At 32.8% G+C, this 72,089-nt stretch overlaps 3 protein-coding genes across 3 annotated transcripts; all 3 read left to right on the top strand.

Moving 5' to 3' along the window:
- The first annotated feature begins 21,644 nt into the window (after positions 1 to 21,644).
- On the top strand, positions 21,645 to 24,773 carry LOC107959767 (serine carboxypeptidase-like 25). The gene is made up of 8 exons (XM_016895903.2): positions 21,645 to 22,233; positions 22,886 to 23,089; positions 23,204 to 23,379; positions 23,480 to 23,761; positions 23,856 to 23,986; positions 24,069 to 24,164; positions 24,242 to 24,347; positions 24,498 to 24,773. The coding sequence occupies exons 1-8, from the start codon at positions 21,930 to 21,932 to the stop codon at positions 24,639 to 24,641; spliced, it is 1,443 nt and encodes a 480-aa protein (XP_016751392.1). The 5' UTR covers positions 21,645 to 21,929; the 3' UTR covers positions 24,642 to 24,773.
- Positions 24,774 to 40,759: 15,986 nt separating this feature from the next.
- On the top strand, positions 40,760 to 43,579 carry LOC107959764 (exocyst complex component EXO70E2). The gene is made up of 2 exons (XM_016895901.2): positions 40,760 to 41,003; positions 41,349 to 43,579. Exon 2 carries the CDS (start codon positions 41,436 to 41,438, stop codon positions 43,395 to 43,397), a length of 1,962 nt encoding a protein of 653 aa, XP_016751390.1. The 5' UTR covers positions 40,760 to 41,003; positions 41,349 to 41,435; the 3' UTR covers positions 43,398 to 43,579.
- Positions 43,580 to 48,915: 5,336 nt separating this feature from the next.
- Positions 48,916 to 50,615, top strand: LOC121229622 (UDP-glycosyltransferase 83A1). The gene is made up of 2 exons (XM_041114331.1): positions 48,916 to 49,508; positions 49,601 to 50,615. The coding sequence occupies exons 1-2, from the start codon at positions 49,028 to 49,030 to the stop codon at positions 50,491 to 50,493; spliced, it is 1,374 nt and encodes a 457-aa protein (XP_040970265.1). The 5' UTR covers positions 48,916 to 49,027; the 3' UTR covers positions 50,494 to 50,615.
- Positions 50,616 to 72,089: the final 21,474 nt, after the last annotated feature.

Genomic DNA, 72,089 nt, shown 5'->3' with positions numbered 1-72,089 from the left:
CAATAAATATGATTTTGATTGGTTTTATTATGAATATTGATATGTAATGAAATGTTATAAAGTTATGTCTGATTGATCCGTAAACCCCGAGAATACTCTGTAACCTAGTTTCGGCGACGGATAAGGGTTAGAGGTGTTACATACTTCCATAGAAGAAAATTCTTTTCTGTTAATTTCACTATCTCATGTCTAGGGAATTGATGAATTTTTGAAACAAAGTGAAGCAAATCATTAGTTGCAAAGGAATGCTTATCAAACCGAGAATCATGACTACTTCTCTTTGTATCGAACTAGGAGCCATCTCAGCAATTCTTCAGTGCACCAATTGAATCAACTGAAAATGCAAAAGATTGAAGTTGATGTCGTTAAGCGCAAAGCTCTAATACCATAGCATGATCTACAAAAAAGCTAGAAGGATTGACAGAGAAAACTAGTAAAATGAACAAAGAATAACAATATCTTTGATAAATTGAATTCCTTAATCTTGAAGTTGTTCAACACTCTAATATTTATACAGAGAGAATGATGCTCAATTATTTGTAACTAAAAACTAATAAACTAATTACTCTTTAACTCATTAGCTAACTATATCTGCTGAGGCACTAACACTCATAACCTCACAACAGAGTGCAGCCTAAGGTGTGTCCCTTCAAGCCTAAAGCGCAAGCCTTCCACTCCAACCCTAGTCCTCACCTCATCATGAATGCACGAAGGAATAAGGACTAAAGCCCAACCTTTTATGCCTAGAATTCAAACCCTCAAGTTTATCTTTTGTCCTACACGAGTGCACAAGGGAACTGAGTTGAAGTGAAACTAATCATTTCCTAGAATAAATATAAGAACTTAGGACAGGCCCCAAGCATTCTTGTTTATGGGGGAAAGTGGGAGGGTTCGAGTAAAAATGTAAGCCCAAAACATGGGCTTGGACAAAAAAAGGCCCGTTTAAAAAATGGGTCAGGCTTCGTGTAAGGTTTTTTCGGTCCAGACCCGGCCTAGCCCAGCCTGAATATGCAAAAAAAAAAGTTTTGTTTCTTCTTGTAATTTTTTGCTATTTTTTTTTAACTATTTTGCTACCATTTCACTATTATGTTGCTACTATTTTTTTGTTATTGTTTTGATATAGTATAACTCTTGTTTTATTGTTAATTTTGTTACAATTTTAGAGACATTTGCTTGTTAAGTTGCACCTATCTTAGTGTTATTTAAGTATATGTATTTTTTTAAAATTTATTTTCAATTTGTTGGGAAACATTTATTTTAATGTTTTTAGTATTTTTTATGTATTATTTTTTTAAAAATATTATATAATAAATAATCTAAAAAAATTAATACGGACGAGCCGAGCAGAGTCCAAATTTTAACATTTTTATCCGGATTAGATTTGCGCAAAATATTAAACCCATTTTTCATGCCAAACCTGAACCTAACAATTGTCCTAAAATTTTAATTAAATCTGAACCAATCTAACTTAATCTATAAACACTTCTAACGTCAAGGTACCACCAATTCACGATTGCACGACAAAGTAGAGGTCGCACCAAGTTGCTAGTCGACTAATCTCCCATACAAGTCTACTAGTGGGAGCCGCTAAGCAATGGCTCTACTCATCGACAGTCGTTACTTGTCACTCTCATCATTGCAGGCCTAATTCTCATCAGTAGCAAACAACATTAACAAAACAGAAAAAATTAATTTAGATAAAATCTTATTTTATTTTAATATATATTAATCTTATTTAAATCGATTAAGTCATATGTATTTTGCTTTTTATTTATAAGAAAGTCACTGTCGTTTCCTTTTCTTTCCCACTTATAGAGAGACTTGATAGTGGCATTTGCTATTTACTTTCTGACCAATTTGACATTGAACACCAACAGCTATTTTTCTTTTTGTTTCCACTAATTAAAGAAAAAAGCTCTTCAGCTTTGTAATGATCATTTTTCAATGGTGTTATGACAATTCATTTTCTTTTTTATGCTTTTATCATGTGCTCAACTTTGAAAGCCAACGAAATTGGATCAAACAGAAAAATCAAACATCAAATCAATTATGGATAAATTTCTTTAAAACAATAAAATTCACAATTGACTAACTCTTTTGTCGCCCAATTTTGCAACAAATTGAGCTAAAAAAAGTAAGGGATCGAGTGCTTCAGTCTCTATTTCAACTCTTGCCATTATCCCAACCAAAAAATTGCTGCCCCTCTTGTGTTATGCTCCATCGTAAAATGAAACTTTTTTATTCAATTTTATTTCTTAGGTTATTAAATACGCTCATCAATTAGGGTTATGTTTTTTGAAAATTTATGAACCAATTTATTTTTTTTAGAATATCTAATATATTTTTTAAAATTATAAAAATATTATTTCGATCTTTTAAAATTTATAATTTTGTCGAGGGTAAAATGTGGGTGGAGATGCAGATAATAGTTCACTCTTAGGGTGGAGAGCTATGAAGGGAGGAGAAGATGGTGGAAGTACTGTAATGAGTTGAAATGGAGGAGAGAAAGAAGAAGAAGATCTTTTGCTTGTGCGGATAGAAGAGGTATATAAGGTTGACTTCTTTGTGTCATGTGTCCTCTAGTAAACGAGACTGTCATTTAATGGTTCCCCAGTTAGTCAATAATATGATCTAATATGACTAGATTGCAAGGTATGTGGATGACAATAGATAGTAATCTTATTAGAGTGGTTGAGTGATGCATCATTGGTCTCAAGCACACTCGTTTTCCCAGGCAAAGGGACCCTTGGCAAGGTATGGTGGCGAGGTACCTTTGGCAAAGTATATGTAGCCATTTCCCCTAAACCCCATACCTTGACCCATGTAGAAGGTGTACATGCATCAAGTAGAGAAAATTGAAAACAAATACTAAACGTGCGGTGTTCTGCAAGTGTAACAGGTCGAGTTGTAATATTTTTAAAGTGTACAATGGAACACTTGTGGCGTATTCCAAGGATCAAAGAAACAGTAAAGAAGTTGATAAGATTGAATTAAAAGCAACAATCACACAAACCAAATAAGTCTAAATAGCTCAAATCTAACAAGCTATAGTACAACAATTTATGAACTGAAAGCTTTAGGCTATATGTCACACCCCAAAAGTTGGGTTAGCAGAAATCAGGTTTGTGAAAATTGAAAGTGGTCATTCACCGATTTATAAGGTTACCTTTGAGCATTTATAAATCAAGGGTTTGAAATGGATACTGAAATTAGGGTCACAAATAGTTAATTAAAGTATTAAAATAATATAATCAGGTATTATTATATTAATTAATCTAAAAAAAACTTGATTACGAGGTTTAATTTGAAAATAGTGTGTTTTAATCGAGCTAGGACCTAATTAGAAAAGGGGTTAAATGAATTAAAATATTAATAATGAGACTTGACTATAAGTATTAATTATTGTATATAAATTAAATTAGGAATGCGTTAAAAACTATGAAGTTAAACAAGTTAATAAAAAATTAAATAAATGTGTAAGCTAAAAAAGAATATATAAGTTGAGCTTGAAATAAATATATACAATTAAGTGACTAAAATAAACAAGAAATAGGCCTAAGACAAAATGGTTAAGTGTTAGATTTCATCTCTAAAGAGTTTAGGTTTAAACATCACTTTGCCTATTTTTTTCCTTTTAATTTTTAGCAACCTCAGATAAAAACTACACCAAAATAAATAATTATTTGGAATAGAAATTAAATAAGAATGGGTAGCAGCCCAATGGTTAACATGTCATTCTGCCCCTTACTTACCAAAGTTCAAGTCCCTTATTCTTTTTTAATTTTGAGATTTTAGCATAACACAACATACAAACAATTGGGGATAAAATTTACCAAGAAATTGGCAAGATCCCAATGGTTAAGGCATTAATACTTTTTTAGACTCGAGTTTGAGCCATTCATCTCTCTTCCATTTCCTTTTAAATTCGGCCAAAAATAGGGGAATTTGCAAATTGCTGCGTAAATATGCTTCTTTGACCACCGACGTTATCAGCAAATGACGCGTCCCCTTCAATACAAAATTTATGTATTCCACTAGCTTCGTTGTCATGTGTCCGTATTGTAGACCTCCATCATATGATTGAGTCCATTATCCCTTGGGTATCCCATTAAGGTATTTAGCACCGTATTTATTTATAGCTCACAAATTCTCCAACATTTCACGGAATCGATGTTGGACAAGCACATACCCTATTGAAGAAAATAAATAGTATATCCATGAATGCAAATAATGTATATGTTAAAGAATGAAATAGAAAATAATAATTACTGCGTACCCATGTTAATAACATATTGTCGTTCATCATCCTTGTGAAATTGGCCCATGTAATTTGACCTGATATGACGTATAACTTACCTATGGTGCATACGATGCCATAGGCTTCTACGTCGACCAACTGCAGCCTGTATTCTGGGTGCCTTATCAAAAATTATGTATATATCGGGTTGTGGCATGACATGTCTTCTCAAGCTAGTCAATAAGAAGTCTCAAGCATCAATGATTTATTATTCAACAATTGTAAGCTATCGACAGGATTTTTCGATTACCATCCTGTGCAACAACAAACAATAAGTGATGCTCATATCTCCCATACATAAATATACCGTCAATTTGGATTAATGGTTTACAATATCAGAATACTTCAATGCGTGGCTTGAATGTCCAAAAAAGACGATGGAAAATTCTTTTCCCTTGGACCATTCGATTTCCATAATACACAAGTTTCATTTGCATATCGATGACAATACCTAGATTGGATTAGAAAATAATGCAATTTCCAAATCATCTGGCCCAGACTCTTGAATTTGACCATCATCAGTTTCAGGTTCCTCTTCATTTTCAGCTCCCTCTTCATTCCCAGTTTCCTTTTCGTTATCAACCCCAATTGCATGCCTCTTCACTGATACAGGTTGTAAGGAATACATCACTCGTTCTCATCAACCCTATGTTAAAACCAATATTACTTGCAGATTGCCCACCCGAGTAACTTGATGGCATACCCGCATAAGTGATTTCAATATAGAACATTGGTGTTCCGAAGTTGAAATCAAAAGAAGTCACAGAATGTCATGTTGAGGTTTCTAAGTTCAGGTTACCACCTAACCCCTACTATCGCTAAAGTTGAAATCAAGGGTTGAAACCAAGGAATGCCTTCCCATTGATTATTCTGGCATTTTTTTATAAGAGCTTTGTAATAACGCCGTGAAACCACCGCACAACCTTGTGGTTGTACTTTTTTGTTCCTGTTCCCAAAACAAATTTACTATAATTGTTGTCGAACTTGGAACACCTTCCTCAACAACGACAAACTGAGCATATAACTCTATATAGCATTTCCACTAGTGCAATGCGTATTGAGCATTGCCTCCACATCCATATCACCTTTGAGCTCAAATATATCATATCTAACAAGGTTCAGTGACGATAGATATCTATATTTCAAGCTCAAAATTCTCCTCCGGCTTGAAGTCAACATTTTCCTTCTAATTCTTGACCGAAGCTCGTTCAATTTTATGTTCCTGTTGAAAGTCAATTCTGTAAATTGGGGTGACACAAAAATGACCCCAATTTCAGCGTCACAAAATTGACTGTCGTAATAAATAACAACTCTAATTCGTCTACTCATCTTTGCCCAAAAAACTTATTTCACATGTTTTAAATGAAAACATTATATGAAACTAGTGGCGGAGCTAGAAATTTTTTTAGGGGGGGAAATTAAGTTGTATATTTTTACAATAACAAAAATGCAGTTTCACCATTTTAATAGTCTATATCTTTATAATTTTTAAAAGGTTAAATCAAATTTTTATTTTGGGGGGCAAGGTGTAATTTTATCATTACTAATTTAAAATTTTATAAATTAAATTATAAAGAGTTTAAATGAAAAATTTTCCATTTTAAGGCATTAGCTCTGCCACTGTATGAAACATAATTTCAAAATGTTGGATTGAACATGACAAGTAAAAAAAACGCTCCTAACAAAAAGAATTTTTCTGAAAAGTTTTTAAAGATTTTGATTCTACCATGAAAAAGATGGGATGAGATGTAAATTTTATCTTGGATTCCTGAGTTTAGGGTTAGGGCCATGGGTTTTAATAAATGCATCATTAAGGATGTGTTTTAGTTGGGGCAAAAATACGCCCTACAAGGGACATTCTTACTATTTTTTTAAAAAACAACCTATTTTCTTAATTTCCAAAAAACTTATCTAAATCCCTAAATTTTCTTTTAAATCGATACATTCACCAAAATTTTCCATGAAATGTAGATAGCATAAATCTACTTACACTACAAATTTCCAAGGTATAATTAAGTATGTTGTATCTTGCCTGTGGCTAAATTGTGGTACTAGGCTAATGTAGGTTGTCTGACCTTGTATCCGTCCTAAATTTGTTTGGCAAGCAATTGAGAATTTATGAATTAAGCTTGGAATGGGATTGTAGTTAAGGAAAATGACCCAATCATGATTTCTAATAAACAAAAAATGCATATACAAATTTTATTATAAAATATAAGTAAATATTAATATAAAGTATTTTTATTTTTAATATAATATAAAATAAACTTTTTAACTTCAGTTTTTTAAAAAAAAATTCTGAGTTTAAAAGGGGAAAAAATCCTTCAAGAATGAAAAAGCATTTCAAAGTTTGTGCAGAGAGCATTGAGTATCTGAAAGTGATCACTCAGTCACTCACCTCTATGCCTCACCTTATCTCTCTCAATTTTTATTTTTATTTTGAAATGATCTCTGAAATTTCAATATTCTAAATCCAAAATAGTCATTTATTGTGTAGAAGAAAGCTGCTGAATGCTGACCATGGCTGAATTAATGTACCCTAAGTTTGCTCTTCTTCGTAATGATTGTAAGATCTATCTTTCTGTAAACTGAAAATTAACATAAAATAAATTCTTTACAAAAGGAGGTTTAATATGAGGTAATTTGTTTTTTCTACTCGTGATTGTGTATAATTTTTAAAATCTAATATATTTATAATATTTATAATATTATAAATATTATAAATATATTTTATGCTTTTATTATGAGAAAAAAAATTTGAAAGATGAAATTGTTATAATATGTAGATATATAATTAATTATTCAAAATCTTAATATATATATGTATATGATATATATTATATAATTTTATGAATGATATAAAAAATAATTTAAAGTATAGTATTCTGTAAAAATATTAAAATTAATAAGCATATTATTAGAAAAAAAATATAAAATAGATTTTTTTTGTAATAATCTTATCATAAGTTCTGATCATATCTGTTTTTTTATACAATACAATGTCTAGAACTATCCATCACCCCTTCCCAACCTATAAATAGGAGGATAATGCGCTTTAATACACTCAAACTCATGTCCTCCTGCATTGGTAACAATACTCATACAAATCGAGTTAAGACTCAATCGGCAAATATAAAATAAATACTTGAATATAATATAGGACACGAAATAAATACTTAAATAAGTGATATAATACCATTCAATAATTCTATACTGCTCTAACTATAGTTCTTTTACTAAAAAAAACTAACTACTCAATAAATATTCAATTCTTTAATGTAAGAAGTTTCAAATAATGATATGTTAGGAAAAATATACAAAAAGGTATCTCGTTCATAAATATTTTTTTTTGAAGTTTGCAATATTAATATAATTTTTAAAATATATTATTTTTAAAAACATTTAAAATTTCATATAAATTTTCTGTTAGAGTATTAAATAAAGTTAGTTATGGTTTGTTATGAGGTGGTTAAGGTGATCAGCAGAGTTGTTAGTCAAAGACTGTTAGTCATTCTCTTTAAATATCAAGTCATTGTACACAGATGAGATAAGGTTGAAATACAAAATTGAATATTTCTCTTGTACACAGATGAGATAAGGTTGAAATACAAATTGAATATTTCTCTTCAAAGTTTTGATTTCTTTAGAGTTTTACCTAGGATTTTAAGATGGTATCAGTCGCCTAGTTCCTGGTGGTTGCTTCCGCTCCGATCTCATGGATCCGTCGATCGACTCCCCCTCTGGTAACTCTGCTAATGCGACTTTCTCTCATTCGAGGTTAGTTCATAGCTTTCCCCGTCATGAAACAGTGAAATTGAACGAGACGAACTTCGTTCAGTGGCAACTTCAAGTGTGTCTTATTGTTGAAGGCTATGACCTTCAAGGTTTTTTGGATGGTACTATTGCTGCACCGCCGCGGTTGGTGGCGTTGTCTGATGGCAGTCTTGTTCCGAATCCAGACGCAATCTTGTTCACACAGCAGGATAAGCTGCTCGCCTCCTGGCTACTATCTATGGTTAATGCTTCTTTGCTTTCCTATTTTATTTTATCTAAGTCTGCGTTTGATATATGGAATACAGCCAGTCATCTCTTTGCAGCGTCTTCCACTGAAAAGGTGTCTTAGATTCGGCGTGATCTTCATGCGCTCAAAAAGGGTGGATCTACTATTAAGGAGTATGTGTCTAAGATTCAAACTCTTTGCGCACTCCTTGAGTCGTCGGGATCTAGTGTTTCAGAGGCTGAGAAAGTGGAGGTTCTTCTTGCTGGTCTTCCTCCTGAGTTTGATTCGATTTTCATGCTAATTTCTGTTTCATCGGAGTCCTTGCAGTTAAAGGAACTTGTTGATATCCTGATGGGCTTCGAAACTAGATTATTATGGGCAGTTCGTAAGATCCCGATCGTTTTGAATGTGGTGGAAGCGTCTGATTCACGTGGTACTGTTACTCTAATTCGCGTGGTGTGCACGGTGGATGATTCTCGTCAAGGTTACACGGCGATCGAGGTTTTTGTCCTCGAGAGCAGTGCCAAATTTGCAGTCGTTTTGGCCATGTTGCACAACAGTGTTACTACTATTTCGACAGAGACTATGGTTCTTCCGTTGGTAGTGCTCTAGTCGCTGGTGGAGATGGCTATGGTCGGCCTCGTGGTTTTGCTCCTGAGCAACATGTTGAGGGTAGATCCTGGAGGCCACCTCGCCGAATGGACCAATGTGATTATTTTGGGTATTCTCAACCTAATTGGGTTGGTAATTTTGGTGGCCCAGTTTCTAGTACTTTAGCGCTACATGTTGCACCGCATGGTACTCGCCCATATTTTGGGCCATATGGTCGACCCTTTCAGCCTAATGTTGGTCACAGGCCTTCACATGTTTTGAACTATCCTCAAGGGGACTTCTATGAGGGTGTTGGTCAGCCGAATGTAGCAGGTCGTTTTTCTAGGCCCTCTGGCTCATCTGCTCCACCACATGGGCCTGTTCGTGGTGCTCCATATGTGTCTCAATAATCCTCGGGTTCACTCGTTGCTAATTGTGTTGATGTTGAAGGCACTCTGCCAACTGCTCCGCCTGAGGTTCCATGGCGAACTAAGCCTCGTTCTCGGTTGTTTGATGTTAACAATTCGCAGTGTATTGGCTTGCCCAGGATTCCTAATTTTCGTGCTTCGAATTTTTCAGATGCGTCAGGGTGTGACTCCAGTTGCGGTAATGGTGATCCGTATGTTCCTACATCGGTTGGGACTGCGTCCTGGTACCCGGATTCTGGTGCTTCACATCTAAGATTACATATGTTGGGGACACGGTTATTTCCACTCGGTCTAAGCTGTTACGTCTGACAAATGTTTTGTGTGTTCCAAGCATTCGTAAGAATTTCATGTCTGTGTCATAGTTTGCTAAAGATAACAAAGTGTTTTTTGAATTTCACCCATTCTATTGTGTTATTAAGGATGTCTAGACACAGGAAAAATTACTGTGGGGCCAAGTTCGTGATGGGCTCTATCATTTTTCCATTGACGACTCTGCTCCGTCTACTACAACGTCTCATGTTAATAATGTTGCTCCTCAAGCAAGTTCTGTTGTTTCTTCTGATGCCTTTACTTTGTGGCATAATAGACTCGGCCATCCGTCATCTAAAGTTGTTAATGCTGTTTAAATAAATGTGGCATTGTTGCTGATAAGAAATCTTTGCCTAATGTTTGTATTATCTGTCAAAAAGGAAAATATCATAAATTTCCCTTTACTTATTCTAATATTGAATATGTGGACTTGTTTGAATTGGTGGTTTCTGACTTGTGGGGACCTGCGTCTGTTGCGTGTGAAGGAAATTAGTATTACGTATAGTTTGTGGATATGTGTAGTCATTTTACATGGGTTTATTTGGTTAAAAGCAAGTGTCAAGCACTTGATTGCTTTCTTCAGTTTCAAAAAATGGTCGACACTCAATTTAGGAAACGTATTTAAAAGTTTCAAAGTGATTGGGGAGGCGAGTTTCGGGTTTTTACCTTCCTTCTTGCTAATTAAGAAATTATCCATTGTCTGACGTGTCCTCACACCTCTGAGAAAAATGGGTTTGCTGAGCGTAAACATCGACACATAGTGGAAACCGGCCTTACACTGTTGGCACAGGCTAATCTTCTTATGAAACACTGGGGCTATGCCTTCTGTAGTGCTGTTCATCTTATCAACCGATTGCCTACTTCAGTTCTTCAAGGCCAATCTCCGTATCAGAAGCTTTATGGGTGTGAACCTTAGTACGGTCATCTTCGGGTATTTGGTTATTTTTGTTTTCCGTATTTGCGACCGTTTGCTCAACGTAAGCTGGGGTTTCGGTCTCAACCCTGTACTTTTCTAGGTTACAGTTCTCACCACAAGGGCTATTTTTATCTTACCCCCGATGGGAAAGTGGTCGTATCTCGTCATGTTGTGTTTGATGAAACTCGATTCTTGTCTGTGTCTTCCATGAAAACTGATTCTGGTGGTTCGGTGCAATGTACTACATATGTTCCTGTTGTTACAAATTCTTCCATATTTCGTCAACTCAATTCTCGTCACCTTGAGGTGGAGTCTCCGTCTACATCTTTGCCTGATTCGTAGCATAAAGTTGTGCGAAATGGATCAGGAACTTCACCTGTGACTTGTAGTCAACCAGCTGATGTCTCATTCACTTCCGGGTCTAATATGCACGTGCCTTGTGCTACATTTCTTCCTATCAATCAGTTACCAACAGTACCATCTCTAGATCTTCTTGTTGCTTCGGGAAATGTTCATGCCATGGTTACTCGGTCCAATGCGGGAGTTTTTAAGCCTAAGGTTTTATTTGTAAAGGCTGTTAAGTTTGAGCCCTGCTCTGTTACGGAGGCATTTACTCATCTGGAGTGAAAGTTAGCTATCCAAACTGAGTATAATGCACTGATGGCTAACTCTACCTGGGATATCATGTCTTTACCTCCTGGTCGGAAGGCACTAGGGTGCAAATGGTTGTTCAAAATTAAGAGAAATCCTGATGGTTTTATTAATCGCAGAAAGGCACGCTTGGTTGCTAAGGGCTACTCTCAAGTACCTGGATGTGACTTCAATGATACGTTTAGTCTAGTAGTCAAACCGGCTACTATTCCAGTCATTTTTTCTATTGCGGTTTCGAGAGGGTGGTCCTTTCGACAAGTTGATGTGAATAATACATTCTTGAATGGAGACCTTGATACTGAGGTCTTCATGCATCAACCCCCAGGATTTGAATAGTATGATTCCGTTAGAAAGCCGTTTGTTTGTCGTTTGAAGAAAGTTCTGTACGGACTTTGGCAGGCTCCACTGCTTGGTTTGATAAATTAAAACAATTCATTGTGTCAGTTGGGTTTGTCGTATCCAAGTCCAATGCGTCTCTATTTGTTCGGGTTACTTTTGAATCTACCTTGTATGTTCTTGTCTATGTGGATGATATAATTATCACGGGGGATGTCCCTACGGCTATTACTAGTTTTATTCAACTGTTGAATGCAGAGTTTTCGCTCAAAGGTATGGGTGAACTTCACTACTTTCTTGGGATTGAGGTGACACGATCATCCATTGGGTGTATTCACTTGTGTCAGAAGAAATACATTTGTGATCTTCTTGTTCGGAGGTCGTTATTATATGCAAAGAAAGTTCATACTCCTATGGTGAGCTCAGCGCATTTGTCTCAAGACGATGGGGAAAGGTTGAGTGATCCTACTGAATATTGCAGTTTAGCCAGTGCCCTACAGTATGTCGTTCTTACTCGTCCTGATATTGCTTATGCTGTGAACCGTATTTGCTAGTTTATGCATAGTCCAACTACTACTCCTATGGTTTCCTTAAAAAGAATTTTGCGCTATCTGTGTGGTACAATTGACTATGGTCTCGTTTTCCGACCGTCTAGTCGGTTGTCTCTTGTAGGCTACGCCGATGTGAACTGGGGTCTAGATTTTGATGATCGCCGCTCTACGTCTAGTTACTACGTGTATTGTGGTAACACGCCTATCTCGTGGTGTTCTAAGAAACAGTCCATTGTTTCTCGATCTACGGCTGAACTGAGTATCGAAGTCTAGCTGCTGCTACTAGTGATGTTATTTGGTTATTGTCGTTACTTCAGGAGCTACATTTTTCGTCTGTTGATAAACCCACCGTCTGGTGTGATAATTCCAGTACCGTTGCGGTTGCAGCTAATCTTGTTCTTCATTTGAAATTCAAACATGTTGAGCTGGACTTATTTTTTGTTCCCGAGAAGTTTGCTAGTGGCTCCATTGTTGTTGGTAAGGTCCTTGCGTGTGACCAGGTAGTTGACATTCTCACTAAACCACTTTCCGTGACATTTTTTAATTGGTTTCGAAGTTATCTTCGGTTCTTACCTATCGGGAAGATGGATGAATGTTAGAGTATTAAATAAAGTCAGTTATGGTTTGTTATGAGGTGGTTAAGGTGATCAGCAGAGTTGTTAGTCAAAGATTGTTAGTCATTCTCTTTAAATATCAAGTCATTGTACACAGACGAAATAAGGTTGAAATACAGAATTGAATATTTCTCTTCAAAGTTTTGATTTCTTTAGAGTTTTACCTAGGATTCTAAGAATTTCAAATATATTTTTATTGATTGTTTTAAGGTTTAGGATTTTTTAAACAATTTTAAATATTTTATAAAGTATTTAATTTTTGAAAATATGTTTTTAGATAATTTTAAATCTCATATACTTTTTTATTTTTAATAATATTTTTAAATAGCGGTAAACTTTTTTTTTGTAAATTTTTGTAATGTTTGTAAATATTGTCTACTTCAATATGTGAATTTAATGACCAACATGTTGAGTTCTTGGAGAATTTATCTAGTGAGAAATCAAGCTCCATGTTCTTTCGTTAGAGATTATGGGACCCGTAAAATGATATTTTGAAGAATTATCAAAGAATCCTACGAATCCTAAGGTTCTAACCACAGTGGTGGATCCGAAACATTCCAAGAGAAAGTAATCTTGTTGTTGATTTTCATATTAAATTGAGTTTAATATGGATGTGAAGTTTACAAATTTTTGAAGACGTGCCCAATGGAGTTCTAAAAATAGTACAACAAGATAAAGCCGGTGATGCCTTTGTTCAATTTAATATGATGGGAATTTAAGATTTCTTTTTTATCACCAAAAAAAAAATTCTTCCAAATTTAAAATTTTAAAATTTAATTAAATCGATTTAATTTATAAAAGGATTGGAAAATTGAAAGTGACTTATGATATTAGATTCAATCAATTTAATCATTTAAATTATTGTGCATTATATATACTAAGAATTATATTTTTTAAGAAAATATTTTTACTAATAGGAATAATAAATAATAAGAATAAAAAGATATGCATATAATATAAACAATAAATAAATTATTACAAACTAATGCAAAAATGTCACATCTAAACAATAATATAAAAAAGAAAGGTAATATGACAATAATTGCAACACTGGAATAATTTAGAAACAATCAGAGATGCATCAATTTGATTAAGTTGTTGAAATTTGCATCCTAGTCTTGCCATCATCAAATCAACCTGAAGATAAACATTGGTCAAACAAAGACAACAACCACAAGCCCCAAGAGACCTATTGTATTAGTGATACACAAAAAATCAAGTCTCAAATGGCCTATCTTCCTCATCATCATCATCTCAAATCTATCATCATCACTATAATCTATTATAATAAGGCTCTTCAAGAACGATTCCTAATAGATCTGGTGACAACCTTACATTAACGAATCTCATATATACGCCAGAATATGATTAGAAACTAAAAAAAATAAAAAGACAAATCTACTTTAAAAAGAATCAAAATGGATAAAACAAATATCATGAAAAATATGACAAAACCACATTAATATAGATTAAAACTAAAAACAACATAAAAAAAAAATAACAGCAAACTCCAATGCTAACGTTGGTGCGACCGAAATAAAAATATAGTTTTTAAAATATTTGAGCAGCTAGAAATTTTTTATTAAGAGGAGAAGAGGATTAAGATTCACTAAAAATAATATTTAAATGACAACAATTTTAAATTGTTGTATGAATGTGTGTGAATTTAATTATATAAATGTCGATTGAGTTTTAATTTAATTAATATGAGTATTAATGTTAAAGTAAGAGGACATGAGTTTAAGCATGTTGAAGTGTATTTTTTTTTCCTATTTATAGGTTAGAGAGGGGGTTATGAATAGTTTTAGTTATTGTGTCAAAAAAAAAGTAGATATAATGACAACTTATAATGAAATTGTTCAAAAAAAATTATATAAAATATATTTAAAAGTGAAATAAAATGATAAAATTATTGGATTATCAATTTTCAAAATGATAGGTAATTGAATAACCAACTAACTTGATTAATTCACACTCCTAATAATCACTCAAATGTGTCATTTCCCTGGGCAAGAGTGGAAAGATAATTGGAATACTCTTGAGCTTACTTTAAGGATATTTTTGGTGCTACCTATTCTAATAATATATATGTACTTTCTAATTGCTAAAATAGAAAATCTTTAGTCTTGGTATCCACTATGTTTAACCATTTAATTGGGAAAATACAAAAATTACCAGCTTTTATATATTTATATATAATTAAAGTACATTTTCATGCCAAGAATGGAAACTTTTAAAATTCATTTGAACTTCTTTTCTGCTTTTCAGTAGCAGCACTAGGATACACCAAATATTTCATGTGAAAAAAGTAATGTTGGCCTAAAAATAGATGCATGTATTTTCCAATAGAAAACAAGTAGAGCTCAAATTTCTCTTTCCCAAATTAAAGGAAAAATATTGGGAAAATGAAGACTCTGTGTCACATGAATGTATTTTTTTCTCATTTCTGATCTAGAATATTATCCGTCACTTCATCAACAAAGTCGCATTTATTGTGAATGAGTTTGATAATAATTATTTAAATATAATATATTATTTGTATTTGTGATTATAACTATTTATTACGAAATAAAATACTATTTAGAACATGCAAAACTAAGTAAGTGAATCCATAATTTAAAAAATAAATAAAGTGGAAGGTCCAAAATAAAGATGGGGCTGATTCCATCATCATCATCACCATTTCCACACACCAAGAGCAACTGACCAAGCCTCTTAACACCCCCACCTCGCGTGCACGTAAAGAGAAGAAAACAGTCACAAAATAATTAATTTTCTGTTTTATATAATTTTTATATATAAATCCCATTTCTTCACACCGCAAATATGTAGAATAGTTGTCATCAAATCCCCCTACTATTTTTTTTTGTTCAAAATCAATATATTATTTTTGGAAAAAAGGTCGGATGTGTTTGTAAAAATGATGTTAAAGTATGGTCCAATTTCTTATATTATTGGTATATTTAGAATTTAATTCTTTTATTTTTATTTTGTGGAATCTAATTTTTTTTATTTTTAAAATTTAATTTTTTTAATCTAATTATTAATAATATTAATTTCATTGGTATGATATCTTAATATAAAAATATTCACTTGATGATTATGCAATAAAAAAAACATTATAATAAATTTATATTTAATAGAAAAAATTTAATACTGTCAATAATTAAATTTAAATTTTTAAAAATATTAGTTTTTTAAAAATAAAAAAATTCTAAATCTAATAAATGTACTTCGACTTGGAATATATTTTTAATTTAATGGTTAAAGAAAAAGTTTCTTTTCGTTATATATATATGTATATATTCGACTGACTATTTTTAAAAATAAATAAATAAAAATTCTATCAAAGATATCATATTGATCCTACCATTTTTCATTAAAATGCCTAACTTTACCAATTTGTGGAAGGATAATGTTTTGAAACTCTGCGCTTAGTGATCGAAAAATAAATAAGAAAATTGAAACAGGAAAAATAGAAGATAATATTAGTAAAATATGATGATTTTGAGATGTATAGAACACTTTTCTTTAAGGCTTTAAAATTTATTATCAATTTGTTGATTTCTTGAAGATTTTGGTGTTAAATTGTTAGGTTTTAATTTTAGATTATGAAAAAAGGACTAAATTGTAAAGTTTAATTGTTAGTTTTGTACATAAGGACTAAAGTGAATAAAATGTAAAAATATTGTGAAATTTTGATATAAATAGATAGTAGAGTGTCACACTTGATTTTATTTAAGTCCATAATTTAGGTATAATTGGGGGTTAATTTGAAAGAAGCCGTAAGTTGGCAGTTTCAACTGAAAAATCAGGAAAAATTTAGTGGTTGAATTGGACATAGTTGAGTTCCAATTTTGGTTCGGTTGGATTAACACCATCTAGTTCCTTAGCGGGAGACAAAATGATTACCAATTGACGGTTTTTATAGGGTTGATAATTGGGTGTGAAAGGCTATAAGTAGTAGGGAAATGACTTCCGGGGAGGGATTCTTCTCAACCTTGTTTTGTTTTCTCCGTCATCTTCTTTAATAACTCTGAAGAAGAAGAAGAAGAAGATAAGAAAATTCTGCATGGAGCAATATTCGTGAATATTGAGTCAAGAAGATAAGCAAAGGAATTGGTAAACTTCTAGATCTTTCAGTGTTCATAAATTTGAGAAATGGAGTTAAAATTTTTTAGAACCCTAAGGTTCTGCATGTTTCTGGAAACAGAATTTTTCATCTGGAATGTTAGTTTTAACTTATGACTTTGGCTGTAATGCTTAGTTTCCAGGAGAATGGAAGCTCTGACGTTCTAAAAAGCTAAGCTAAAGTAAAGAAGCATCAAGTGAGTTTCTATACTTCATTCCTAGATTGTTTGTGGATTGGTCCTTAGCGTTTTGTGGCATAGACATTATTCATCAGCTGATTGTTTCTCTGGACTGATTGGCTGTAATGTCCATACCCATGTTTGCCTACCTTTAAATTGGTCATTGGCTATTGATAGCTAACCGCCTCCGAACATACTAACGTCTAAAGTGTAAATCATGCAACTAAATATTATCATTAGGTGGTTTTTGTAAGTATACGGGTCAGGTTGTAATATAGATTTATACAACGAAGTATTAGAGCACTCCGAGGATTGTACCCAAGAGAGGTGAAACTAAAATAATTCTAGCTTCTACGTTAATAGATCTAATTAGTAATTTAACTAAACTATATTACGACAAATCCTAATGTGACAAAAAATCATATTTTATAGAAATAATTAAAATGCATAAAATAAAGACGAGAAACTAATTTGTAGACTTTATCAATTCTAAAGATGGAAGACTAACTCGTTTCGGGGATTATAATTAACTAACTCTTATTTTGGGTTCTATTCAATCAACTAGTCATTAACCTAGTATGATCTCTCAGTCTTCCATTAAACTAATAAGCCAACAAGAACTACTTATCTCTCGACCTCACAGTCCAAACCAGATTGGAGTAAGGTATTCATGGATAGGCAATACCAATTTTGGGTTCATTCTCACCTAGATGACTTCCCAAGGTCGTTAGGCCTGATGGTTTTTAGTTCTTCCTAAGTCAACCAACTGATCTGTTAAGAAACCCTACATAGAAGTTAATTACTCCCACGTCTACTCATTAATCTTCCATAAAGGGATTAGTTTATCATGGATCTAATAGACATTATAAACTTGATTGAAAAGATAAGCATAAATAATAGATCAAGAATAAAGTTTAAGAAGAATTTTGATATGTATTGATAATCGCGATAACAGAAATCCATGAAGAGTTGATGAATCCACAAATTGAGTTCTACGATGAATGAAAATAAAATCTAGAGTAAAATTACAAATGAAAACAACCTAAGTACAAAATAAACTAGAATGAAATAGAAAATAAAACTAAATGAAAGTTGTAACCTAAAACTTGAATTAAAAACTATTTATGAAGTGTTTAGAGCCTTCAATTTATAGGCTTAGGGTTGTTCGTTGTCTATTGACCTAATTCAATTGACGTTTTTGCATTAAAGTTTATTGTACGAACCAAAACACCCTTGGCTCACAAATTTTCCTCGTTAAGGCAGTGTTGCGACACCCTTTAGTTTGTGTCGTGACACTGATGGTAGTTTACAAGCTGAGGTTTGATTAGAGGGTTGTGTCGAGACAACCTGTGACACTGAAGGCAGTTTGCTCTTTTTGAGTACTCTGCTCACTATGTTGTGACATCGACACTCTATGTTGCAACATTGCGGCCAGTCTCGTGTTCTTATGCATCTGAATAATGTCCTACACACTCACTGAATATGTTAACCTTCTTTTAGGCCTATTTTGTCCCCTAAGGTCATATAAATGGCTCAAATAACAATTTTTATTATTGATGAACTAAAAATGAAAATAAGGTAAAAAACATAACTAAATTGATTTTATACAAACTCCTCGAGTACAGAAAATTATTTATTGCAGCAGATCAATAGCCTTGAAATCTGTTGATAGGTGATCTTCGCGGATGGTTGTTTTGGCGAGATGTTAGTATAGAGAAATCGACACAAACTTTTCCAACTTCATCTCCTTCTAAGAACTTGTGCACCATTTTGTAAAGATGATAGAGTTTGGTTAGAGTATTTTCGATGCTAATTTACCTTAAATGATAATGAGAGGTCCCACCAATAAAGGCTTGAATTGCCTATTCATCAGTGACCTCCATGACCATGGTGGTCAATCTGAATCTCTTGACATAGTCACAAAGGGACTTATTTGTTCATTAGCGGATAGTTATCAAGTATGTCGAGGAATACTAAAGTGTCTTGTTGGCAGAAAAACGGATCATGAATTGCTTGGCTAACTACTCAAATGAGTGGATTGATCCTTAAGGTAATGACAGGTACCACTGTCAGGCTGTCTACAAGAAGGTTATAGAGAAGGCTCTGCATTTCATTTCAACAAATGCCCCTAGTATATTCACGTGGTTATCATATTGGGTTAGGTAGTCTTCCAGATCCCTTGATCTGTTGTATTGAAGCTTTAAAAACTTGAAGGAGTTGGAGATATGGTTTTCTAGAACTTCAGGTGCCAATGGTTCATTGGAGTAATTCCTATTAGATTAATTTATTTTTACTCCATTTATTTCTTGCATTAGCTCTGCCCTAAAAGTTTTGAGTTGTTCCTCTATAGATAGATTATTACTACCCTAAAAATATTGAGGTGTCGCCGAAGGTCGACATTATCTTTGCGAAGGTTTTCTAAATTGCCAAGCTCATTATCCTTCCATAGCACGGGTTGAGCTTCCTCTTTCTAATGTTCTAGATTTTCTTGTTTCGGGATCTTCCATGCGACTTTCAATTCTATAATAAGCAACTCATTATGAGCATTTGTATCTTGATGCTCATTGAAACAACTTTATTATTGAGAAAAATACTCTTTCAAACGTTGTAGTTTCTCTTAGGTTTCTGAGTTGTGGGGCTGTGGACCTGATGCTTGCTAGTAAGAACCTTGGTCCAGTTGCATGGAAGTCACAATTGGGGAGAAGGCTGGCTATGAGACAAGTTATTGTTTCTTACAAACAATGAGATATGTGATCAAATGGCCTAGGGGTCATGCTAGGTTGTAGTTGAGGCACTGTAGAAACTAGAGGAGCCGAAGCAACTAGAGGGTGGTTCCTGCAAGCACGGTGAGATTTGTAGGGTTGGAAGCTAAAAGATCTCTTAGAGCCTTTACTAATTGCTCTAGGGTGGGGAGTACTACAAAGAAGTTTCTACATGGGTAGAAGAGGGAAGAGTTTGAATGGTGTTCAGGCCAGGTGAGACCCTTGAAACAAGTGGATAGGGCGAAAGAGTTAACTTGGTTGGCTAGGTCATTGGTTTGGTTGGTTTGGTCAGCGGGGGTGCCACTTTGGGATTAAGAAGCCAGTTGTCCACACTCAATGCACCAATTGTTGATATAATGTACAACAAGAAAGGAGTACATAAGAGGTAAGGGTGGTAACTATAAAGGTCGATTCACCCAATCGTAAGGGGAGTGTTGAAGGTTATGAAGAGTAGAGGTGAAGAGAACGTAAAGCTGAGGGCTAAAAGAGTGTTAACAGAGTGTAGGCTTAGTATTCTTTAAGAGTCTATCCCCTCTTCATTGTTCTTAAAGGTGTTTATAGACAAGGGTCTTGTGTAAGATGGTGTTAATGTGTTAGACTTGCCATCTAATCATCATTATGTTACACATTGGGGGATGTATTCGGCAAGACGAAGATGTCTCTAACAGGAGAGATCATGTCATTTATTCTAACTCTGATAGGATAAAGTAGTTGAACCCACGTGATGTTTTGTGACCAACAATTCATGTTCCTAATGAAGCTCAGAGATCCATATGGCAGATAGAATGTGCTTGTCTGGAATGTCATCTTGGAAAGGAGAGCTTACATGTGGCTTTCTAGTTTGCTAATGGCAGACTTACTGTTTAAGCATCTTTCTGGCTTGCCACGTGTCCTGGCGTGCATAGGGTATATGTATAGAGACGTGTCTTTTGATGAGATACCTTTCACATGATTGTGTTGTTTTACAAAATAACTTTATTTAAAGTTATGTCTTTATAAGATAACTTTACGTACAAAAATTTTGTCTTTATAACACAATTATTCATTAATCATTATAATTTATTAAAACTTTTCTAGATAATGAAATATTATTAACTACTAATATTATAAATGTAAGTTTCAAGTCCTCATTGTGATTTGGGAATTAATTGGTCTTAGTTAAAACTAAACTAAGCTATATCATTAATCAAACAAATAATAGCTTAACATGTGAGCTGAAAACATGCAAGAAAGTGTCTTTTATTATAGCCTTTTTCTCCCTTTCTGTTTGGTTATTAGCTTTTAGCTGCTTTATTTATTTTCTTTTACAAACTAAAAAAGAAATTATCAATTGTATCTAAAACCAAAATAAAATATCTACAAAACAATATGAATAAATAAAAAGACTATTGGGGATACAGACAATCCAAGTTTACAACTTGTCCCTAGTAAAACAAAAGAAATGACAATAAAAAGGAATAGAAAAAAGAAGAGAAATTAATTAAGAAATGGAAAATGGCAATGATGACAAAGAAAAGGTAGTCAAAGTTACTGATATATGAATAAACGAGGAATTAATGGAGGATTGAATGGGACTGTTTCATGGATGTGTGAAAACCATGTGTTCCCATTGCCTTATTTATTAGCCCTAAATTAATTTACCCACCTCTATTAATTTACATAAAACTTAGTAAATATTTATTCAAACCAACTCCAACATGAAAATTTCTTCTATTCTCTTATTTTACTATTTTCTTTATCAATTTTTAATGTATTTAATGAAAATATAGTTAATAATAGTCTAAAAGAAATACTCTATCAGTAAAATTTAACAAAATTCTCCTTTTTATATACTATATATATAATCATGTTATTAAATGATAAACTCCAAAGCGTCCTAAAAAACAATAGCATGCTATTGAGCATTCTCTACATGTGCTTTTGAAGTATATATATATGGATGTATATTATATATAGGCACACTAGGATCCCCACACAAAGAAAGGGTGCCCCAAATAGTAAAATTATTTTAGGTGATGTGTGATGGCATAGGCATTATCCATAGATAGGACACCATAAATCATAGTCCCTCTCTATTCTAATCTTATTCATCTCTCCTATTTAATCACTACTCTCAACTTTCCACACTTCATCAAGGTCACAACCATCTACCACTGCGCCCTTTATGTTTTTTGCTCTTCAACTTCTTCACTCCCTCTCTTGTTCATTTAACATGGCCAACAACACACAGATCCTCAACCTAATCTCCATGGCCTTACTCCTTTTTGTTAGCAACAGTGAAGGGTACTCAGCAGCTGAAGAAGAAGCTGACAGAATCTCAGCACTTCCAGGCCAACCCAAAGTCTCTTTTCCACAATTCTCTGGCTATGTTACTGTTAACAAAGCAGCTGGTCGAGCCCTCTTTTACTGGCTCACTGAGTCTCCCAATTTCCCTTCCTCTAAGCCTCTTGTCATCTGGCTCAATGGAGGTTTGTCTTTTATTTTATGTCGTCTTCTTCTTCTTCTTCTTCTTTTGTTTTTCTACTACTGTTATATTGTATTTTTTTTTCCTTTTTGGCTTTATTTCTAAATTTCCTCTTACTGTATATATTTGTCTTTGAACCGACAAATTTTCGTTATCCTCTTTGTTGCCGACATGATCATAATTTTTTGAAAAATATATATCATATTTGTATAAAAGATGGATATTTTTTTATTAATGTATTTAAACTCTATATTTTAAAGTAATTATATTGAACTAACCTTCAATAGCTAAGAATGATGACCAAACTACCAATGAAAGAGTAGAATTCATGAGCAATAATACTCAACTACCAGAAAATAAGTAAACCCAAAACCACAAAAAGAAAAACTCTCATTCTCTTTCTCTCTTTTTCTATACATTGAAGTAATTGCAAAAAATAAATGCCAGAAAAATAAAAATAGGTTACATTTATTACCACAATAGAAGCAGAAATTATAGTTCAGCCAATATAATTAATTACACCTGCATTGCTATCTTAGCTTAGCTTAGCTTTGGGACTTTCAATGTCTAAGTAAAGTCTAAAGTTATACAAATTTTAACTATACTTCTCCTCCATGGGATCCTTGTAAAGTTTATATTTGTGATTTTATTATTAGGTCCTGGTTGCTCCTCAGTGGCATATGGTGCATCAGAAGAGATTGGGCCATTCAGAATAAACAAGTCAGCCTCAGGGTTGTATCTCAACAAGTTCTCTTGGAACAATGTGGCTAACCTCTTGTTCTTGGAGACTCCTGCTGGTGTAGGCTTCTCTTACACCAATCGCAGTTCCGATTTATTGGATACCGGCGACCGTCGAACCGGTTCGACTCTTAAAACTCCATTCCTAATGCTACCTTAGCTCGTTAACAGAGTTTATAGTTTTAGTTTACATGTTGAATTTGTTTCTGATCTAAGTTTGAAGGTTGTGATTTCAGCTATGGACTCTTTGGAATTCTTGATCAGATGGCTCGACCGGTTCCCACGATATAAGAATCGTGAGGTATACATCACCGGAGAGAGCTATGCCGGCCATTATGTGCCTCAGTTGGCTAGACAGATCATGGTTTACAACAAGAAATCCAAGCACCCAATAAATCTAAAAGGAATAATGGTAATGTGCAACATTTCACACAATTTGCAACCTTTTTTTTTTTTTTTGTTTCCTTTTGATGTTTCAATAAAGAGATTGTAAAATTGGAAATGGAATGCAGGTGGGAAATGCAGTGACAGACAACTATTATGATAACCTTGGGACAGTGACATACTGGTGGAGCCATGCCATGATTTCTGATAAAACGTATGAGCAACTCATCAACACATGCGATTTCCGACGGCAGATAGAGTCGAACGAATGCGAATCGTTGTATTCTTATGCCATGGATCAAGAATTTGGAAACATTGATCAGTACAACATATATGCTCCCCCTTGCAATAACTCAGATGGCAGCCGTTTTACCAGGCATAATATGCGATTGCCTCATCGACCACATTCGGTACCGATATCTTAGCTTATATATATACTGAAAACATGCAATTATCACAAATTCGGACCGATGTATGATAATTCTTAGAATGAAAAATCTTCAGATTTTCAGGCAGTTATCAGGCTATGATCCATGCACTGAAAAGTATGCTGATATTTACTACAACAGGCCAGATGTGCAGAAGGCACTCCATGCCAACACAACCGGAATCCGATATAAATGGACCGCTTGCAGGTACTTCGATTATGGCATACATGATTCACTAACAACATTTTGTCTTCGTGCTAACATACAGAATTTTGCCTTGTCGATGCAGTGAAGTTCTAAATCGTAATTGGAACGATACAGATGTATCCGTTCTACCGATTTACAAAGAACTGATCGCCGGTGGCTTGAGAGTTTGGGTTTTCAGGTTAGCAAGAATATATTTAAAATGAAATGAAGCTTGAATTAACTCTAATTTATTATTTGATTTTTGGATAATAACAGTGGTGATGTAGACTCAGTGGTTCCAGTGACAGCAACAAGATACTCACTTGCACAACTTAAATTGAGTACCAAAATTCCTTGGTATCCTTGGTATGTTAAGAAACAGGTAAGCTTAAGCACCACCACCACCATATATCTATAAATTGTCTCTATTTTTCGGATTAGACAAAGCCCGACCGGTCGAGTACGATCATCCAAACTGAAATGATGCTGACATATGAAAAAAAAAATTGGGAATTTTGAATTGTTTGTGAAGGTGGGGGGATGGACTGAGGTGTATGAAGGGCTAACATTTGCAACAGTGAGAGGGGCAGGACATGAAGTACCATTGTTCAAGCCAAGAGCAGCTCTTCAGCTTTTCAAATCATTTTTGAGTGGGGAACCCCTTCCTAAAGCATGACAACCAAAAACTTGATGTTCCCCACAACTTAGTTGCCTAGTTCTGCATTGTAATTCTTGCTTTTTTAAGACAAAAATATGTCATTTTAACCATTGAAAAAAATCAATGAAAAAAAGAAGCTTGATTGTTTAATTGGAAGGGAAAATGAATTGGAGTTCATGGAATGAAAGAAAATGTTTAGGGAATAATCATACTTTTATTTACATAAAAAATTTGGGTAAACTGTACCGGTAGTCACCTGATTATAAAAAATTACAAAATAATCATTAAATTACTGATAAGTTTATTTTTGGTCACTTATTTATGAAAAATTACAAAATGATTACTCAACTATTTGATTTTTTTTTTGCATCCCGCCATTAAATGACTGACATGGTAATTTTTAAAATTGGCATAATAGCAACTTTAACATTAACATTTATATATTGTGTTAAATTATTCTTGATTTAAAAAAATCTAACCTTCAACATTTACACATTTGTAATTTAAATGTTGACATGGTAACTTTTAAAATTAGCATAATAGCAACTTTAGCACTATTTATACATGGTGTTAATTTATTTTTGATTTTAAAAAATTTAACTTTCAACATTTACACATTTGTAATTTAATTTTTTTACAGTTTTATTTTTCTTTATCACCCTTTCACTTAAAAAGCTAAAATAATAGACTTATTAGCTAAATTTCATAAAAAAAATACCAAAACTGGAAACGTCTAAAAATTTTAAATAATAATTTTCATATTTTCTCTTACAAAGAAAAACAAAACTACAAAAAAGATTAAAGTGCGCAATGTATAAATTTTGAGGGTTAAATATTTTAAAATAAAAATTAAATTGAAACAATATAGAGATGTTGAAAGTTAAAGTTGTTATTACGCTAATTTTAAAAGCTGTCAAGTGATCTTTTGTTAGTGATTTAACAACGCCTAGTGACTAAAAATGAAAAAATTGAATAATTAGGTGACCATTTTATAATTTTTTATAATTGGGTGACAAAAAAATTATTAATAATTAAGTCACTATCAATTTAATTTAACCAAAAAAATCCTTTAGAAAAATTTCATTATTACATTTGTAGAAATAAAATCTTTAACTCGTTTATTTCCCTAATTTATTTTTTTTAATTAAAGAATGTGACATTTTTAATATATGAAAAATTAACAAATACATAGTGATTTCGGGAACTCTAAATTTTTTTTTTTTTCAAGTTGTTTGTTTCTTCTCTTTTGTTTTGTTCAATGATAATACCAATTTTTGGGTTAGTTATCATTCGTCTTTTTCTCTTTCCCACTAATCATTTATTTCTTTCTTGTTCTGATTCACTTCACGTGTTTTCCCTCTTTTTAGTTTACAGATCTATTTTGTAGGTATATTTATTGTCTTCACAATTTGTGATGGATAGATGATGAGCACTGAAATTCCATTGCCCACCCCCGATTTCTCTTGTAAAGTGAGTGGTTATTCGTCAGCTTCTTAATCTATTTATGTTTTAAGAGTATTTTAGAATAATAAATGATTTCACGAGTCGATTTGGACTCGTATTGTCTTAAGTTTTATATGCTTCTTTATTTGTTTTTCATTATTTAATAACTCTTCAGTTTTAAATTTTTTTTTTGCTCTTGTAGCACGATTTTTAGTCTTGTTTACGGATGTAATATTGTCTATACAAGTAATTTTAGAGATGATTTTGTTGAAATTCTCTCTAGTTTGGTAGATACTTGATTCTTTTGTCAATTTTTGCCAGTTGCTTTGACTATCCTGAATTGGTTTCTTTATCGTATTAAGTGTTTACAATCATTCTAAATATGTCGTGGTTGAATTGTAATATAACCAATTACCAACATGTCATAATATTTTATTGATACCGAAATTAAAATTTTTATTATATTGATGATGTTTACCCTTCGCGACAACAAATATTTATTATTCTTCCCTCAAATTACATAATCTCATTAATAAAAGCTATTTCGACCAAAAAAAATTCCGACAAATCCGTTTGATGCAACATGTAGTAAATTAATGTTAATTGGAAAGCAACTAGCGAGGTAATGTTGACGTTATAAAAGAAAAAAAAATAGTTTGATTTGGTACGTTGGGATAGAATTTTCAAAATTTGAAACACCTGAACTCTAATTTGAATGAAATTAAATAATAAAGTTAATTTTTATTATTTAAATTTAATTAATAAATATTTTAAAATTTCATATATATATCATGAGGTTTGCACTTTTTAAAAACTTTTTAATGGGAGGTTTTAATTTTTTCACTAATGGAGTGTTGTATAATTCACATATCAACCATTTTTATTATTATGAAATAAGGATAAAGTTCAAAATTACTCGTAAATGCTGATTTTGTTTAGTTTTATACATTAAATATTAGTATGATCTAGTTTTTATAAATTATTAACACAATTCTCGATATAATATCTTTTTACATTAACATGCTATATATATAAATAATTATATGTATTCAATATAAAAATAAATTGATGTATTTATTTATTTTTAAATATGTAGAATTGAATAAAAATTAGAGTTTTATGTATATATTTGGACTATAATTAAAATTTTTATGTGTATAGTTGCACCAAATCAAAGTTAATATATTAAATTGTACATCAAACTAAAATTTATGTATAATTTTAATGTTTATCTCTTATAAAATAATGTGGGTCTTATATTTTTGTAACCAAGATTTTTTTGTTCCTTTAGGAGTATTACATGACATTTTTTACTCTTTTTTTAAATATATATAAATAAATTTTTTTGTCATTTGATATATTTCATTCTTAGGTTATTACAATTTAATTTCAATACTTCTTTCACTTAATCGAGAAGAAAATTTTTTGATTTATTGTTAGAAATTATGTGACCTATCAATTGTTGAAGAAAACAATTTTACTTTCGTCTATAATTTTATACTTAGAACTATCTATAGTTTTTTCTCAGCCTTTAAATAGGAGAATAAACGTGTTTTAACGCGCTTAAACTTATGTCTTCCTGTATTGATAACAATACCGATATCAATTAAATTAATACACAATCAACTCTTATAATTAATTTTTTAACATATTAATTTGTATGCGAAATACCACACATTAAAACATAAAATCCAATAACAATTCAATGATAAAATTAAATGCGTGATACATTTAACTTTTTTACCTAAAAAAAACCATTAAACATATTTTATAAAACCAATTTCCAACCATGTAACCTTTTAATGGAAAGATCACAAACAAAATAAAATAATATTTAAAATAATTTTATTTAAAATATATATTTTATGAAAGCATCTGATAAAAAGGATATTATTTAGTACAATACACTTTTATAAATAAAATTAAGGGATTGAAAAATATCCTACAAAAATATAATAAAATATAGAAAAAAAAAAAGACTCAAATCAAGGCTATTTATAAAATAAAAAATATAATAGTGTACTAAATACTAGTAACCCAGATTAATCTCCCCCAATTAAAATTTTGAATGAAGTCAATTTAAAAAATAAAAGAAAAAGGGAGAGAGAAAAGGCAATTCCCTTTTTTATGTTGCAAAAAGGCGGTCAAAGAATGAGTCATGAGTGCCCATTGTTTACTTTTGTTTTAAAGATATCTGGGTTTGATTCCTTGTGGGAAAGACATTGTTTCCTTCAAGTAATTTGAAAATATCAGTAAAATATGAAAGCCATATATAATTAAAACTGTAAATCCTAAATTTGATGTGATATTGTGATGATTTTTTTAATATTTTTAATAATTTTATTATAGATTAAGATAATACACTTCAACGCACTCGAATTCATATCTTCTTACATTAATAACAATGCCCGTACCAATTAAACTAAAACTCAATTGATAATTTTTTATAAATACTAAATTCTATCTCTTTTACTAAAAAATTGGGTCAAATATGAATATACTTTTTGACAATTAGTGCCTTAGATAAAATGGTTTCAGTATTTCAAGGAAAATTGAAATATGAAATTTTTATTTATTTGAAGGAATTTAATTTTTTTATCATCTTTTTAATTTTTTGAATTAACGAAATTTAAATTCCACATAGCATTTTAGATTTTTTTTTGTGTATTTATGCTTTCATTTAATAAATAAACCCAAGCTGTTAACAATTTTTTCGAATTTCTTACATTGAATAAACACTATAAAAGAATTTGTAATTAAATTTTAACATTTTATATATATATATATATAAAAGGACTAAAGAAAAGAGACAAAGTAATAAATAGTGAAAATGTTAAATTGAACCCCACATTGATAGAACTTAAATAGACTTAACTAAATAAGTCAAAACTTTATATTTATACAGTCTCTTTTATTGTCTCTCCTTCAATCACCAAGAAATTCAATATTCAGAAACCTACACTATAACTTGACATTCACTGCTACCAAAATATTCTTATAAAAGAACATATTCTAAAAAATAACTTCACTAAAATCTGTAAAATACAATTTTCCTATTACAAAACGAAAAACTGCCCAAACTAATTTATAATAATTAAATAAATGATAATAATTGCTTGGAAATTATATATATATATAAATCGAAGAATTTAATTTAGGGCATACTTTAAATTTATAAAAAAAATATTTTAATTTTATATTTAATTTTGAGCCTTTTTTAACTCGTAGGCTTGCATTATTTGTCAAATTATCTAGAAAATGGATAAAAAAGATAACGTTTGTTAACTTTGTTGACGTTGACAACTCATGTATATCTCACTTTAGCAATTAATTATTTTTTAAAAATAAAAATATTAAAAAATTATAATTTGTATACTAAAAATTATTTTTATAATTTTTAAATAACTTTTATAGTTTTTAATTTTTTAAAATTAATTGCTTGCATGACATCCTTGTGTTAATCCACATGTATGTCACGTCAATAAAATTAACATAGGTTAATTTTTTTCATCCATTTTAAGATAATTTAATAAATACTAAGATCTAATAAATAAATAAATAAATAAAATGAGGTATTTTATAAAATCAAAATTTATTTTTCAGTCTTGTTTAAATGAAATTGGTTGAGGGTAAATTGGTGATAAATCATACATTACCAAAATAGCTATTAAAATTACCATTATATTAACGAATGTTAGCACTACTTCTAATATCATATTACTTATTGTTAAATTAAACATAAAATTTTCACCTTAATTCAATTAATAAATGATAACAGTGAAATCAATCATATTTAAACGTAATTTTCTTTCATCTTGGAGTAAAAATAAATATTGTATAAAAAATATTATATTCAGCTAACCAAATGAGCTTTTAAATTCATAAATGTTAATGGGTTCAATGAACAGTTGGAAACTTGACTCTGCATCAATGGGTAGGGCCACCTCAACCCAACTTGTTTGAAATGATGCTACACTCGTTATTGCAAAAGGTCAATTGTTAGTTAGACATGACAATTCAATAACTTTTTTTTATTAAAATTTTGTTCAATATTTTACTCATTGATATGATTTTTTCATACCTCAATATTTATATTATATCAATTTTGATAGGTTTTTTTATATTTGATGTGTTAATGTTTTTTTTTCTTTTTTATATCATATTGTATTTAAATTATTTCTTTTACATATTAATCCTAGCACAATCACTATGTGATGTTAAAAAGGTAAAAATGATTTGGCACGTGTTTATTCTGTTGTTTTGCACGTTTGTTTAGTTTTTCAACAGTTTGCGATGGTGTTTTTTTTCTCTTTTTTTCTTTCTCTTGTCTGGTTGGAGTGGGTTGGAAGGAGTTATGGAGGTCGACTTAGCAGCTTTGTCGTTGGATGGCGATGAGGAGGATGTTTGGCAGATTAATTTGGGTGAAGGGGAAGAAGAAGCTTGAAATGGTCTTTGCTTTGTTGGGAGTTTCTTGGCAGCCAACATTATCCAATTCCGATCCATGCGAATGACTCTTGCAAATCTGTAGCATCCGTATGGTAGGGTTACAATTTCTGAACTGGGTAAAAAGTGTTATCTCTTTCGATTTTACTATGAATTTGACATCGAAAAAGTAATGGATAACAGTCCTTGGATATTTAACAACCATCTTTTGGTGTACCATTGACTGCAATTGGTAGAGGATCCCAACATGTTCCATTTCTTTTTATGGACTATTGGATTTAAGTTCATGATCTTCCACCGGGTTTGATGTTGGAGGGAATGACAAAAAATTTTGGGGCTTTCCTTAGGACTTATATTGACTATGATGCCAAATTTATTAGCAACAGAGTTGGTGGCTATTTACGGCTTCGGGCTAGGATAGGTATTCGAATTCTACTAAAATGACGGAAGAAGATTGCCTTTCAAACAATCGATTTGCTTATGCTAGATTCCAATACAAAAGGTTGTCAATGTTCTGTTTTCTCTACGGGCGACTAGGTCATGTTGTAGGTTTTTGCCTCATCTAAATAGTGTATGAAAAAAAGAGATCCCTTTTTAGTGGGATATGTCATTAAAGGCTTTGCCGAAACGAGTAATAGTGATCACTAGTTATTGGCTCAGAAAGGAGGGATATCTCACATGGTCAGACCAAAGAGACAACTATAAGGCATATGAGGGTTCAATTGGTCAAGCAAAAATTTAGGGTTTTTTTTTCCAAGATGTGGGTATTCATGATTGGACAGGTGCAATTTTAGGGATAAATTTGAACGAGATGGCTATAAGAGACGGGCCATCTACAGAGGCTGGGGTTGTTACTGTTACGAAAACTATGGAAGATTTTCCCGTAGAAATTGAGGAAGGGAAAAAACGACTGTGTACTTCGCGATTTTCTTTAATTTCTATGATACCAGATTTGAAAATAATCTTGACTAAGCAAGATGCTATTCAAGTTTTTGATTCATCACTAACCCTATTTGTCATAGTAGTCGGGGGTCATAAAAATTTTTAGTTGGAATATTTAATGTTTGGGGAATCCCCGAGCTATTCAACACCTTTGGTATATACTGCGGGAGATAAACCCCATTGTAGTTTTTCTGATGGAAACAAAACTAAAGAATTCACGGATGGAGAAAATTCAATGGAGTTAGGGATACACCTATGGTTTAGATGTTAGTAGTGTGGGTACTAGAGGAAGATTGTCACTTTATTAGAGAGAAGAATGTCTTGTTACTTTATGTTCCTTTTTAAGAAATCATGTTGATGTTTTGATTGAATATACAACTGATGGTCACTCTTGGAGATTCACAAGTTTCTATGGTTATCTAGAAGAAATTAACTGTTCGTTGTCTTCGGAGTTGATGGAGATCATATTCCTTGGTTTGTGATGGGCGGTTTTAATGAAATTCTCCTTTCCTATGAGAAACAAGAAGGTTAGTTAAGGGATGAACGTTGTATAGAGGCTTTCCGTGTTGTTCTTCAATATTGTGATCTTTTGGATTTGAGTTTCAAAGAAAGATGGTACACTTGGGAGTGTGGTCGGTCTGTGCACACTAATATTCAGGAAAGGTTGGATTACAGTGTGGCTAATACGGGTGGTATAAACTATTTCCGAACACAAAGATCTCGCATCGAGTTTACACAATTTTGAATCGTTGTTTGTTGCTTCTTGATTCGAGCTATGATAGGAATCTATTTGGGTTACATCCTCTTTATTTTTGATTTAAAGCTATTTGGGCAAAGGATGCCTTTTGTGAGGAGGAAGTACGATGGGTTTGGATAGAGGCAAATGGTGATGTTTTGATGCGTCTGTCTTTAGTGAGTCAGGGCTTGATGAGATAGGTACGTCTTCGATGTAGTATTGAGAATAGAAGGTTAGTTCATATCCACTGAAGGATCGAATAACTGAGCATGGACAATCCGACTGACAAAATAATTAAAGAGTTGCTCATTTCTAAGATACAATTAAATCTGAAGATTGATAAAGGTGAACAATACTAGGAACAACAAGCGCGATTCAATTGGCTTCATAATGGCAATTGCACTACCACTTTTTTCCATCATTTGGCCATATATCGAAATAGATTGAAACTGTTTGTCAGGATGGAGACTTGGAAGAGTGCGGTTGTGGAAGGTGATAAGGAAATTTGTACGGTTGCATTTCATTATTTTTTTTGAGTTGTTTTCTACTTGTGAATGAACAAACTTGGACCATATTATGTCTATATTAATCCAACTGTGACTAAGGGTATGAATGTATTTTTATGTAAGCCTTTTACTAAGGAGGAGATTGTTAATACCTTTAACGATACGAGTTCGACCAAAGCACCTAAAGGGGATGGCATGTAGACTTTATTTTATCAAACATATTGGTATATTGTTGGTTTGAATGTTTATCAATTCTATTTGGATTTCTTGAATGAAGCAAGGTCGCTGTCTGCTTTAAATCACACTAATATTGTCTTAATCTTGAAGAGGGAGGATTCCTCTAATATAACTCATTTTCACTCCATTAGTCTGTGTAATGTGTAGTACAAGATTATTTCGAAGGCGATTGTGAACAGACTACAACTCGTTATGCCTCATTGTATTGATGGAGTATAGGGTGTCTTTGTGCCTGGTTGACTAATTACTGATAATGTGATTGTGGCTTTTGAGACGCTTTATTCTTTTCAACAACAACGAGGGTGTCGTAAGGGTTCGTTTGCTTTGAAACTTGATATGCGCAAAATCTATGATTGGGTCAAATGGCATTTTTAGAGGCAATAATGAAAAAATTGGGCTTTATTTTTACCTTAGTAGATCTCATAATGAGATGTATGCGGTCAATTACTTATTCTGTGGTGGTTAATGGGTATGCTCGTGGGCATGTGGTGTTGAATAGAAGGCTCTAACAGGGCGAACCATTAAGCCATCTTTTGTTCCTCTTTTGAAGCAAATGCCTCTCTTTCTTACTACGTATAGCGATTAAAGATGATTTGGTGATAAGGACAAAGGCGTCTAAAGCTAGACCGATGGTTTCCCACTTACTTTTTGCATATGAAAGTTTGGTCTTTGGTGAGGCTAAAATTGTGGATGCGAAGAACTTACGAGGGATTCTTCGGGAGTATGAGGTGTGCTCAGGTCAAATGATTAATTTTGACAAATTCCTTATCTATTTTAGTTAAAATGTGGATAAGGTGACTCAAGGGAGCATCAACTCAGCTTTGGGTGTATACATTTCGGCTAATCTAGAAAAGTATCTTGGGATGCCTATTGTGGTTAGGAGACACAAGAGACAGGTGTTTCGGTACATCAAGGAGAAAATTCAGGGATAAATTGATGGATGGTGTACACGATGTTTGTCACAAGGAGGGAATAAGGTTTTTATTAAAGACATTTTACAGACGATCCCTATTTACACTATGTCTTTTTTTTTTTAATTTCCAATATCCTTTTGTAAGGACTTAGAGTTGATTATTACTAGATATTTGTGGTAGAAATCTCATACAAAATGGGGTATTCATTGGTGTTCCTAGGAGGTTTTATGCGATCTTAAGAAAGTGGGGGATTTGGGTTTCCGTAATTTTGCTAAGTTTAATGTTACACTACTTGTCAAACAAGGTTGGCACCTTTTGTGTAATCCAGAGTCTCTTATGGAAAAAGTTTTAAAAGACAAGTATTTCCTGCATGTTAATTTTTTGCAGTTCGAGTTGAGAACTCAACCTTTGATGATGTGGAGGGGCATCTGGGTTGCTAAATGCCTGCTATACAAAGCTTGCAGTTGGCTGATGAGGGATAAGTGTTGTCACACCAATAGCACCTAACTAGTTGTAGACCTCGTAAGCATCATTTGAGTTTGGTATGTTTTCACCTTCAAATGTGGGCTCATTTTGTTTCAAGTAAGTTTTATGCTTGATTGATAGAACCTCACTCTTGATAAAGGTATTTTCAAGCTCTGAAGGATTCCTGTATGGTTAAAATGTCTAGGATTAAGTCATTTAGCAAAAGTGACAATGAAGTAGAATATGGAAATAAGGGAAAACAAAAGGAAATCTAAAATGAAGAATGAAAAAGGGCAAGAGGATTCAAATGATAAAAGTGAGAGTTTTGGCTAAGTATGCAATGATATTAGCAGAAGTGTTTAGCATGTGATCGCGTGATTCGTAATAAGTAATAAATATTTATAATGAAGATCAAACCTAGACTAACTATTATCACGACGAAAGGGCAAGCGCACCTATCGAACAATAGTATAGTAATGGCAAGATCGGGATATCGTACCCAAGGCAACCAAAAGTACAGTAATAACTATCTTTTTATTATCTAGCCTAAGAATAAAAGGGTTTGTTTTAATTAACTAATTATTTAAACTAAGAACGTATAGAGAAAAGAATTGGGGAATTGCTTTTGGGAAAATCGATTGACTTGAGACAATACCTAAGGAAAAATCCACCTAGATTTTACTTGTTATTCTGGCTCTAAATCGGACGATTTATTCATTCAACTTGTTCCGTAGAGATCCCTAAGTTATGTTATTATCCCTATTCAAGACTAATAATGTCTAATCCCTAGATTTAATAACCGAGACTTTTCTCTAATTAACACTCTAGGATTGCATTAACTCGATCTATGGATCCCCTTATTAGGTTTCACCCTAATCTGGCAAAATCATGTCACCTTGTTTTTAGGCGCGCAATCAACTTCGCTTAATTATGACAAATGTACTCTTAGACAGGGTCTATTCCCCCTCTGAATAAGAGCGTCTCTTGAATTAGTATCCTAGAATATCAAAACAAGAATTAAGAACACATAATTAAGAACAAGTTAAATATTTATCATACGATTCAGAAAATAATAACAAGATTTGTCTTAGGTTTCATTCCCCTTAGGTATTTAGGGGGTTTAGTTCATAACTAAATAGGAAAACATCTCAAAAGAATAAAGAATACAAAACATAAAGAAAACCCAAAACTCCCGAAGGGAAATTAAGGAGAGATCTTCAGTCTTGATGATGAATCAGGCCTCCGAGATGGATCAATCGGCTTCCTTGGAGTAATTTCTTACTCTCTCTTCTCCGTCTCCATTTTTCTCTTCTTCTAGTGCGTATTTATAGGCTTTGGAATGCCTAGAAACCCTCAAAAGTGGCCTTTTCTGAATTGGACTTAACTTGGGCTCAGCAGGGACACGCCCGTGGCACACGCCCGTGTTCGATTACTTTAGGCCGTGTTCAAGCCTACTAAATTGACACAGCCGTGTGGTCTGCCCGTGTGAGGAAGTTCAGGCCGTGTTAATATCGTACTTTGGCCTATTCTCTCTATTTTCGGCCCGTTTCTCTTTCCTTTGGCTCTCTTATGCTCTCCTAAGTATAAAACATGAAATTAAAACATTAGGAGCATCGAATTTACTAATTCTGATGAGAAATCATCCATAAAATGTATTAAACATGGGGTAAAAATATGTATAATTTACGGTTTATCAGCATGTCCCTTCTTATAGAAAAGGATTAGCCTTGTATGGAAGCTAGTTCGGGGAACACCATTCAACTTCCTTGTATAAGATAATGACAACTGACATAAGAAATAAGTGTTGAAACGACAGATTGAATGCGAGTAGTCATGAATGATAAGTTAAGTTTAGGCAACTTTTCCAATTCTCCAACGAGAGTGTGATAGTTGTCTAGGAAAATCATGTGAGATTCAAATTTAAGTGTTTGGCCACCAAATTTTAGTTTTTTCTTCAAAAACAGATAACTAGTAATTTCTAAGGAGATTTTTGAGGGATATGCCATTAAAAGAGAGGCATTGGAAACCTAATAAAAAAGTTGAATTGTTTCTGATGAGAGATGGCTATAAACAACCATCTTACTTAGGCAATAGAATTTTGAGAAAGATGAGAAATTTCGAGGATGAAATTTTCTAAGTGGGGGAGAGTTGTAACATCTCGCTCGGTGAAGCCCTAGTATTTGGGTATTATTTTAGAAGTAAAAATTTTGGAATGAGTTTTGAATAAGTAAAGTGATGGATTCATTTAAGAAGCAAAAGTTCACGAGTACGCTCTTGGGCGAAGTCTTGAAAGCTCGAAATATAGTCTATAAGAATAAGGCTTAAAATAATAGTTTTAAGTTGTCCAATGTTAGGATTGGATTAAGTATAAGTTTCTTTCCGAGCATGTTTGTAACACCTTAGTCTAGTGTATTATGGAGGAGAGAAACTTATGGCTAAGTTAAGTACAATGATTCGAAGAATAATGGTAAGAGTGTATAAATATCTAAATTTGGCGTATATTTATATAAAAAATGACAAATGAAGAAGTGTTCACCCAAAAAGGCCTATTTTGGCGTATAGAATAGGTGAACCAAGAATGTTTTATTTATACGACCCTTTGTAATAGAAACAGTTAAGGAACCATAGGGAGGTATATTTAACTAAGTGGTAGTAGTCGCCCAAATGCATTTTTAGCGTATAGAATGGGTAGGCTCTGATATGGAAATAATTAGACAATGATTCCTAGTCAGATTAGGATGGTAAGTGAAACGAAAGTAAGGTTACGAAAAAGGATGGTTATGAGGTTTGAGGCCACGCCAGAAGGCATGATACCTCTAGTGAACAATATGGTGTTGTACCGATTGATTTGTGAGAAAAGTTGGTTGGGAACTAACCAAATGTGAACTGGATGAGTCAAAGGCTGAAGAAGTATCAGGTAAGTTCCTTAGACGTGGCAGATTTTGATAAGCCACTTAGTCTTGACGTAACTCACCAAGTTCCCATGAATACTTAAGTTAAAAGGGGTTTATCATCAGTTATGTACAAGTTGTATTAGCAAATTTAATTATGAAATTTGAGTTGTTGATTATGTAATTAAATTAGAAATTGAAAATTTGTTAAGTCCTTTGGTTCAGTGTAGCATCCGATACCCAAACCCGGTTATCAGGTCAAGAAAATAGGTGTTTCACAACCATTCTTACACCCAGTTATAATTCTAATACAATAAAAGTACATGATTGAGTTGAAGGATGGTGATTATTTGACATAACATGTAGAAAGTACAAGATGGTTAAAGATAAATTAAACATAAGAAACTAAAAATTTGTGGAAGAACTTTTAACACTCTCATTTTTTTTTTGCGAGGCTGAAAGATATTTAGAGAAAATATAAGATCAATTTGTATAGGCTCAAAAAATAGCTATCGTTTTGCATTATTATGTCATCCTCAACCACTTCATGACTTCATCTTTTATTTTATTTTTGAATTTATAGAAAATCTCAAGAATTTCCTCCCCTTCTTCTTTGGGTTTGGAAAATCTTTTTGGGAAAGGAAGTTTTCTCATAAATGAGTTTGGTTCTTTGGTGTTAGGCTGACCACTTTATTCTTTGGGAGGAACAATCTTTTTTTCAACTTCTTTTTCTTTAGAATCCCAATCTACTAACTGTAGTTGCTAGTTGACTAACCTACCTCTCTAGGTTCTGAGTGCTCGCTCTCATCTCCTGTTGAAATTGTTGAATGCTCGCCTTTGTCTCCTATTCAAATTTGTATGTGTTAGTAATAAGTGATTTAACAGTTTCTTCAATAGACATGCTTGAATTAGAAAAAGATGATTGAGAGGGAGTAGATGGCATTCGTAGCCAAAATCCAAATAATCTATCAACCTATGATTGTAAAAATTGACATAAGGATCATATCGTCATTATGGCCAACCAAGAAATCCTCAAGTCGCATTGTCACACTCATAGGAATCTTCCTAGAATGTGGGACACATATTAATGTAGTAACTGTAATTCACATAAATCCCACAAGCCTTCACTTATTGAGAATTCCTATAGTCAATTGTCAAATAAAAGAAGTTAGTTTAGAAATTTGATTATCAAGAGAAGAAACATTTACCTCATTTATTCTTCTTGTGGTGTCCTATTTGAAGCTGAAGTGTTGAGAATATGAAACCATAACCAAGGGTTAAGGATGTTAAAAGGAAATAAAATTATTGATACCAATCCTTGACAACAACTTCAAAATTTGTATGATAGTTAAGAAATGTCACATCCATAAAGACTGGTGATAATCTTATTTCTTTAATAAAACAAGCAAAATAAAAACAAAATGGGGTTTTGAAATTAAAAACTAAAATTAAAATTAAAATTATCAAAAAACATATTGCAATTTGAATTTAAGAAAAACCAATATGATGACTAATTAAAGATAAAATCTTACTTTTGATTCATGAGTTTGATCATCGATACAAAGATAAATTCAATGTTCTTTAATAAATAGTTATAGTTATCGATGTCATACCCAACAACCAATCTCTCATTACCATGTCGATAACCAAGAGAAGCTCGTTGAAATTATTCCCCTTATCAATAAATAACCCTATAATTTCACACTTAAGTTTTAGCTTACTAATAGTATTAAGAACAAGAGAGATCTAATTCTAACCAACAAACACACAAAAGTGAGGTTCATTTAGATTAGATCAAATGTCTATATAACCTGAATTGCATACGTAGCTTATACCGAATCATGATATTCGTCACAAACATTAGAAGCAATTAAACAATTACGAATTTAACTATTCTAACTGACAAGACAAATATTTTAAGCAATCAAATACGATACCAATATTCAATAAAACTGAATATTTGAAATTAAAACAGAAGATAAGTAAATATTAAAGAACAAAGAAAAGATGAAGAGCAATTTGATCTCACCAACTTTTAAAATTAAACTTCAAAGTTCCTTTGACTAGAAAAAGAGTTTAGCAATCCAAAAGGTAAAGAAAATACCAAAGCAAAAAATACTAAGAACGGTTATGTCTAGGTATAATATGACTACTAACTTAATAATGTCTATTTATAGGGGGAAATATCATTAATCAAACAAAGCAAAAATTTTCTAGATTTCTTGACTAAGTTTCATGCCAAACTTCCAAACCATTTTAGACACCTTCTTACCCGACAAGTCATGAAATAACTTTGGTTAGAGCTTTCAATTCCCTTAGAAATTGTATCTTATAGGTCCAAAACGAAATTTTTTCACGTCAAGTTATGACCAAAATATTAAAGAACTATCATGTTGAAAGTCTAAACTACAAAACTTGCTAAAAATAAGCTTTTGAGTCCACTTTTCTTCCTAAATTCATAATTAATAAAATTTAAATTTAAATAATATAATTAAAAACTTAAATAACATAATTCAAGAGGAGAAATATCACAAATAAATTAAAATTTATACACTTTTCAATCTTGTCTAGATATATTCTAGTTTTCAAGTTGATTCAACCTACATTGTCTAGTAATTCTACTATACCCATAATTGTATTTGTAAACTCCTAGTTAAATTAGAAGGGACAAGACATAAATAAATACAATTACTTGAGACAAAAGTAGTAAGTTGAATAGAGTTTAAAATTTGATGATATTAATCAAAATAAGCTAGCATTTTCCATGATTTGAAGGAAAAGGAAAAAGTTAACCCAAATGGATTTGGACAAAACTATCTTTGGTCAAATTAGAAAAATCTAAACAATATCATTCACAAAACATAATGTAATGGATAGATTTGAAGTCTGACATTTTGTTTTTGCGTATTCAATTATAATATCAAATGCATTGACCAATGTATCATTGGTTACAAGTATTTTTAATCTAAAAAATCAGATATTATTCCTTAAAAAAATCCATATATTAGTATTTTTAATCTAAAAGAGCTAAATGCTGATTTGCCCCTCAACCATATTTCGTTCCTTGATTTTTTTTTTCAATTTGGTTTATATATATATATGCATTAAACATTAAAATATTATATAATAATAGATATTTTACTATTAATGTTTAATTTTTATCCCGGTTGCTTAATTATAAATTTGAATTTATTTAGATTTTGTATTGAATTTGTCTTGAACTAGATTGGTCTTATACTCAAATCATTATGAGCTCAGGCTTTGTTGGACTTAAATTTAATTTTATTATGCTTAAATTTTTTTGAATTTAAATTATTATAAGATCACTCGGAACCTTACGACTTCATATCAACTTAACACATCCATACAACCAATAATAATTATAGTTTCTTGAAGTTTTAAAAGAAAGCATTAGAAAATTTAAGTAAAAAAAAAGAAGATGTGGACAAATTAAAGCCAAAATACTTGCAATTAGAAAAAGACATTTTGGTCATTTTTTAAGGTTAAGTCAAGCAAATCATATAATAGTATATGAGTTTGTTGTAAAAAAAAAAAAATCAAGGTGGGTTGTATATGCTATTATAGAAATTTTAATATACACACATTGACATTAGATAATTGTTTTTCTGTTTTTTCTTCCATTTCTTCTGCCAAGACAAAACTAGTCAAAGCCACGAACTTGGCAAAGACTTGAAAAAGTTGAAATTTCTCAGAGGGAAGAGAGATTTGTTTAGCTTACAAACTTGGAACTAAAAAGCTTCAATTTTCTAAACTGAATCTACCACGAAGCTCCCAATTTTAAGGTCAGTTCTCTGCTTTTGGTTTTCTTCCTTTTTACTTTCCGTACACTCAAAAACATTTCTTTCATCTTCTTTTGCTTTCTTGTGCTACAAAAGGAGCTTTCCTTTTTGTATTAAATTCATTACATATCTGCAGCTGCTTTTTGTTTTGAAGTTGGTTGTTTGATATAAGTTTAGTTTCCAAATGATTTGTGTCTTTTAAAAAAAAATGGGTTCTTTAGATTTTAGCTTGATTTGATGTATTTTTGTTCTTCTTTCTGATTTTTATGTCCTTTCATCTGTTGGGTTCTTTTAAAAGCTTCCATTTTTATCAATTTGTTGATTCAATAGCTTGAAATTGTGATCCAGGCCGGTGTTACTGTTGGATTTTCATTCAGATTGTGGGGCTTTAAGCAGTTTATGTGAGCTTTGTTTGAGTTTGTTGTGGTTTTGATTATGGCAATGGGTGATTATGAATCTACGGCTACATCATTAGAAGGAGAGGAAAATTTAATTGCTGCGGCGGAGCATATAGTGAAAGCGTTGGGTTCTAACAAGAACTTTACAAAAGATGTCAAGAAAATATTAGCAGATCTTGGTAGCCAGTTATCTACAATGGCTACAGTTGAGGATAACATGGTTGAGGGTAAGAAAAGTGGGATTGAAGAGCAGTTGAGTGTTGTTGAGGAGAAGATTATGAGTTGGGAATCAGATGATTCTATGATATGGGATTCGGGTCCGGATGAAGTTGCCGAATATCTGAATGCTGTTGACGGAGCTCGGAAGTTGACAGAGAGATTGGAGAATCAGTGCTTGAGTAGCCAAGAAGAGAAAGATTTGTTATGCAGGGCTCATGATGTTCTTCAGATGGCAATGCAGAGGCTTGAGGATGAGTTCAAACATGTACTTGTTCACCATAGGCAACCCTTTGAGCCAGAGCCCATGTCGTTCCGTTCGAGTGAGGATGATGCTGTTGAAGAGGGCTCGATAGTTTCTTTTGGTGATGAGTCTGTTGAGGAGTCTACCCTCAGAGATAGCATCAGTAGGAACTCAGAGGAGTTTATCGTTGATTTGGTTCGTCCAGATGTGATTTCTGATCTCAAATGCATTGCCAATTTGATGTTCAGTTCGAATTATGACCACGAATGTCGCCAGGTATACATCCTTGTTCGAAAGGATGCGTTGGATGAGTGTCTCTTCAACCTTGAAATCGAGAAATTGAGCATCGAAGACGTGCTCAAGATGGAGTGGGGAACCTTGAATTCCAAAATCAAGAGATGGGTTAGAGCTATGAAGGTCTTTGTTCGGCCCTATCTTGTGAGCGAGAAGTGGCTCTGTGACCAGACTTTTGCAGAGCTTGGATCATCCAATTCGGTATGTTTTGTTGAGGCAGCAAAGGCTCCAATGCTACAGCTTCTGAACTTTGTCGAGGCCATCTCAATTGGCTCTCATCAACCAGAAAGGCTAGTTCGAATTCTAGACATGTATGAGGTGCTTGCAGATCTTCTTCTGGACATTAATGCATTGTTTTCGGATGAGGCTGGTTCTTCTATTAGAATCGAGTATCAAGAAGTTTTGAAGAGATTGGCTGATACTGTAAGGGTCACGTTTCTTGAATTTGAGAATGCCATTGCGACAAATGCGTCAACAAGCCCTTTTGCAGGAGGGGGAGTTCACCATTTGACCAAATACGTTATGAATTACATCCGGCTTCTTGCAGATTATAACGAGACCCTAAATTTACTCCTCAAGAACCATGATGGAGCCGCTGCTACCTCACTCTCCCCCAATACGAGTCCAGCTACAAGGGAGGAAAGCATAACTGAATATTTCTCTGACAGTTGTTCTCCAATGGCACTCCATCTCCAGTCACTCACTTCTGTTCTAGAAGCCAACCTAGACGAGAAATCAAAATTATATCGGGATGCTTCATTGCAACACTTCTTTTTGATGAACAATATATATTACATGGCTCAAAAGGTTAAGAATTCCGAACTTAGGCTTATATTCGGAGATAAGTGGATTCGAAAACACAACTGGAAATTCCAACAACATGCGATGAGCTACGAGAGAGCTACTTGGAGTTCAATTCTCTCTTTACTGAAGGACGAGAGCAATTCCAGCTCTGGTTCTACCTCAAGGACAGTTCTCAGGGAGAGATTGCGAAGCTTTTATGTTGCTTTCGACGAGGTCTATAAAACACAGACGGCATGGCTCATCACAGATGTTCAGCTCCGTGAAGATTTACGAATTTCAACGTCCCTGAAAGTAATCCAAGCTTATCGAACATTCGTGGGAAGACAAATGCAGCACATCGGCGAGAAACATATTAGGTACAATGCTGAAGAGCTACAGGATTACTTGTTAGACTTGTTTGAGGGATCCCAAAAATCATTGCATAATCCCAATAGGAGATGATTCTATGATATAATAACGTAGGTAAATACAGGTTTTGTATTTTCTTTTTCAGTTTGATCAAATAAACAGATGGATTAAAGTAATTCTGTATGTCGGTTAGGTTTCCGGTCGAAAAGAAACCGATTGTAATCCCATTCTTGTAACTAGATTTAGATCAATGTCATTTGGCTTGGATTTGCACATTTGTGCTGCTCATTAATTTTTAGATGACAAAATGGCAAATCATTGTCTTTGGGCCAAATTCAAAGCAGTTCAACAATTACAAGACAACTTGCTGGGGGCTCATACCTGTCAGCCAACTTGGGTTCAAAGCATTTATTTCATAAAGTTTTTGGTTAGGAATTCAGTAAGGACCATACATTTATGATACATGAATATAAGAATTGTGACGCAAGTGAATGCCTAACGACAAAGAACCTGATAACAGGAAAAGTCCTAGACTATGTCAACTTGAAATGTCTTGTTGAGATAAATGAATTCAACTAAGAGACACTGAATTTAGACGAAGCTTTGTTGGTTTTCTTTCTTAAAGATGCTGAGGCTAAAGGCCAAATAAGTCAACTGAGAAAATTCTCCTGTGTTTGTTTGAATTTTTCAAGGAAATGTACCATGGTATTCACGATTCACATACATATGCTTTGGTATTTGACTAGTAGTAGCATGCTGGGTCAACAACATTATGTTTAGGTGGATAATTCAGTGGTGATTCAACAATAACTAGAATTCTCAATACAACTTTGCAATGGCAAGTTGGTGTTCAAGTGCCAAGCATTTGTATCATATTGATGAATGAAAATTTACTTATTCTGTTTTTTAAAAGTTAAGATGCAGCACAAAACATTTATGTCCAAAGACTAGTTCTTTTTCTTGACATTTGGAAGAGTGTTGAGGTTCCCAATTTGACATGTGGTGTTTATTCAGGAGAGAAATGCCTTTTTGTAGATGTTGTTTTACAGATGTTTTTGAGGGTAAGAACAAAAGAAATCAAACACACAAAATTCTCATGTACATAAATCAATGGGATCCATTTTTCTCTTAGCAAAAAAAGTGGTTGAATTTGTCAACACAATTCACTAACCATACAGAATATCATCCTCTATACTACTATTCATAATCTACTACACCCCTCAACCTATAACTTGTAAGATCGGATGAGTTTTTACTATTTTATTTTTTTTATTATAATATTTCTATTTCTTTTTAATTTTTTCCTTCTGTATTAATTAATAATTTTATTCAAAAACATATTCTTCTCTAATACTTATTAATATAATTAAACTTCCAAACTTGAATTTGAAATCAAAATATATAAAAGAGTAAACTACACTTAAGGTCATTCAACTATTAATAAATTTACATTTTGGTCACTCAATTTTAAAAAGTTAAAAATTGATTATTAAGTTATTTGTAAGTTATCATTTAAGTCACTGGGGTGTTAAATTTTTAATGGATGTCTGATGGTCGTTAACTCACTATTCATCATCATAAGGGAAACAACACCCAAGGTCACTCAACTATTAGTAAGTTTACACATTGACCACTCAATTTCAAAAAAATTACAAGTTGGTCACTGAACTATTTTAAAGTTTAGGGTTTTAAGGACCTCCTTCACAATTGTGTTTCGGTAATCTTGCCACCATCTGACCTCCTCCTCCACAATGAAAAACACACTAAACCGAAGCTTTTTCCCTCTTTTAATTTTATGGTTTAAATTTCTTTGAAATGGTCTAAAACTTCGTTGATTTAAACTCAGACCCTTAATGGAGGTGTTCTCCAATCTTTGTCCAATGGTTGAATGGTCGCCTAACTTCAATATGTTCCTCTTCTTAGGACATTTGGAATTTTGGATTGAGCCTCTGTTGTTTGGAGCTCTCCAATTAACTTCTGATTGAACTTTGTGTGTTTGAGTCTCCTTTTATATCTATGTATTCTTTTTCTCTGATTTTATTCTTTCCTTTTGCTTATGTAGGTCAAGTTTGAGGCTTGCTGAAACAAGAGACATTTTTTTTATTTGCTTTTTTGGTATTTTTGTTTGCTTTGATTATGATTTTGGTGATATTTGGTTACTAATTTGGGGTAAAGATTGTATGAATACTTTAATTGTGAATTTTCTTGAGTTATAGTTTTAGCCAAAGGAAAAATGGTAGGTGGGTTAATAATAAAGGATTGCTAAGTCAGTTTGGTTATAGATGGGGCATGGGGTTGACAGTAGACTTGTCTAAGGGCTAGGTAGCTCGCCTGCCCAATAGGCTTAGCTCGACTTGGGCTGAGCTTGGAACTTCAGCTCGACTTGACCCGAATTCAATTCAAGTAATAAAAATATTTTTTTAATTTAATTATGAAATATATAAAATATTAATTAAATATATATTTAATATTTTTTTTTATTTTTTTAGTAATAAATGGTTTTTTTGGGTGGGTCAAGTCAACCCGAAAACAGGTTTGGGCATGTAAATGTTTTTGGAACTTGGCCTCGGCTCGACCCATGGACAACTCTAGTTAACACTGGACTTATTAGGGTTTAAGGCTTGAGTTATTAGTATTGTTTGAATTATTAAGTTAGGGAATAACGGTGCAAGGATTGAGTGAACAAGGTATAAACATATAAGCTTACTAATAATTCAACATCCAGCTTGTAACTTTTTGAAATTGAATGATTAAATTGTAAAATTGATAATAGTTTAGTGGAAAAATTACAAATTTACCTATCTCTACATCCGGTGTTTGTTAACAGCTTAACGAGCCAATGACTAACTTGCAACTTTCTAATAGTTTAATAACCAATTTATAATATATTAAATATAAAAATGTTTCTTTATCAACAAGAAAATTGACATTATTTTTTTAAAAGAAAATCATAATTTATGTGAAATAGTTTGTCATGATAACTCACACAATTGTTTTTCATTTTCCTGGATAATTAATGTGCATAATTTCCATGCCTCCAATAATTTGTCAGACCGCAATTACTAAAAAATATTTTGTAAATTAGAGTGATGTGATCTATATAACTTCCTTGATGTTAATTTTCTAAATTAAAACTTAAAATGATGTTTCAGCAATAAACAAAAAGTTATATCAATACTAATAGGGGCGAAGTCAGAAAAGAATTTAGTGGTAAAAAATTAAATTATTTATATTTTTATAATTTTTAAAAAATTAAATTAAATTATTATTATTTTTAAATATAAAGTGTAATTTTATCTTTATTAATTTAAAATTTTTAAAAATTTAAAAGACTAATATAATAAAATTTCTATTTTAAAGGTCCGAACGCCTGCCAGTGCCCCTAAATCAGGCTCTGAATACAGAGGTTTATATATAGTATCACGCCAAATATTTTTTAACATTATCATGGATGTTCCTCATATTTATAATCATTTTATTTTATTTTGACATAAAAATAATTTAAACACACGAGTCGTATGCAAATATTTTTAGAATTTATATAAAACAAAAGTTTTTAACATTTATGAATTATGAACTCATTGTCACATCATTTGTTCACCAATTATTGCCTCATAATAATAAACAACTTTATTTTGTATTGATATAAGGACTATTTTGGCCTTTCAATTAGAAAATATTTATTTTAATTTTTAAATTTATATTTTTATCAAATTGTTCTAAAATAAATAGAAAAATTAATGTTTTTGTTAATTTTATTGCCGTGACATATACGTGGGTTATCATATAAATGATATGTTAACATCTAATTTTTAAAATTTTAAATGTTAAAAAATATTTTTCTAATTAATATAATTTTTAAATAATTTTAATAATTAAAAATATTTTTTAAAATTTGTAAAAATTAAAAATTAATTGAATGCTGACATGTCATCCATGTATATTCAACATTAGAAAAGTTAAAATACGTTAATATTTCTATTCATTTTTAAGTGATTTAACAAAAAACATAAGCTTAAGAGTTAAAAAAGATAAAAATTAAATTGATGATTAAAATGACTCTTTTGTAAAATTAGAAGGTAAAAAAAAGTTATTATGCGATTTGTATTTACATAAATTTCCTTGAAGGCCTGCTAATTGAATCATATGCAAAAGTTCGGTAAACTAAAAATGAAAGAAATGTCGTTTAATGTTTATAAGATTCCAAAATTGGAAATAAAACACCCCAAATGCAATGCTAAGCCAAATAATGCACGATGATTCCCAGGAAGAAGCACCCAAGTCATTGAAAATGAAAACACAAATTTTATTTTGTTTTGTTTTGGTTAATTTGCAAAAAAAGAAAATAAATAAATTATTATTTTTTATCCAAACTTCTTTGTTAATCACCAAATTATGAAATGATTAATACCATTTTTTTTCTTTTTTCCTGCAAACAAACGATGTAGAATTAAACAAGAGTCTTATTAACAAATATTTTTAGGTTGTTTTTGTCTTTTTTTTTATATATATTTATATACAATTTTAAAAAATACATATAATGAAATTGGGTAAACTATATAGTTTCTCACTTAACTTTCATAAAAATTTATTTTAGACATTAAAAATAAAAAAAAATTGTATTTTAGGGACTGCTAGTAATAACCGTTTTCATTGTGGTCTCCTGCGATTCATTTAATGTTCATTTTTTGTAACTTTTTAGTCACTCATTTTCATTTTATCTTTTTAAATTCTTTCATTTTTTTAGGATTAATTTTATTTTTTCCCAAGAGAAAAACTTGAACTTTTATGAGAAGAACTTGAATTTTTACAGGAAAAAACTTATATTTTTATAAGAAAAAGTCAAGCTATCTTTTTAATTTCCTTTATTTTTTTTATTTTTTTAAAAAATTAATTTAGTTTTTTAACTAAAAAGAAAAAATCCTAAGATTTGAGAAACCAAATTACCTTTTTAATTTCCTCCCTTTTAAAATTAATTTTAGTTTTTTTTTTGATAAAAAGCGAAAAACTTAAGTTTTACAGAAAACTACATAGGTTTTTACAGGGAAATTATTTAATTTATTTTTTGAATTAATTTTATTTTTTTCTAGTAAAAGAAGGAAAAGCTTTGATTTTTACATGAAAAAAGATAGGTTTTTAGAGGAAATTGACTTATAGGAAAAAACTTAAATTTCATCCCTGCAGCTAAATAATTCAATTATAGTAAAATCTCAGGATTTTTTTCTGAAAAAATAAAATTAATTCTAAAATGAAAAAAAGAAAATGAATGGTTAAAATAAAATTTTACTAAAGTTGGGTGATTAAAATGAGTGCAAAATAGCATTGTCTAACTTCAAGTTATTGGTGGATTATTAAAATGAATGGTTGGTAATAGTAGTGCTTAAAATGAAATTTTTTTATTTTTGATACCAAAAATAAAAACTTATGAAATTTGAGTCACTAACTACGTAGTTTATCCAATGAAATTTAAACCTTAAAAAATCATGATATTCAATATCTTTTTAACATTTTAACCAAAGCATAATTTGATTTTGATGTATATATTTTTAAATTACAACCCCTATTGAGTGTATATCCAACACCCTATTTGAGAGAATCTCCAACCAAAAGAAAACAAAAACTAACATTTCCAATAAGGTTATTGGGGATTACCAAAATCTCTCTATAAAACCAACATAATCTTTAGTCCAGAGTCTTGTATAGAGAGAATTAGAAAGCAGAAAATGGGCAATCCTCATATTCTAGCAATACCATATCCAGCACAAGGCCATGTAATTCCTCTAATGGAGCTCTCTCATAACTTGGTTAGCCATGGATTCAAAATCACCTTTGTCAACACGGATTTCAATCACAAGAGAGTGAAGGATGCATTCGGCAACAAGGTTGATGGAGAGGGCTCAATTCGTCTGGTTTCGATCCCCGACGGCATGGAACCCGATGAGGATAGGAAGCAATTAGGGAAGTTAACCTATGGAATCAGCAAAGTGATGCCATTGGAGCTGAAGAAGCTGGTGAAGAAGATTATTGGATCTGAAGATAATAAGATCAGTTGTGTCATAGCTGATGTGAACATGGGATGGGCACTTGACATTGCTGCAGAGTTTGAAATACCTGGAGTTGCTTTCTGGCCTGCTTCCGCTATGCTTTTGGCCTTGCTTTTTAGCACCGATAAGTTGCTTGATGATCAAGTCATTGATAAACATGGTGAATATGTATAACAATCAAGTTATTGATTCATTCCTGAGATATTTGATTCATTGACCAACATTGTTTGAAATTTTTTATTTTGCGCGCAGGAACTCCAATCAATGGAGAAAATATGATTCAACTGTACCCAAACACACCTGCAATGCACCCTAACAACTTTTTGTGGGTTTGTCTTGGTGATTTCACCGCACAAAAGAATATATTCGAGTTTGCTATGAGAAACAACAAAGCTGTTGAAAATGTTGAGTGGCTAATCTGCAACACAACTTTCGACCTTGAACCAGGAGCACTTAGCTTAATCCCTGAGATCCTACCCATTGGTCCACTCTCAGCAACCAACCAGCTTGGACCCTTGACCGGAAGTTTTTGGCCTGAGGATGCAACCTGTTTGAAATGGCTCGACCAACAGCCTCCAGGCTCAGTCATATATGTGGCATTTGGTAGCTTCACGGTTTTTGACCCAATCCAGTTCCAAGAACTGGCTCTCGGTCTGGAACTCTCAAACAGGCCATTTCTATGGGTTGTTAGACCAGATACCACTGAAGGGACTCAATCTGATGAACTTTACCCTATAGGGTTCAAAGCGAGAGTTGCAGGTCGAGGGAAAATGGTGGGATGGGCACCCCAACGAGCCGTTCTAGCTCATCCATCCATTGCTTGCTTCATCAGCCACTGTGGTTGGAACTCCACTGTTGAAGGTCTCAGCAATGGGATCCCTTTCCTTTGCTGGCCCTACTTTGCTGATCAGTTCATTAACGAAACCTACATTTGTGACATTTGGAAGATTGGATTAAGCTTCAACAGAGATGAAAGAGGGATCATTACACGAGAAGAGATTAAGGGTAAGGTTGAGCAATTGGTAGATGATGAAAGATTCAAAGCTAAAGCACTACAACTCAAGGGATCGGTGATGAACAGTGTTAGCGAAAATGGTAGCTCTAACAGGATTTTCAACAATTTCATTGAATGGATGAAATCATAGACATGTTTTCACTTCACTTTATGCACTATTTTCCTTGTTTTTAATTGTCCTTTTTCTATGAACAAATGTAAGAATCAATCAAGGAACCAATGTATGTACTATCGAAAAGAACCAACGTATGGAATTCCAATTTCGATTTAATCAATTTAAATTGATTGGTTCATTTATAAAAACGAATGTTTTAAAAATAAGTTTAATTATAAATATTTAAATACAATAAAATTTTAATATAAATAAAATAAAATTTTAATTATTTATTAGATTGACCAATCAATGCAAGACTTTTCCGACACTCTGGACTTTAAATTTATTTATTTAGCATAAATCATATTTTTTAAGAAAAGAAACGTGCTTAATTGCACTTGAAATTACGTCCTCTTTATTGTTGTAATAATAATATCAATTCAACTAAAGTTGAATCGAAATAAATTACATTATGTCATAACATTAAATTTTATCTGTTTACATCATTTTATTAACATTCATTGTCTATTTATTAAACTTTTCTAAAGATTATAGGTTTTGTTATTCAAAATATTTTAAAAAAACTTAATATAATAAAAATTCCTATAAAATAATTTAATAATCAATTAAATTTTTAATAAAAAATTACTAATTCAATTTAACCTCTAATTGAAAATAAGCAATCAATTAATTCCTTAAGTCGCACACTTCCATAAAATCTCTGAACTTTGTGCTAACCACATTGATGGTGTGAAAGATGACGTGTAAGATTTTTTTTTTTCAAGTCCAAAATGTATTTGAGCATCTATTTTGTCAAGACTGAAGAGTGCATTTTTTAGTAATCACGCTCAACTCGCCTCTCTGTTCTTCCACATTTTTGAACTGTGTTCTTTTTACTGATTTTCTTCCAACTATTTATCTTTTGCGTGCGTGTATTTTCCCTTTTTTGGGAGTTTACTTGGGTGAGATTTTGGTAAAGAATAATATATATATATTCTTGGATGAATTAGTGGGAAATTGATAAAAATTTTAGACCCGATTGATAGGTACGGTCCAAAAAATAAGTTTAAACTTTTGCTAAAGACTGATTCGGATAAAAATGATTAAACTTGGACCCGGTCCAATTTACTCGTATCAAAAACACTAAAAACATTAAAATAAATATTTTCTAAAAAATTGAAAATAATTTTTTAAAAAATCTTTATAATTAAATAACACTAAATAGTTGTGGTGTAACTTAATAAGCAAATGCCTCTAAAATAATAGCAAAATTAATAATAAAACAAGAGTTATACAATATCCAAACAATAACAACATAATAGTATCAACATAATAGTGAAAATGACAACAAAACAATGAAAAAACAACAGCAAAACAACGGAGTTTTTTTTTTGCAAAGTTGGGCTAGGCCTGAGCCCAATAAATCTTATTCAGGACTTAGCCTGTTTTTCCAATCCCATTTTTTTAGCGTATATTTTTGTCCAAACCCTTTCACTTTTTGGGCAGACCTGCCCATAGACAAATCTAATATAAGATACCTACAACATGTTTGGTTGAATGTATTAACCATTCAAATGCAACCCTTATTCGATAGAGTCCACTGTTTCATTTGTTTTGTTAATTTTTATTGTTGAATTTCTAATTCTTTATTCTAGGACTTTTTTTAGAGTTACCAATAACTATTAAGTGACTCTACCTCTAATAATTTATATACTTTTATAAAAATTAAATGCAATTTCATCCCGCTATTGACTTTTACTTTTATGTTTTTAAAAAGGATTACATTAAAATTTTAATATTTTCTGAGGAGGCAAACTATAATTTATCATATTTTAACTTAAAATTTTATAAAATTTTGAGAGCCTAAAGAAGCAATTTCCCATTTTAGAGGATAGCCCCGCCAGCCCCTCCACCTCCTGTGGCGGAGCCTAGGGGATTGGCAAGGGCCCCAGCCCCCCCTAAAATGGAAAATTTTTCATTTAGACCCTTTATAATTTATAAAATTTTAAATTAGCAATAGTAAAATTGTACTTGAGTCCCCAAAATAAAAATTTGATTTAATCTTTTAAAAATTATAAAGATATAGACTATTAAAATGGTGAAATTATATTTTTACTATTGTAAAAATATACAATTTAATTTTGCCCCAAAAAAAAAAATTTGGCTCCAGATTGTTCGCCCCTATACATTGGCAGATATAGGGGTAGGTGGGGACCACTACCCTCCCTAACTTTTTAGAAATTTACATAGCGCCCCTTGAAGATGAACTTTATTACATTAAACCCCTCAAAATTTTTAAATTTTGCCCTCTTCAAACCCCCCCAAAAAACACCAACCCCTTCAATTTTAGTCATATTTCAAATCATAAATGTATAAATGTATACTTTAATTATTGGATAATTATACATGAAATTTAATAGTAAAAAAATGCAGTCAACAATGCTAATATAAATTTGACAAAAATACAATTGTTCATGATAGGAGTCATCAATCAAGCAACATAGTAGCAAATTTCATCAGATCGCATGTAAAAGACTTCGAGGGGATTAACGAAAAATTACTTGATAGGCAAGTTGGTTTGGAGAGGTGGAGACCACTTAAACCCTCATGGCATAAGATTAACTTCGATGTGGCTTACCTTTCTAGATCAAACAAATCTTGTTCAGGTTTAGTTGCCCATAATACACATGGTAAGATAATTGGTTCGAGAACAATTATTAATGATCACGTACCTACCCCTTTTGCAGCGGAAGCAATAGCATATCTTGAGGCAGTTCAGATGGGGTTGGATTTGGGTCTCAGTAAGGTTGTGATTAAAAGAGATAATCTTTCGGTGATAAAAAAGCTACATGCACGAGTGATTGAAAGATTAGTGTTGAGTGCCTATATAATCGACGTAAAGAAAACCAATGAAGATTTTGTTGGATGTATGTTTAGGCATGTAACTAGAAACGAAAACGAGCTGGCCCACATTCTTGCTAAAGAGGGTTTGCGAATAGAGGAAAACACTTATCTATTAGAGAGGCTGCCTTTATACGCGATAGAATAGCAAACATGGACAATCAGCAAACAGATCAGGCTTCTCTCAGTGTCTGAGGCTTGAGAGATATGAAAAGATAAGGAAGTCTCGATTTTTATACTTGGAAAGAGACGTTTTATTTTCTGCAGAAGCCCCTGGTTTTGTTGTTTCAGATGCCTTAAAGGAGGGATGAAATAGCTCATTTATTATTGATTGAGTTATTTACAAGAAATAGTGAAAAGGTTTAATTTATTTACTTTTTTACATTGGTTATTGTGTTGTCGTTTCATATGGTAGAACTTTTGTAAACGCTTTATTTTTCTATTAATCTAATTCAAGAATTTTTCAAAAAAAAAATTTGCCCCATCAAATCGTATTTCTAGATCTATCACAATCCATATATATATATATTTCAAAAATAACCTTTCTTCCAACTAAAAGGAACAAATTCAGGTTTTCTAAGTAGATGAAACTCACGCTTCATTTATTGAAATCAAAGTACTGGGTTATATATAACTATACAAATGGAATAAAAAAACAAAATAAAATCCACGTCAAGCAACCGTACAAATATAGAAAACAGTTTGGTGCTATATACTAGTTCTTATTGAAACAGAAATAGAACAACCTTACATTGACTAATTCAAACATTCCTCCCCCAAACTATTTTGCATACTTGCAGTCAGTTTACTTCTGTTGTTCCATACATTCCCAATTTCTTTCTAAGCTTCTCAAAAGTCTCCAACTACAATGCCTTGGTTATGATGTTTGCTATTTGTTCCTCCATTCCATAATGAACAAGTTCGATAACTTTATCATTAGACAACTCATGAAGGAAGTGGTACCTTACATGAATGTGTTTGTTCCTCCCGTGTAATACCGCATTCTTTGAGAGTTTGATGGTAGAAGCATTGTCACAATACAATGTGATACTTTCTTTCTAAGGATGATTGAGAGCGTTCAAGACTCTCCTTATCCTAATTGCTTGACATGCATATATTGTTGATGCTGCTACGAACTCTGCCTCGGTGGTGGACAAGGTCACCACTGGTTATTTCTTGAAGACCATGTAACAGCTTATTCTCCGAACAAAAAAGCATACCCTGAAGTACTTTTTTTGTCATCTTGGTCTCCAACATAATCATTATCTGTATAGCCAACTAACTCTCAAGTTCTATCTTTCTTGTACAAAATGCCTAGCTCTAAGGTTCCCTTTAGATATCGAAGAACCCTTTTTGTTGCACTAAGATGAAGTTCAGTAGGTTTCTCCATATATTGACTCACCAATCCAACCACGTACATCAAATCTAGTCTGGTCATAGTTAAATATCAAAGACTTCTCACAATTTTCTTGTAACCAGTGACATCTACTCTAACTCCATCTTCGTCCTTCACAAGTTTTATTTCTGAAACAATAGTACTTCTAATAGAATTGCACCTAAATATATCAAATCTCTCAAGAACTTTATTAGCAAACTTCTTACTAATAAAAATGCCCTTCTCATTCTGTAACACTTCAACTCCAAGGAAGTATCTCATCCTCCCAAGATTAGTCATTTCAAATTCTTGCATTATAGAATTTTTAAAAGCTTCAATCAATCCCTCATCATTTCCTGTAAATCTGAGATCACCAACATACAAACTAGCAATAAAAATTCTACCTTTCAAATCAATTTGAATGAAAAGAATCGGTTCAGATGGGCACCTTTCAAAACCTTCATTGGTAAAGTAAGACTCAATGTGATTATATCATGCTATTGGGGCCTGCTTAAGACCATACAATGCCTTCTTCAACATGTAGACTTTATGCTCATTCCCTTCTTTCTCAAAGCCACATGGTTGATCAATAAAAACCACCCCCACAAACTCTCCATAAAGGAAAGCACTTTTAACATCAAGTTGATAAATACTCTAACCTTTTTGTGCAACTATTGCAATCATCATTCAGATTGTATCCCATTTCGCAACTGGTGCAAAAAATTTATTGTAATCAACTTCATATTTTTGGGCATATCCTTTCACCACCAAGCGTGCTTTGTGTTTGTCAACCTTACCAAGTTCATTTAACTTGGTTTTAAACACCCATTTTACTCTGATCTTCTTTGCACCAATTGAAAGTTCCACCAATTCCTATGTTTCATTTTTCTCAATGGCTTGAATCTCAAGTTCTGTAGCTTCAAGCCATTTTTCACGTCCAGCAGCCTCTTCAAAAGTGATCGAGTCTAGCGTGGTGTATAGAACCAAGTTGTTACCTTCTTCATGTTCATAAAAAAGAACCAATCCTGTGCCACTCACGTAGTCTTTTTGCCACTTCGGAGCTCTTCTAGTTTTCCTTTCAACCTCGAGTAGTGCGTTCAGACTTGGTGGGGATCCATTTAGAGAAGTTCGAACTACTTTCTCCATATTTGGTTTTTCTTCACTTGTATCATTTTCAAAAGAATTATCACTATTCTCAAAAATATTATCTCCCTATTCCAACTCTTTGTTTTTTTCCTCTGAATTTTGACTCAAATCCCAACATCTATCTTCTTCAAAGACAACATCGCGAGTTATTACAATATGCTTAGAGACTAGATCATACAACTAGTAAGTCTTGGACTCATTGCTCACACCAAAGAAAACACAACTGTAGCTTTAGTCATCTAACTTTTTTCTTTTTTGTTCAAGCATATTTACATGAGAAACACACTCAAATACTCGAAAATAGCCCACAAATGGTGTAACATTGCTTTATGTCTCCTCTGGTGTTTTTCGATTCTTAACTATTGTTAAGCTTCCATTCATCACATGGGTACTCCATTGAACTATTTCTGGCCAAAATTCCCTTGAAACCCGTTTCTCAAACAACATGCTTCAAACCGAATTCATAATGGTTCAATTCCTCTTCTTTGCTACCACATTTTGTTGTGGGGTGTAGGCTGCAGTTAGTTGTCTACAAATACTATTCTTTAAAAAATTATTACATTCATAAGAGGTGAACTCTCCACCCATATCTATGCGTAAACATGTTATAAGCTCACCACTTTCCTTCTCAACATATTTTTTCAAGTTTTCACATATTCCAAATGTCTTCGATTTTTCACATAAGTAATAAACCCAAACCTTACGATTAAAATCATCAATAAAGCTGAGCAAATACCTCTTCCTACTTATCGAGAAGGGTGTGATAGGTCCACAAATATGATCATGAACCAGCTACAACTTTCTTGATGCTTTTAATGAACTCTTCTTTGACAACTCCTCCCTGTTTTACTTTCCAACCAGATAGTGAGTACAAACTTTGTTTGGAATGATGATTGTTGGTAAGTCACGAACTAAATTTTGGGACTGCATTATTCGTAAACTTTTATAGTTCAAATGATCGAACCTGCAATGCCATAAGTGAGAAACATCTTCCGTGATAGTTTGAAAGCATGATAGAATAAGTGGCTTCTAGTATGTGCTTGGTAAAACAGTTGTTAGAAGTACAACATTTGATTGCTGGTCATTCTCATTGTCACCATGAGCCCTCTTTGTGGATGATATAACTTGCACTCTCCTCCATGAATTAGAATATCAATCTCTTTCTCCTAGCACTGTCCTATGCTAAGAAAATTATTCTTTAGTTCTAGAACAAAATAAAGTTTAGAAATTATTTTTTTGATACCTCTAATCTTCAATCTTACACTTTCTTTTCCCATTAATGCCATTTTTGTACCATTTTTGAGTTTGACTGTGTCAAAGCTTTGACCAATATGTGAATCATTTCTTATTTCCACACATATGATTTGAACATCCTAAATCAAGGAACCATACACCATCTTGTTTTGAATCTTGTGTCTCCATAAAAGATATCAAGAGCAGTTCTTCCTCTTCACCCAGTTCCACAAAGTTACCTTTACTCTCCTATCTTGGACATTCATACTGGAAATACCCAATTGTGGTATTTATAGCACTCCACCAGAGCTTTGTCAAATGATCTTCCTCTACCTCTTCCATGTCTTCTGTATGCACTACGTCATCTGCCTCCAAGCATTTTATCTGCAACAACAGCTTTTAAAGCCTGACCTTCTTCTCTATCCATCCTCTTAAACTTTTGTTCGTACACAAACAATGAACTCAGTAACTTATCAATCGACATAGTATGTGTATCTTTTGCCTCTTCGATAGAAACCACCACATAGGTGAATCGTTCTATCAAGGTCCTTAAAATTTTCTCTACGATCATAGAGTCAGGCATGGTCTCTTTGTTACTTCATCTCTAACACCTCAAATTCTCTTCTCAAATTATTGAGAAGAGACCTTTTCACTGTCTCATTTCCACCAAATTTACGTTTCAAGGAATCCCAGACAATTTTGGAAGTTCTTCTATCCAAAATTTGCTCAAAAGTCACACGATTTATGGCTTAATATAGATATTTCTTGACCCTATGGTCCTTCATTTTTGTTTCATCCAGATGTGCTTATTGTGCGATGGTCAGCACAATCGACAATCTAGGCTCCTCAAACCCAATCTCAACTAGGTTCCATAACCCTTTGGATCTCAGCAAATTCTCCATCAACTCACTCCAATGGTTGTAGTGAAGACCATCAAAATGGGGAATCTTTGTGAGACTACCTTCACTTTTTTTCTTTACTCATGTCCACTATTTTCTCTTAACCTAGCTCTAAGGCCAAAATGAAAGGAACAAACTGATAGGTTGTAACAGCCCAATTTCAGTGAAATCGAAACAGTGGTCTCGGGACCACAAATTCGAGCCAAAAAATATAATTTATTTTTATTTTATTATATGATCGATATTATATTAGAAATGTCATGTGCAAATTTTGAAAAGAAAATTTTATCGATTAGGTGCTTAATTACGAGAACGACTAAATCGCATAAAATGCAAAAGTTGAATTCTAGTAGCTAGAAGGATCGAATAGCTATGGAATTCAAAACATAAGGTCCTTATATGGTAATTAGACTATTAATAAAAAGTATGCAGATATTTTTGGATAATTCATCCATGGAAAATGAGAAAAAAGCTAGGGACTAAATTGGAATTCAACTAAATTAGTTAATTAAAAAGATGAAAAGAAAATAAAAATAAAAAATTTCTCATATTTTTCCCCAAAATAAACATGAAAACCCTAGGAGAGAGATAAAAAACTTTCATGGCCAAATTGGGTAAGTTTTCTTGTCTTGTTTTTAGTAATTTTGATATTTTTGCAATCGGGATAGTCTAATCTATCTATTTGGGGGACTAATTTGAAAAGTTATCAAGGTATAAAAATTGGGTCAAGAATGTATATGCTGGAAATATGAAATTTATGGTAGAAAATGAAAGAATGGTGATAGATAAACAACTTTTACAAAGTAATTTTTCATGAAAACTTGATTTAGGGACTAAAGTGAAAAATGGTGAAAATCCATAGAAAATGCTGAAATTTTTGAAATGTATGTGCTGTAAAAGTTGCATGTATATTTTGGCTAGGCTTGGGTGGAGGGTCGGATTTCATGAATTTTATTTTCCGAGCCTTGGGACAAAATGGTAATTTATTGAAAAGTTAAGGGCAAAATGGTAATTTTGCCTAGGATATGAATTGAGTCAAAATAAATATGAGATGTGTGAAATTGATGTAAAATTTACTCTTAATAGATCCGGATAGACCAATTCGAAGTTAGAACGAGGAAAAAGAGGAAAATGTCGGATTAGTAGATGTTTGTACACAAACCTTTGTCGAGATAAGTTCGTGTAACTAAATTATGTTTATTTACATGCTTGTTTTGATTGTGATTATGTAAACTGTATAAATTTCATATATATGTGAAATGATTACATATCTGATCAAGCCCGTTAAATAAAAATGTTCAAATTAATCGATAATGCCCTATAGATGTTAAAAGGGTAAACGATGGAAATGTTGCTTTTATGCTCAAAATGGATGTGGAATATTATCATATGAATTATATGAATGCTAAAGATGTATGAAATGATCACATACCAGAAAACGCTTAGGAATATTAAATCCCGTTTGAATAAATGAAAATCGATAGATTTGCTTGAAATAAATGTGTAACACCCCAAACCCGGCCCAGACGTAATGGCTGAATCTGACGTGCCACATTGAAGTTAAAAATCCACGCTTTGTTTTAGTGTTTTAAAAAAACCGTTGTTTGATAACGCTTAACCAAGTGAATGGAAATTGTGCACCAGGTAGGTATCCGAAACAGAGGAGGTGAGCCTAGAAGGCTGCTTAAGTACCAAGCTCTTGATTGGATCCAATCCTAGACATGCCCACAACCATTGCCACACTTTGGTGCTAGGTTAGGTTTTGAGAAAAACGAGTTGGAATTCATTTAAGTAGATATTTTTGATAAACCGATTAATTGTATCATTGCGTTATTTTGAAAACAATTATCATTTTGAAAATGCGGCCTAAGTGTAACCCATTTTGGATTGTTATTAGTAAAATATAGGGTATAAAATAAAATAATCCCAGAAAAATAATTAAAATGGCTTTATTACAACCCAAAACCAAATAATAATATTAATAAGATAAAACTTATAAAGAAATAAATCGGCTACTTATTGCAATTAAAAGAAACAGAAACAGTAGTGTGGCCATCTCCGAGTCCCTCGCAGCTCCAAACCATCTAAGCTTAGGGATTACCTGCATAGTTAGAAACGGGGTGAGTTTACGAAAACTCAATGTGTAATCCCAATAACATACAAACAGTGAAAATACAATATCAGTACAATCTGGGCCAAAGCCCTATTTAGTCTTGACATATACTGGGCCGAAGCCTTTCGTTTAACGGTTACTGGGCCGAAGCCTTTTCATAAATCATATCACTGGGCCGAAGCCTTTTCATAAATCATTTCACTGGGCCGAAGCCTTTACTGTAAACGGTATGACCCATAGGCCCATTTCAATATCACATGTAATGTCAATGGATGTATGCAAGCCCATTTCAATATCATATGAAATACCAATGAATGTATGCAAGCCCATTTGGGGAGACTACTCGACCCACCATCCGCTACTCTTCACCCTTACCAACCAACACACCATGTGGGGAATGATCCAACCCACCCAACCAACACACCACTGGTAGCATAGCTGCTTTATCATATATCTGAAGGCCTAGCATCTTTTAATAACTGGGGAAAAGCCCTTTTCGATAAACTTGGGCAAAGCCCTTTTCAATAAACTGGGGCATAAGCCCTTTTCGGTAAACTGGGGCATATGCCCTTTTCAATAAACTGGGGCATAAGCCCTTTTGCACTTCCTCCATCCATATAAAAACCCAACCCAATGCATTTATGAATACATCATGTGCATTTCATACATATCATGTGTATTTTATACATATCATGTGCATATCATATCAATCATGTATATCATATCCCACGTATCAAATTTATAATTAAACCTAGGGGTATAATGGTCATTTTTACCTAGGGGCAAAACAATCATTTTCATACTATAAGGGTAGTTTTATAATTTTACCAAATATCAACGCTTTCTATGTTCATCAACAATTATCAATATTTCCGAGTGTTTAAACAATGATCTTTAACCCACTTTATCAAACTCGGGCTTTTGGGCCCAAAACCTCTAATGGGCCCTACGAATGCCGATTTAGCCCACTAAGCCTGCTTAATCCAAATTTTACAATAGTACTAACCGTGTTATCATGCAACTTTTCCAAATTTCATTTTCTATCAAATTTACCCAAATGGGTCCAAAAGCCCATTAGGCCCAATTTCAGCCTATTGAGGCCCAACTTACCATCTTGCACAAAATTGAGTTCTTACCTATTCCATCGATCCAAATACCGATCTTATCATATTTATCGCATCTATACCCAAACGCAACATTACAAGTTCCCGAAATACCGATATTTTAGCATTTCGGCTTCTCAGCAAATATTAATCTAAGCTATTACGAGGGTTAGTACACACATGTTACGGGTTGAAGTTGAAACGTTTCCAAAATCAATCGCCTACGATAACCACCACCTGTCACTCAAACTTAACTAATCCAATATCAATATATGTAAATCCTAAGCACATCAGTCATACGGAACATAAGGGCATATTCGTCATTTTACCATACAGGGGTATTACGGTCACTTTATCCTACAGGGGCTTTACTGTCTCTTTACCCTATAGGGGTATTTTAGTCATTTCATCTTATAAGGGTATTTTGGTAAATCTACAAATCAAGGGTATTTCAGTAATTTTGTAAACCAATGGTATTTCCATAATTTTTAGAAAGTCAAGGTATTTCTGTAACTTTGTAAATCAGGGGTATTTTGGTAATTTTACAAATTGAGGGTATTTCAGTAATTTTACAAACCAGTGGTATTTTGGTAATTTTACAAACTAGGGGTGTTTTGGTAATTCTACCCTATAGGGGTATTTCAATAATTTCACAATCGAGGGTAAAACGGTAATTTTATAAATCAAGGGTAAAACAATAATTCTGTAAATCGAGGGTAAAACAGTGATTCTATAAATCGAGGGTACTTTGGTAATTTTTACAAGTCGAGGGTATTTCAGTAATTTTACAAATCAGGGGGTATTTTAGTAATTTTACAAACCAGGGGTATTTTAGTAATTTTGTAAATCGAGGGTAAAACGGTAATTTTATAAATCGAAGGTAAAATGGTAATTCTATAAATCGAGGGTAGAACGGAAATTCTGTAAATCGGGGGTACTTTGGTAATTTGGTAAACTAAAGTATTGTAAACAGGGATAACAATACGAATGGGCCTAAAGCCTATTCTCGGCCCAAATAGGCCCACACGCTCGTGTGGCCCTTTTAGCCCAAATCTAGCCACAGATATGAGATTCACCTAGCCTAGTCCAATATTTACTACACAATCAAACAACTTATCCAATTAGGCTCGTAGGCCCCTTGGGCCCACATGACCCCTTTCGACCCATCGCGGCTCGAAGTAGCCATCCTACAGCTAGAGTAGCGAGAAATACACACCTGATAGGAGACTAGAGTTAATCCACGCTCTGAGCACTCTTAGCCGACGCCCAACCCAAATGAGCACGCCATACAGCGAAAGGGATCAGCCAAGAAAGGTACATTTACTCTCCTCATGGTTCCCTCTATTTAAAGCCAGCTTCGCATCCACTCTTATGTTAGCTTCCCCATGTGGGATCCCTCCAACATCAGAGTTTAAATTCAACACCAACTCTTGCCGCCCCCTGTTAGCAAAATAAATGCTCATTGCTTGCCATGGGATTCGAACCCATGCCTCCCCTCAGATGCTCCATACGCTTCTAGCCACTAAGCCACAAGGCTTTTTGTGTCATATTTTATCCCCAATTAATTATAAGGTCTAAAGGCCAAAGTCCAAGTTCCCTTAAAAAACCAAAATAAATTGCAAGAGCCAAGACTTGAACCCAGGCTCCCATACAACCTTAATGACGCCACAGCCACTAGACTACATACTTCCTTGTGTCATTTATTTACCACAATAATTTAAAAGGCCCTCATCCAAGCATCCAGTTTTTTTTTTCACTTAATACCAAAATTTTTGATAAAGCCCAAGTTTAAACCCAAGATTTCTCCAACACTTCTCAAAGCCATTAACCACTAAAGTAAACATTTAATTGTTTCATTTCATTGCACAATTAAATACCTATATACAACCTCCTTACGGACCCCCACTCAAGGCCCAATACTTCTAGGCCCTTTGGGGTGTTACAAAATGAGGTCCGACATTTATTGCAGAATAAATTTAACTCGGACAAGTAATCCTAATAACTTCATTACAGAAAGGTTTAGCCCGAATGGGTAATCCTAATATAAGTCCTCTTGACCATATGTTATGGATTGGATTAAGCTTGGACGGGTAATCCAAATCAAGTTCTTTAGAGCATATGACGTAGTTTGGACTGGTAGTCCTGTTGTATACATGTGTAGCTCGAGAGTGTACTCTCTAAAAATTGTACCTTAAGGGTACTATTGGACATGAATTGAAGGATTCTAATTTGTACACCTTCGGTGTACTACCTGTGTATCCATCAATATTTCGAATAAATTCAACATGTAAAGTTTTTATAAGGGAAAAGAAGAATTTAAAAAAAAATTGACATGGAATGATACATATGATATGGAAAAATGACATGGAAAGAATATTACATGAAATACAATAAGATGATATTTGTATATGGAAATAACATGATGAGAATGTTCATCCTTGATCATAGACCCGTACACCTTGGATGGACTACTACTTGTGTGACCTTAAAACTTGAATAAAGTGAGTAAATTCCTGACATGAAATGATCTGAACTCAAAATGAACTACTATGAAGCTATTCTTGTAATAATAAGAGATGGTCTATACATGTTAAATGAATTCATGTTATGGAAAACATATGTACATGGGAACTTGATTGTTGTTGAGCCTATACATGTCTTGATATTACTATGGAATATATGACTAACAAGGGCAATGAAGATGTGTATAGGGCTTGAAATCAAAGTGGTTGAATATGCCTTACTTAGTTATCTCAAATAGGATAAATGGTAAGTTAAGTACCATGTTATACGAACTTACTAAGCATTTCATGCTTACTATATTTTATTTTCCCTTGTTTTAGAGTAAATCAGAAGCCCGTTGGATTGGAAGCTTGGCGAAGATCACTCACACTATCCATCGGCTTATGTTGGTATATATATGGTAAATCTATTATAGTTGTAATGACATGTATAGGTTATGTTGGCCATATTGGCATGAAAATGTAAATGATTATTGTAATCTAGCTATTAGAATGGCTAGTGATGATTATGTTTTGGTACAGGTATATATATGTATTTAAGTTCATGTTGTGGTGGTAACATAGGTACTATATATTGTTTGATTAAGATTGTTTGATTAAGAAAGGGGAAACAAGTATGCTTATTAAAGAGTAAGATTGTAAACATGAATGCCTGTGATGATATATCATGTTGAGTGATAGAGTTTGCTTATCTTGAATCTTTGAAATGGTTGGTATTTGTATGTGTGATTCAAGTGCAGGTCATGGGTGAAATTTTGGGTGAGAAATAAAGCTAGAAATGGCTTTATTTTGTCCGTACAGATAGACACACGAGCGTGTATCTAGACCGTCTGTGACACACGGCTTGGTAACACGGGCATGTGGTTAGGCTGTATGTCCCCTGCACCTTAATTTTGAGAAACAGAATGCTTAGAATTGAGCACACGGGCAGAGACACAGGCGTGTGTGTCACACGGCCTAGAACACAAGCGTGTGAAACCTGCACCTAATTCGAATTGAATTAATTAACCACACGACCTAGCACACAAGTGAATGGCATGGCCATGTGCAAGCCAGAGAGCAACTTAAATCGAACATGGCCTATAGCACGGGCGTGCCCCTTGGACCACATGGGCGTGTGAGCCCTGCAACTTGGAAAAATTTTGAAATGACGCAACAAATTCTTAGCGGTTCCGATTAAGTCCAGACTCGATTCTAATGCTGAATTGGACCTCGAGGGTCTTATTAAGGGACGTTATGAATAATCTCGATTAATGAATAGTAACTTGCATGAATTATCTGGAAAATATTTTGAAAAATTTTGGTAACGATCCGTAACCCTGTTCTGGCGATGGATACGGGTTAGGGGTATTAGATTTAGTGGTATCAGAGCTATAGTTTAGTCAGTTTTCGAGCTGAACGTAGCATATGTGGAGTCTAGAAATATATGCCATTATACAACTTGTGATAGTGTCATATCTCCAGACTCTGATAAAACTTGTCTTACAAATAGACATATATGCTTTCCAACCGAGCTAATTTCGATACTGCTGAAAGTGATACTCACGTGCCTAAGTAAAAAAAATGTTACTTATGATGAAATAGAATTCGAAAAGGTACAGATAAATGTTTTATAGTAGATGGAATGATACATGTTTTGTTATATGAGTATATATATTAAAGTTGAATTTTGAGGCTTACGATCTCCACCCCCTTACCCGTATAGTTTTAATGAAATTCAAAAGATTTATATGGATTAAGCTCATGAATGTGGAATTAAAGAGTTCAAAGGCTGAATGATTAATGATGTAGTCAGAATGAGAATGGGCCAGTAAGTGTAACGCCTTAAAAATTTCTATTTTGGCTTCTATGAAAATGTGACAAAATGGTTCAAGGCTTACCCTTGGCAAATTTTGGTATTTTTTTGACTTAAGCCTTAAATTTGATAAGTAGGCATATTTTAAATTATTTATGAAACCATATCAGAATGGGCCTGTTGGTCTGGTGGTTAAGTTAGGTGTTAGGTTGTTGAAGGTCCCGTGTTCGAATCCCTTCGTGAGCGTGGGAGTCTATTTTTGCTTGTTTGAGTGAGAGTTTCGGTCAAACAAGAAATCTGAGGAAGTTAGGTGTTAGTGAGAGGAAATCAAGGGATATGATCATATTTTATTTAGATTTTTATTTTTATTATCTTTATTTTTTCAAAATTTTCTCTCTCATTATCCAAATTTTCAATCTGACAGTTTCTTCAATTTTCTTGCTAAGTTCTGGTATTTTTCTCTTCCGATAGAACTTTTTTTCATTTTTATTTCTTTCCAACTGTGCTAGTGGTGTTATCATTAGATTGTGCCTGGTTCATGGGTTTTTAATTGGTTGGTAAGTGAATTTTGCGCTCTTATGATTATTGGTTTCGGCTTTTGGGCAATGGCAATTTATAGTAATCAATGAGTGTTAATTCCATTTAGGAGCAGATTGTGGAGCAGGGAATTGCACCTCTTCGGTTTAGTATGCTTTTGGCGGTTTGTCATCGGGGGTAAGTCGGTTCTGTTTTGATTCGAATAGTGAAATCGTTAAAGCAAGTTACTAAATCGAGGTTGGATGCTTTGTTTATGGTTTTGGAAGGCTTAGGAGTGGTTTTACAGCGAATCGAAACTAGATGTATACCCAAAACGTAGAAATCGAGCTTTCGATAAAAGTCAAAAAAGGCCACTGTCGACCCCACATGGGCGTATGGTAAGTCGTGTGTGACAATACGACTGTGTGATTGACCAAGGCTAGGCCGTACACAAGACATGACTGTGTGATGGTCGGGGTGTGGCTGTGTGGGCCACACAAGCTAAACCGAACTGAACATGTGGAATTTGGGCTAGGTCATGTGATCCACACGGGCCAAGGCCAATCTAAGTGTGTGGGCCCACACGGGCAAACCATATGGGCGTGTGAGCCCATTTAGCTAAAACATTTCCTAGGATTGCATGGTTCGCCCAAGTCGACTATGAACCTACTGTAGGGTCGGTAAGCACTACTTAGACCTTAAATTGTGTGATCTGAACATACAATATATGTATTGAGCATATGAAACTTATGCATGTTTTCTTATCTGTATGTATAACTGATAACTGATTATTAACATGTAAGCAAGTATTTCTGTATATCTGCATTGATATGTTTAGTTGCATCTGCATTGAGGTGGGATGATTGATTATTGGAGGAAGTGTACTGAAAGACTTTCATGCCTATTATCTGGTAGCTCAGCTGCAACATTACTGATAAGTGCCACATTCGGTACGACTTGGTGTGTAGGGCTGAGTGGGTGTTTTAAACTCCACATGGAGTGTAGGGATGGTCGGAGATGGTGTGTAGAGGCTGGTAGGTAAGATACTGATTTCTGTTACTGTATGTAAACTATATCTGAATGGGCTTAGGCCCAGACTGCATTTGATTGATAACTGTTGTTTGACTGTATGCATGTCTTCTGTGGGGATTACACACTGAGTTTACGTAAACTCACCCCTTTTTATTTATCTGTATAGGTAACCTCCAGACTTAGATAGATCGGTGTGGCGGAGGACTCAACGGTGACCATAGGACTATTGAACTGATTTAATCCCATCTAAGCTTTTAATTCCTATTATTTTTGGGGTATTTTCGATGTAATTTGGACTTTTGGATTATTTTTCGTTACTTTGGATTTTAACTGTTTACATGGACTTTTAAACTGCAAAACACAACGAAAATTCGGTTTAATTAAATACAATATTTTTCCTAAACGCGAACGATTTTCTTTAAATAATCACAGTTTTAAAAGCTTCCGCTACAGAATTTGTTTTAAACGAATCAAATTAACGAGAAAATAGTTTTGAAATTGACGAAAGATAAATAAAAGCTAGTAAACGAAAACAGTTTTAACTTGATAAATTCGATTTCAAATTCCATTCCATGTGACATCGCCAGATTCGGCCATAACGTCTACGCAGGATTTGGGGTGTTACAGTAAGTAAAGACGGTATTAAAATAGATATCAGATTTTTTTAGGATTATACTGAATATGTGATGTCATTGTTAAGGAGGAAGATTATTCATGAGTAATCGACTTATCAATGATATGATAATTACAAAACGGATTAGCTGAAAATTCTTTCGAGTTGACTCTTTCAGTGAATTGAATAATGTAAGATTATTGATGACTTTATTAGTCAGTGGAATAGTAATGAAATGACAAAAATATTGAAAACAACTATTATAATCAGGTATATATTACAACAATCCCTTCTAGGTATTTTATATGGGTATTCTATATGTACTGCTATTCTCAGAGGAATGTGAAATTGTGCATGTTCAGATGTAATGTTTATTGTATTGAAAGGCTAGTAAATTATGATAGATGAAATTACCGTAAGTCGAGTTGATTCATAAACGGTATCGTTTTACCTTACTTGGGTTTCTAATTCATCAAGATTGATATAAGATTTAATGATAAGGTTCATATGATGTTATTTACTATTTCTACTGATTGAAGCCCTGAATTGCGAATATGTAAATTATATTGTCTATATCGCAATTGTTTCTACTGAGTATGCGTGATACTACCCTTTTGAATTTTCTCTGAGATATCAATGATCTCTTTATTATGTAAACATGGGTTATTTGTGGAAGTTATTCTTTGATCAGAAGTAATTACATTTATTATCGTCATAAATATTGACTCGATCATGAGGTATGGTGATAGAGATCACATAATATAGAAATTGTATTATTGCATTGGTCATTATTGGGGCCACTTTCAGTTCTTCCTCTTCTAATTTTAGGTACACTATTGATATTGAAATATTGCTTTATCTATATGGTTGAAATGTCGGTCATATTAATGCACTATGGTTATAATTTATCTGGTGGTTGTGGCTTTGGAAAAGACTCAAAGGTTAATAATTGAAATAGCTATATTGATGACATAGTTATTACAGAAAGATGTAAGAGTTGAATGGACTGATAAATGTCAATAAAGTTTTGACCAGTTGGGAGTTGGGAAGGAATTTGTTATTACAGTGATGTATTATTGAATGGATTAGATTATGTTTTGATGCAGTAAGGCAAAATGATAGCCTATGCTTTCAGATAGTTAAAAACCACATGGAAAGAATTACCTAATATATGATCTAGAATTGACAGCTATTGATTTTGTATTGAAATCTGATAACATTACTTGTTTGGTGAAAAACAAATGTTGTATACTTACCGATTATAAATTTTGAAGTATCCGATGTTGCTAAAAGATTTGAATCTGAGATAGCGTATATGATTTGAAATGTTGAAAGATTATGACTTGATAATTGTATATCACTTGGAAAGAATGAATGTGGTTACAGATGTTCTGAGTAGAAAATCTCTGTATATTTTGCAAGCCATGGATATTAAATATGATTGTCCGATAATAACTTAATTTTAGCTGAGTATAAAGCTAAATCGGTGTCTCTACAATAGATCAGTGAAACTCAGAAAAGTGATCATGAGTTGTGAGTTAAATGAGTACAGTGTGAAATAATTTCTGAATTAGAATTTAAAAATAGATTCGATAAATGTCTGTTATTCAGAGACAGAGTTTGTGTACTGAAGAAGTTGGAGCTTGTACTAAAAATTTTACATGAACGATCACAGTAGTATTATGTTGTTTATCTGGGAAATGATAAAATGCATAATGATTCGAAAAAGATATATTAGTAGCTCGGAATGAAATGTGGTATTTCTGAATCTGTATTTAAATGTTGGATGTGTTAGCAAGATAAGGATGATACTTTCAGGATAATTATAGCCAGCGAAGGTACCGAAATAGAAATGAGACAAAAATACTATGGACTTTATATCAGGATCATCATTGTTTATGAAAAAGAAAGATACTATTTGAGTAATTGTTGATTGTTTGACGAAGCATGTACATTTTATTCTGGCATGAATGAGTTTCTCACTTGATAGATTGCCCGAATTACCTGTTTTTGAGATTGTCAGATTATATGAGGTGCTAGTTTCTGTTATTTCTGATAGAGATCTACAGTTTAAATTTCAATTTTGAAACAAGTTACAAGAAACTCTGGGTATACGATTACATTTTAGTACCGTATTTCATTTTCAAATGGATGGTCAATCCGAACATATGATTCAGAATTTAAAAGGTGTGCTTCGATGTTGTGTACTTGAATTTGAAGGTAATTGGGAAAAGTATTTGCCTCTGGTTGAATTTGTTTATTATAACAGTTAACAGTCAAGTACAAAATTATACTGTACGAGGCTTTATATGGTCACAAATGTAAAACTTCGGTGTTTTGGATAGAGTTCAATGAGAAAAGTTACATGTAGTAGATTTGATTCCTTGAACCCGAAGAAGGATGAAAGTGATCTGAGACAATTTAAAAAGCAGTATTTGATCGTCAGAAATCCGATGTAAATCTAAAAGGAAAAGAAATAGAGTTTTAGATTGGCGACAGAATATTTTCGAAAGCTTTGCCACAGAAGAAAGTTCCCCCGGTTTGGCTGTAAAGGCAAATCAAGTCTGTGGTCTATTGGGTCATATAAGACTATTGAAAAGAATTGAACCTGCTGCGAGTTGATAGGTATTATTATCAGAGTTCTACAGAATTCACAATGTTTTTATGAGTATATATGTTACGACAGTATCGATCAGATTCGTTATTTGTTATTTCTCAGATAGATATTGAAATTCAGCTTGACATGACTTATAGTGAGTGACTGATTGAAATTCTGACATGTGAAGTGAAAGAAACGAAAAATATAAAGATAGCTTTAGTGAAAGTTCTTTGACAATGACATGATGTAGAGAAAGCTACCTGGGAAAACTGGAAGAAAGCATGAGAAAGAAATGTCTGAATTTCTTTACTGGTAAAATTTTCGAGGACGAAAATTTCTTAAGAGGGGAGAATTGTAACAGCCCAATTTCGGTGAAATCAGAATAGTGGTCTCGGGACCACAAATCCGAGTCAAAAAATATAATTTATTTTTATTTTATTATATGATCCATATTATATTAGATATGTCATGTGGAAATTTTGAAAAGAAAATTTTATCGATTAAGTGTTTAATTACGAGAAGGACTATATCACATAAAATGCGAAAGTTGAATTCTAGTAGCTAGGAGGATCAAATAGTTATGGAATTCAAAACTTAAGGTCCTTATATGGTAATTAGACCATTAATAAAAAGTATGTAGATATTTTTGTATGATTCATCCATGGAAAACGAGAAAAAGGCTAGGGACTAAATTGGAATTCAACTAAATTAGTCAATCAAAAAAATGAAAAGAAAATAAAAATTATATTTTTCTCATCATCTTCCCCAAAATAAACATGGAAACCCTAGGAGAGAGAGAAGAAACTTTCATGGCCAAATTGGGTAAGTTTTCTTGTCTCATTTTTATAAATTTGATATTTTTAAAATCGGGATAGTCTAATCGATCTATTTGGGGGACTAATTTAAAAAGTTATCATGGTATAAAAATTGGGTCAAGGATGCATATGCTGGAAATTTGAAATTTATGGTAGAAAATGAAAGAATGATGATAGATAAACAACTTTTACAAAGTAATTTTTCATGAAAACTTGATTTAGGGACTAAAATGAAAAATGGTGAAAATCTATGAAAAATGCTGAAATTTGTGAAATGTATGTGCTGTAAAACTTGTATGTATATTTCGGTTAGGCTTTGGTAGAGGGTCGGATTTCATGAATTTCATTTTCCGAGCCTAAGTACAAAATGGTAATTTATGGAAAAGTTAAGGGCAAAATGGTAATTTTTCCTAGGATGTGAATTGAGTCCAAATAAATATAAGATGTGTGAAATTAATGTAAAATTTACTCGTATAAATGCGGATAGACCAAATTCGGAGTTAGAAAGTCGAAAAAGAAGAAAATGTCGGATTAGTAGATGTTTGTACACAAACCTTTGTCAAGGTAAGTTCGTGTAACTAAATTATATTTATTTACATGCTTGTTTTGATTGTGATTATGTAAAATGTATAAATTTCATATATACGTGTAAGAATTACATATCCGATCAAGTCTGATAAATAAAAATGTTCAAATTAATCGATAATGTCCGATAGATGTTAAAAGGGTAAATGATTGAAATGTTGCTTTTATGCTCGGAATGGATGTGGAATATTATCATATGAATTACATGGATGTTAAAGATGTATGAAATGATCATATACCAGAGAACGCTTGGGAATGTTAAATCCTGTTTGAATAAATGAAAATCGATGGATAAATATAATTGTGTGAAATAATGAGGTCCTGCATTTGTTGCAGAATGGATTTAGCTCAGATGAGTAATCCTAATGACTTCATTACAGAAAAG

Source organism: Gossypium hirsutum, chromosome A05, assembly GCF_007990345.1.
Source record: "Gossypium hirsutum isolate 1008001.06 chromosome A05, Gossypium_hirsutum_v2.1, whole genome shotgun sequence".
In the NCBI taxonomy this organism is placed as follows: domain Eukaryota; kingdom Viridiplantae; phylum Streptophyta; class Magnoliopsida; order Malvales; family Malvaceae; genus Gossypium; species Gossypium hirsutum.
Note: the sequence above shows the minus strand (reverse complement) of the source record. Positions and strands in the feature narration are given on the sequence as shown.

What these genes read in the sequence shown, in the direction of transcription:
- LOC107959767 (XM_016895903.2), top strand. Translation starts at nt 21,930, where the DNA reads ATGTTTTTTGCTCTTCAACTTCTTCACTCCCTCTCTTGTTCATTTAAC. An exon ending in TTGAGAGTTTGGGTTTTCAG is followed by an intron (nt 24,165 to 24,241) that starts GTTAGCAAGAAT and finishes GGATAATAACAG; the next exon opens with TGGTGATGTAGACTCAGTGG. An exon ending in CTTGGTATGTTAAGAAACAG is followed by an intron (nt 24,348 to 24,497) that starts GTAAGCTTAAGC and finishes TTGTTTGTGAAG; the next exon opens with GTGGGGGGATGGACTGAGGT.
- LOC107959764 (XM_016895901.2), top strand. Translation starts at nt 41,436, where the DNA reads ATGGCAATGGGTGATTATGAATCTACGGCTACATCATTAGAAGGAGAG.
- LOC121229622 (XM_041114331.1), top strand. Translation starts at nt 49,028, where the DNA reads ATGGGCAATCCTCATATTCTAGCAATACCATATCCAGCACAAGGCCAT. An exon ending in TCAAGTCATTGATAAACATG is followed by an intron (nt 49,509 to 49,600) that starts GTGAATATGTAT and finishes TTTTGCGCGCAG; the next exon opens with GAACTCCAATCAATGGAGAA.